The 72,089-nt window shown below is 32.5% G+C and overlaps 4 protein-coding genes and 1 pseudogene across 5 annotated transcripts; 3 read left to right on the top strand and 2 right to left on the bottom strand.

The window, feature by feature from the left end:
• Positions 1–792: 792 nt before the first annotated feature.
• On the bottom strand, positions 793–2,549 carry LOC142638440 (uncharacterized). Its single transcript, XM_075812478.1, has 5 exons — positions 2,351–2,549; positions 2,193–2,245; positions 2,008–2,086; positions 1,477–1,541; positions 793–1,288 (listed from the first exon to the last, which is right to left on the bottom strand). Exons 1-5 carry the CDS (start codon positions 2,409–2,411, stop codon positions 1,076–1,078), a joined length of 471 nt encoding a protein of 156 aa, XP_075668593.1. The 5' UTR covers positions 2,412–2,549; the 3' UTR covers positions 793–1,075.
• A 14,292-nt stretch (positions 2,550–16,841) lies between these two features.
• Positions 16,842–19,579, bottom strand: LOC142609661 (protein CHLORORESPIRATORY REDUCTION 6, chloroplastic). Its single transcript, XM_075781318.1, has 4 exons — positions 19,265–19,579; positions 17,898–18,029; positions 17,605–17,813; positions 16,842–17,523 (listed from the first exon to the last, which is right to left on the bottom strand). Exons 1-4 carry the CDS (start codon positions 19,476–19,478, stop codon positions 17,317–17,319), a joined length of 762 nt encoding a protein of 253 aa, XP_075637433.1. The 5' UTR covers positions 19,479–19,579; the 3' UTR covers positions 16,842–17,316.
• A 4,195-nt stretch (positions 19,580–23,774) lies between these two features.
• On the top strand, positions 23,775–27,136 carry LOC142622630 (putative flavin-containing monooxygenase 1; annotated as a pseudogene).
• A 6,994-nt stretch (positions 27,137–34,130) lies between these two features.
• LOC142639418 (putative methyltransferase At2g41040, chloroplastic) lies at positions 34,131–39,590 on the top strand. Its single transcript, XM_075813607.1, has 8 exons — positions 34,131–34,565; positions 35,942–36,042; positions 36,159–36,299; positions 37,013–37,094; positions 37,501–37,694; positions 37,833–37,944; positions 38,417–38,521; positions 39,229–39,590. Exons 1-8 carry the CDS (start codon positions 34,398–34,400, stop codon positions 39,355–39,357), a joined length of 1,032 nt encoding a protein of 343 aa, XP_075669722.1. The 5' UTR covers positions 34,131–34,397; the 3' UTR covers positions 39,358–39,590.
• A 13,879-nt stretch (positions 39,591–53,469) lies between these two features.
• LOC142622252 (protein RGF1 INDUCIBLE TRANSCRIPTION FACTOR 1) lies at positions 53,470–55,168 on the top strand. 2 transcript variants are annotated; one of them, XM_075795698.1, is made up of 4 exons: positions 53,470–53,680; positions 53,790–54,026; positions 54,134–54,274; positions 54,584–55,168. In XM_075795698.1, the coding sequence occupies exons 1-4, from the start codon at positions 53,678–53,680 to the stop codon at positions 54,926–54,928; spliced, it is 726 nt and encodes a 241-aa protein (XP_075651813.1). In that variant the 5' UTR covers positions 53,470–53,677; the 3' UTR covers positions 54,929–55,168. The 2 variants fall into 2 exon arrangements, with proteins under 2 accessions (XP_075651813.1, XP_075651812.1); XM_075795697.1 differs by having other exon boundaries at positions 53,475–53,680; positions 53,781–54,026; positions 54,584–55,166.
• Positions 55,169–72,089: the final 16,921 nt, after the last annotated feature.

Below are 72,089 nucleotides of genomic sequence, written 5' to 3'. Positions count from 1 at the left end.
CCAATTTTTTGTGGTCCACCGCAATTTCGGCTCTACGGGCCACAACATACATGACCCAACAAAGAACATGTGAGCCCACATGTAAGGACTGACCATTCATACCGGCATAAAATACAAACAATATTTGAAAAGTGGGCCCAGACCAAAAATCTGCGGTGGGTCCATTGCATCAGAAAAGAAAGACAAATGGGTCTTGGTCACATAATGCAGCCACCTACTTCATCAAACACTGCTCCTCTCTAGTTTCTTATGTCCAGTTTCTTTAATTATCCATGGCCCCATTTGAATGTAGCAAAATTTGTTTATACTTGCCATTTAGCATATGTCTTTAATGCTGCATTAAACAAAGCCCATTTGATTGATATTTTATCAAACACTTTTTGATCTTTCGATAGAGCTCTAAATTTCTAATGTCCTTTAGCAAAGCGAAAAAAGACCTCCAAGTCTCTTAACAATAATGTAGTATTAGAATTCAATCATTCATTGTTTGATTTAAATTAAATATTACAAAATTTATAAACAGTGCCACGTGATTTACAAATAATAAAATCTTAACAATGCATGATAAAATGAGATGACAAGTTGTAATTGATATTATTGGATGAATCTATGTACGTAACAAATTAAAACTTGTCACGATTGAAAGTAGCTGTAATGTCAAAACCATGAAGAATGAATAATTGAATATGCCTTCTAGAGAGGAAAAGGGGGAAACTTTTGGTATTTTTGTCTCAAATTTGTTCTACCTTATGTGTACGATGCACAAGCAGAAACAAAAGCCGCCAGTGTATATGCATAAAACTGAGATTATTTATTAATTTCTTTCCACTTTTGACTGTTACAAATGCCCCTCCAAAAGTGCTTATGATTCAATCATCAAAATGAAAGTAGTTTAAGATTAACAATAAAAATAGAATATTCTATCTCATGTACAAAATCGATCCTAACCCTAAAAAACTGCAGCATTTCTGTAATGCTGTCCAGTCACCATTGTCCAATAACGTTCTATTCCCCACTTTTATTATCCTAAACAGTACTACTTTCTACTTTTTTGTTTTTGTTATATTCCTAACACTCAGTTGTGTATTGGAGGTTTTCTCTTTGCTGGAGAATAGTCCATCTCAGCTAGGTCAATGATGTCCGGAAACTGCTCGTGGTGGTCATGGGATTGGGAAACCTCTGAAGTAGGCCTTCCTTTTACCATGAAATTCTCTTGCTCACCAAGTTCCCCACTACCCGATTTTCCTTTTGAATTGGCGTCAGCTTTATTCTCTCCATTCTTCTCATTCTGTACATGAAGTATATATGTGTTATATAATCATATATATAGAAGAAGAATGAAGAAAGTGGACATTCATTAATGCTAACAACCCAACTTTTCATATTTGCTGACATGACTTGTAGTAATGTCAATAATTATGAAAAGTATTGTGATTCTTATCAATGGAAATTTAGTTGTCTTGACAAAGAACCAACCTTGGATGTGGTGGTGGTGCTAGTAGTAGAAGTGGTTGTTGTGGTAATAAGTTTTCTATTCTTTCCTGCAACAATACACAGGAGGAAACCAATTTAGATACGACATGGAACTTCTGTGCTCACAATCAATGCAAGTTCTTACTTTCTCTACAAGTTGCTTATTCATTAAACCTTTGTGGGTCTACTACAGCATTTAAACCATATATAGTACCCATACTAATCAATATTGCTCTAGGTTAACTTATAAAGAATAATAATTAAGAGAAGCTTCTCTTGGACAGGATTTTTTTTGTAGAGTAGTACAAGGTCATGGGTATGAATCTTCTGAAACCCCAACTCTTTATAAAGATCACTAGCTAGTGTCCAAAAATTGGGAAAAAAAGAGAAGAAGAAAAAACTCTATCTAGAGGGAGAAAAGAAACTAATGGTGCTTAGGTCTGTGACTCCTAGGTCCATAGTAATCTTCATGAATGCTTGGTAACCAGTGGTGTGATTTCTTGGAAACTCTAGAAACTCTTTTCTTCATGGTACCTGAACAGTGCCCATCTTTGCACAGAATGACCTCTTGAACAGCACTGTCATGTATTTTTGTCAAAGCACTATTTTCTTCCTGCATTCATTAACAGAAATTTCACCATCAGAACAGGAAGAGATAAATGAAGAAAATCCATCTCAATAAAATGAAAAACAAATTGAAATGTTTGTAGAATACTCACATGTACTTTATGTTGCCCAACTGATGACATGAAACTTTTATCCAAGCGGATGCCTTCACAAAATTAACAAAATATATTACAACCAGAGCTTATATGATGCCAAAACGGAACCTAATTATTCTAATGCTCATAAGAAGGATATATAGATTTTTGCATACCTTGAACCTCAGAAAGAAGAAGGGACAAAAGCAAAAGTGATACTGCTAGATAGGGCCTCATAGGAGATAAGCTTTCGAAGAAGAAATCTGAGTAAGAAATGGGAAGTGATGCAGATTTGAAATAGCTACGGTCAGGAAGAGAATGAGGGGTTTTTCTTTCTTTTTCTCCTGAATAGTGTGAATGTGTAGCTTGTGACTGGTTGCTATAGCATGGGGAGTGCTTGCTTAAATATATAGATGGTCATAGGGCCCACACTAAGTTCTCAAACATAAACTTAGAATGGAGTTTTCTTCCACTTTCTTTTTTTCTTTTCTTTGTGTTCCCTCCGTAAAGTTCAATTATTTTTCAAAAGAAATGACTAATTGACTATATACCCATCGAGGCAATTAATTCATATAATAATTCATTAGTATGGGGGTCTTGATCAAATTCAAGTTCAACTCAAAAAGCAATATTTATGGTGGACCAGGAATTGTCTATTCGATGGATGGGGCACTTCATGTTGTACAAACTAGGAGTGCTCAGATGAAGTAAAAGAAAGAAAAATTAGGAGAAAAATAATGGCAATGACAAAGGGAGTATGACAAAGTACATTTGCTTTTAACTCCTCCATTGTTCATGGGGTGTGTAATGAGGATTTTCAGATCCCTTTTTAGATTTTGCCCTATTGTCCACACCTTCACCTTGTACTTTCTCAAATTCATGCAACCATGTTTACACACCTCCAGAAAGCTAGCTAGCTTTCATGCTTTGTCTCATTTCCTTTCACCCAATCATACTAGGTCTCCTCCCTAGGATATGACAGTTTGATTTGCCTAAAGCCAAAATTGATCGATTGTATATGTACCATCATCATCATCAATAAACTTCCTCATCTTTTGGCTAGTCGACCACTTTTACATTTAAATGATTAATCCGATCAAATGGATTTCATTATAAGGAATTTCCTTATTGAGTAACTAATTAAATCTGACGGTTGAGGTCATAATTCATGCTGTCTCTTTATAGTGGAATGTCAATTACATGGTATGGATGATTGGGTAAAGGGATGGGACACCTTGATAAATCTTATCCAACTCCCCAAGCAAAATTCAAGGCGTTGAGGTAATTCCTTAAATCTTTTTTCTTAGGAAAATAAAAATACAATATTGTAATTTAATCCAGCAAGAGGTAGACAACTGGCCAGCTCATGACTTCTACAAACAAAAACAAAAACAAAAGAAAAGGAAAGATCAAGAACACGCACGCTCTAGGGTAGAGCATCCACAATAACAAATGCTATCTCAATTTATTTTACCATATCAAAAAACTACTTTATCAATTATACCATACCATTTTAACATATACCCAACACTCAACTTTTATTTTTTCATTTAAATTATTAAAATATATATACTACCTAATAAAATAATATAATCTAATCTCTCTATCACAACAACACAAAAAACTTCCACGGCAACACAAATAATCCACCACTACAGAAACACAACAACACAAAAAATCAATGAAAAATCCACCATCACCACAGCAACAACACAAAAAATCAAATAAACCACCACAGCAACAAAAAAAAAAAATAAAGAAAAATCCACCACGGCAAATCCATGGCAACAACACACCCACCACGGCAAATTCACATCAAAACCCACTGGAAATCAAACCCATTACCACCGTGAGGCATCGGAAATCAAACCCAAAACCCACCCGAAATTCACACACCACCGCGAGGCACACGACGCCGATCTTACCACGCCACACGCCACGCCGATCTCCACGCTATGCCCATGCTGACTTCCAACCTAGCTTCGGTGGCATGCTCAAAAGAATAAGACAGAGATGTGAGAGAGGGAGTGAGGATGAAGATAGAGATAGAATCAGAGGAAAGGAAAAAAAGAAGAAGAGAGAAATGAGTGTACGCCGATCTCCACGCCATGCCACGCCGACCTCCAACCCAGACAGAGAGATGTGAGAGAGGATGAAGACAGAGCGATGTGAGAGAGGGAGTGAGGATGAGATAGAATTAGAGGAAAGAAAGGAAAAAAAAAGAGAGAGAAGAGAATGAGTGGCTGAGAGAGAGAAAACAAATAATATTTTATTTATCCAAGTTGCTACAGTACCGTCATAAAAGTAAGATGGTACTGTAGCAGTATTGTAAAAACTTTTACAATTTTATAAGTTTAGCCGTTCCACTGTTTGAGAGTTATTAGGCCAGAATTGTAAAATGAACTTAAATTTGGCATATAGCCTTTCCACTGTTGATGCTCAAGGCAAGGATTGTAATTTGTAATAAGTTTTTATACCATTGTAGGATGTGAATTGGTGGTAGGAATATTTGTATTGCTTTACATGATGCTTTGTAAGAGTTGAGCAGTTCAACAAATGAGTTGTGCCCATGAAAATAGCCTCATATCAAAACTCACAGGGTATTACTCATTACTGTCACGTGACGTGAGGTAGATGAGTCTACACTAGAGACCTTTTTTTTTCATTTAGCAAAAAGGAAAAAGAAAAGAGATCTAAGTTTTTATGCCTAAGTGGCACAGATGTTTAAAGGTCTCGGTTGTATACGTGGTATTATCTATTGCCATCACGTGACGTAGAGTAGATGAATCTACACCGGAGACCTTTTTTTCATTTAGCAAAAAAAAAAAAAAAAAGAGATTTAAGTTTTTATACCTAAGTGGCACATATGTTCGACTTGTTGCCATTATTTATTTTAAAGAAGTGTAGACTACCAATGCAAATTAATTTAACTAAGTTTGTTTGTTTTTTCTTTTTGTCGCTGCTCAAAAAATTAAGTTTTAATCATTTAATGTTGCATACTTGCATACACCGAAAAATTGAAGATTCAAGAATTAGAAAATTACTATTTCCATGCAAATATGCAACATCTACCAACTCACTTACGTGCTTCACCACGATGTTATCCTTTGCCTATATTTCTTAGGCTAACATTGTGCCATGTTCTGGACATATATAGTCGCCACTCTTTGGTCATTGATGTAGTTGTTCACCGGGTACTAATCATTGCTGTTTGCTAGCTACCATTGCCAGCATTTGCACAGTTGATTAATTCCACATTAGGTTTAGTCTATTCTACATCCAATTCAATTACTTGTGGTCGATCATGGTTTCCTTTATGAGATTACAATTTAGAATTCAAAATTCAACTTTGGGTTTAAGGAGGGAGGTTAATATATGCACATGTTTTGTATGGCTTAATATATGTGTCCTCTATATACTTTACTGTGTACGTACCTTAGTCATGTTGTTTATTATGTCGTAAATCAAGTCATAATCAATGGCCTTATAAGTCAACCATTGTGTGTATATATAACCTAAATCGGATTTGATACACACTTCAAATTAGTAAAAGTGTAACCATTATAAGAGCTTTCGAACCATGTACACTCTTGCTTCCACTCTCTCATTCTCTCCCTAAATCTTTCTTTTTCTTCCTTTTATTTTAAGGTATAAATATAGACACGTACATGCACATAAGTCTACACATTGACACATAAAAGTTTAAAGTTTGTTCATATGATGAATTGAAGTTATAAGACAATTCAGATTCACTTATCTAAATTAGAAAAAAAAAAAAGTTTTACACAATTATTAAAACTCTCTCTCTCTCATCTCATGGGCAAATGCAACTTAAAAATTGTATTCTACAAAATTATTGCTTTCCTTCTTTAGTTAGCGTTTCTTGCCCTTCCAATCATCATATTGTGGGATCTGTTTCTCCTTCTTCTCCCATACAACACATCAAATTCAAAGGGGACTTTACTAACATGTGGGACAACAAATTTATTGAGAACCTTATCTTAGTTGTATCACAATCAAACATGTTATATGTAAAGAAACTTAAGTGCAATGTATACTGCCATATCTACATCAAATATATATATATATATATATATAAAACAAGATTGAGTGACACTTATAGAATGACAACATATATAGTCATCATTCGTTTTATAAATTACTATCATCTGAGCACATACGCGTGCTCAGAGGCTCTTTTATTTTTTAGGTAAGAGTTAATTTAGAGCATTTATTATAATTTGGGATTACTACATTTTTCAATCACAAAAAAAACCTAGGGGTGTGATGAAAAATTATTTCACCGCACATAATACTCATGCACGTGTTCAAAGACTCTTCTATTTTTTGAGTAAATTTTAATAATTTGCATCTATTATAATTTGAAATTGCTTCATTTTTCAATTACAAAAAATTCTTAGGAGCGTGATGAATATTATGCATTTTTGTTTTTGAGAAGTTCAACCACCGAGAAGTTTTTTTTTTTGGTAGTGGGTAAAGAGTGTTATTTTAACCGGGGGAGTGTTTGTTTATTTTTATGAACGTGGGGAGTGTTTTGGTGTACTGGGGGTGTTTTTTTTTTTTTTTTAGAACTTTTTTTTTTCAATAGGAACGTGGGTAAATATTTGATAGTGTGTGTTTCTTTTTTATTAGGGTTTTTTTTTTTTTTTTGGTTTACTTGAATTTCTAAAAGTTTCGCAGGGAAGAGTTTTTTTTTTTTTTTGGTAAACTACTGGGAAGAGGTATTTGTGAATTGTGAGAAGTTACGTGGGTAGATAATATTTTTTTTTGAGAAACTACATGGGTAGATGATTGATAGAGCGTTATTTGAATGTGGAGAGTTTTTTTTTTTTTTTTGGGTGGCCGGGTAGTTTTTTTTTTTTAAAAGAACGTGAGATATTATTTCAATGTAGAAGTAGTAGTGTTTCAACGTGGGTAGGAATTTATTTAGGATATAATTTGCTATTTTAACCCTGATTAGTTTAGATTAATAAAATTAGGGGTACTTTTTGACAATAAAAAAAGTAATAACTAACTTTTCGAATCTTCTTAATATATACAGATAACTAAATTGTAACAAAACCTATCAACTATATATGAAAGAGTATTCGATTTGATAATATGAGAGATATTGAAAGTAACACAATTTAAGTGTCGCATATAAGTCCCGAAATTGATATATAAAACCTATCAATTATAACATGGTGGAATTGATTATCAATTATAACGTGGTGCATGTTTAAGTTGAGTCGCTAAAAACCAATAAGCACCACGAATGTGGTAGTGGGATGATTTTAGTTTTACAATTATTTCTGTCTTCATTAGATTAGAGACTGCCATATCATCATTTGATAGAACATTGTGGGACATAGTGCACGTGTCATAACAAACAAAAGAAAATTAATATGACGGTAACAGACGAGCTAGTATATGGTGTACCGGCATATATGCCGGTACAAGATATAATTTTCGGTAACAGACAATGCTTGAAAGACTATTTTTGCATAAAAAATTAATTGCCGTTGGGTTACGTGGGATATGTATGTAGCTAGTTGCCCAATGGGGCGGCCAATCCACATGGACATCAATATCTAGGGGCCCACAGAGACATGACGTGGCATGCAATTTGGCCACGTGGGCACCGCCTATTCACACCTTGTGTTCGCTCTTTAACAAGCAATAGGACATCCTCGTGGCACTAGTGTCGGACAGTGGCATGTGATGTGTGATGTTCAATTTCAACTAATAATTTGATTAATTTCATAATGTTTTTTTTCTTCTTCTTCTTCTTAGTTATAAGATCCACGTTGAATTGTATAAGATCATTATGTTTTTGTTGTCTTACACTCTTTCCTATATTTGTTAAATTAACATCATAATAAGAGCTATCTAGCTATATATCCTTGGAAATGATTGTCAATGAACGAACTTCTTTCTACTTATACAAAATAGATGCAACTTCTTTTTCAAAGGCAATCAATTACTTCATGAATATCCTTCATAAAAATAAAAAATAAAAATCATCAAAAAAATTACATCATGAATATCCATTGGAAAGGACTTTTGGGAACTGATTATTTGGAACAAGAGTGGCTAAGATTTTGTCCAAATTTAATCTTAAATTGGTAGGTATGCCTTTTCCATTGGGACACAATTTGTGCCTAGACTTTGATTTTGAGCCTAAACCCTACTAAACTTGCGCATGGGCATTATTTTATTATTATTTTTAGACCTAGGTGCTCATGCAGAAGAGAAGACTTATTGGTCACTATTTTTGTGGATGTTGCTTAGCTTGTTTTACCTCTTTATATAGGCAGGCAAAGAAAGAAAATATAAGAAAAAAAAGTCGATGATCTCACTTGAAAAGGTACTATAAATTAAGTTTAGTGTGAAGTACTCTCTTACTGTACTTAAGTACTTAATGACTTTCTAAAGTGCGAAAAGGAAAGGGAAATGTCATGATTAGTATATCATGCAAACAAAGGTTTGCTGTGCATGTTTTGTTTCCCGTATAATGTGTAACATACAGAATGAATTTTAGCAAGAATGATATCACTTTAGAAACATTTCTTTTGAAATATTGTATACTTTATTTTGCACTATTGGTAAATGATTAAAAGTTTTTAAAATTTAAAGTTGAGAATAAGTTTAGTGTATACATATATATATATATATATATATATATATATATATATATATATATATGATTTTGTGTTTACCCAAGGCGTGGAGGTGGTATATGCTGTTGCGGTGTATGGATTTTTCCCTCACATGGGGGTGGACCCCACACTTGTGGGGTCCACCCCCATGTAAGGAGGAAGATACATGAAACGAAAACATATATTTATAAGACATGGCGACTATATCCAATTGGAAATATACACAAATTTTCTTGTGGGGTTTACCCCTATGTGAGGGGAAGATACATGCAACGAAAACATGTATTTTCTTTAAGACATGGTGACTATGTATCCGTTTGGATACGAATTAAATTTGCTGCGTTTAGCGTTTTCACGTTTTCTTCCTTCTTCTTCTTCTTGGCTGCAGGACAGATGCTACTGTTTATGCTACAGTAGCATGAATAGTAGCAACATATGTTGACTTTTCAACCCTTTTAAGCTTTTTTTTTTTTTTTTTTTTTTTTTTTTTTTTTTTAGCTTTTAACCGACAAATGGCATGGTATATTACTGTTTAATATTGTTCATGTACTATTCATGGAACCCACAAATACTTTATTTAGAAAAAAAAAATTAAAAATAGGACCCACAATATTATTCACATATTTAAAAATTATTTTGCTACAGTGTTATCAGTTTTTAGTTTTCATTTTCAGTAATAAGTTCTATCTAAACGGATCCTATATCCAATTGGAAATATACACAAATTTTCAGATTGGTGAGGAGCAAAAAAACAAAAAGAAAAATAGCACATGTATAAGACAATCATATGACACATGAAATTACGTGGTTTGACAATTTTCTTATTTCGATAGAGTTGCAACTATCAAATACAAACTTTACATACCCAACATATCCTTACTCTATTTTAAATTGCAGGATCGACAATTAGTTTCTTGAAACTAGTTCCAGTACTATTTGGGACTAATTAGTTATAAACTTATAGGACATATTTTCTCTGTGAAACTTGTTTTTTGAAAGAAACCATGTATAAAACGACTAAGGGTCCGTTTGGATACAGCTTATTGCTGAAAACTGAAAACTGAAAACTGAAAACACTGTACCAAAATAATTTTTAAATGTGTGAATAGTACCGTGGGTCCCATTTTTAATTTTAAAAAATCTGAAAAGTGAAGTTTGTGGGTTAACAGTACACCCACAGAAGTGCTGAAAAGTCAGCAAATGCGGCTACTGTTCATGCACAGTAGCATGAACAGTAACCGCTGTCCCCCTCAATCGTGCATCAGCAGAAGAAAAGAAAAAAAAAAAAAAAAAAAAAAACGCAGCAGCAGCAGACGCAACGCAGATAATCTGTATCCAAACCGCACCTAAGGAATTTGACTTATGGGATCAACGAAGCATAATGATCGAATGAGTCCAGGATACCAAAAATTAAAGAGTTAAGAACTTTCGGCCGACAAAGAGACAATAGATGACATTTTTTTTTAAGACTTGGCAGAATAAATTGGTCCACTTCTAGCTACAGGGAAAACCAACAAACAAAGAAATAAATAAGCCCATTTTTTTGTGTTCTGGGGTAATGTTTTATGATTTATGTCTGGTCGATCACTACTCAGAACAAAACAATGAAACAATCCACCTTTATGTGTTGGTTTCCATTAGATTAAGAGTTTCAAATACTCAGGTTTACAACTTCCAGGTGATAATAGTTCTATATTCTTTTGTGGTGCCGTAAAGGTACAATGGGGATTCCATTAATTAATATATAAGAGACTAGTATTAAAATAGGGTCCAAAATAAGCAGGGACCAAGTTAGAAGATAGAGGAAATTAAGGAATTACATTGCACGTAGGGCATTGGGATTTGCTTTTGATGTCAAACTTCACCACAGTATTTCATTTATATAGGAATCATTGGCAATTGGGTCCCTGCATGGTATAAAATTGAGGTTAAAAATCTCTGTCAGATGAGTTCTCTTTAGTGTTTTGCCATTAAAAAAATGACAATGTTTTGTTGCATTGATTTCGAACTTCTACGTGAAGAATATGCAAATCATAAATGCACGACAACGCCATAATTAACCAATAGACAGCATTCCCTGAGTACTGTAATAAGCAGCAATCCATCCACATAACGTGTTTCATGCTTTTCTATAAAAATGTTTTTGTCTCTTAGGATTTATTTTGTTGCTCTGCACATTCCTTAACACCTGCTCCTCAACATGCTGAATTTATGGCCATTAATTTCATGATACAATAAGTGTATTATAAATTGGAAAATACTAAAGCTATTGCCAAGTTTACTACAAAATATTACAAAACTAATGTGGCAAAAATATGATTGATTTAAACAACATAATAAATAGATTTATGAATTAATTTTATATGATTAGTGATATATTAGTTTGTAAGACTTATGTAGTAAAATTTGTAACATTTTTAACATTACTCTTATAAATTGTACCATAATTTGGCTACGAGTTAATGTTATCCAAATGATTCCAAGTATAACACGTGCCAATTAAAAAAGAAAATTTGAATAGCATGTGCATTTGATTGCACACCTTGATCATGGATCCATGTGCATCTTCACTGGAGATGAAAAGGACAAGAAGTAAGTCATTTGTACGTCGGTGGGAGACTCTCCAAAAGTCAGCAAACACAAATTTGTGGTAGGCTACAAGGCATGCAGATGCTAGGGTTTCTTGATTGTACATACCTTAAAATGACATCAATGCAATTGCAACCCTAATGTAGGATGGGTAATAATTAGGATAGCTTATTTTTTGCCAGCTTATTTTACTATTCAGCTTATTTTTGCTACTATTCATACGTCTCATTGCACTTTTTGATACTATTCATGGGTCTCATTGTACTATTTCAGCTAACTTTTACTTTTATCTATAGTACTTTTAGCAAAAAAATTTCAATTTCAACAAAATAAGCAGTTTCCAAATAGACCCTTAGTTCTTAGGGTCAATCAAATCCCTAAGCATTTGGAAGTGGTTTAGGATTCAATTTAAGGAGGAATTCTCAGAGATAGGATTGATCTTGGGGATTCAATCTTGAAACTCTGGGGATTTCTCTTGGATTAATTGCTAAGATTAGCTTGGATCACAATCTCCTCAATTAGGCTTTGGGTGCTTTTAAAGCCAAACTAAGGAGCATGAACAAGCTTGCTTTTCATTCCTCTATCCATCCATCATTTCTAGTATGTCATATTATAAATACAATTTCGCACTTAATATGTGAATGCTTGTAACTTTGTTTTAAGAGTTAATTACAACCTTTAAATTAAATATATCTTAATTTTCATGTTTTTTTTTTCTTCTCACAAAAAAGATGAAGGATATGAATAGGGTTGGCTCGAGGCATGAGGTTCTCCATACTCCAAAAATTCATAAAATGTGCTAAATAGAAATTACAACATGAATTGTAATATTTAATTATTACTAGGAATAAAATGTGTTGTAATGTAATAACTAAACCTATTTATAAGTTTGGTTGTGAGTTATAACATTAGAATAAAACTTAAGATTTATTTTAGGAAATATCTTACTCATACAATTATAACTCTTAAAAAATAGTTATTTTTTGAATTTAAGAAAGATATATGTTATTTCTTATGATTTTTTATTTTTATAATTGTTAAATGTACATGGAAAGTTTGTTTATTTAGAAATATATTAAGTTTTGAAATTATTGCACTTATTAAGGAATAGCTAATACAACCCTTTTACAGAGGAATAGTTATTCCTCATAAGGAATAACTATTCTTTGTAATAAACCATAGAAATAACTATTACATTATAGTGCCTATTGCAGTTTATCAAACATGCTCAAAAGGTTCCTAAAGCGCTCCGTTACAAACCCAAGAGGCAAAAATGTACAAAAGCTCCCAAAAATGGTAGGATGATAATTGATTTTTTAAATAGGAAAAATATAGGTAGATTTTGCATCCTTTTTACCACATCTAAAAAGATCCCCAAAATATTGAACTAATAGAAATCTAAGCCAATTGAAACCCTAAGTTTTTTAACCATTTTTTTAAAAGTGTGCAAAATATAAAACCTTAATTAGTAATTTTGCATCTTATAAAGCAAGAAGAATGATTTTTAAACAAAGATAATTATAAAAAAATCACACATAATTCATTGACTTACCGCTTACGTCTCAAAATCTATTGTGCTGCCTTGAATTTGAAAAATCATAAAAGATTGTAACAAAGAGTGATGGGTTTGTAAGTTAATCTTTCTTTTGATAGATATGATGAAATTTCAACTTATGTTGTTCATTTTATGATAATTGTTCTATATTATCAAACCAAAATGCTAATTAATTTTTTGTATAGGGATGTTTGAATCCCATATCTTTTACCTTACTATAAGAAACTTTATTAATTGAACTAATTGAAATCACTATTTTTAAATTTTGAGCTTCTGACAAAGAATATGAAATGTTGGTCCGTATCCTCACAAAAAATCAAACGCATGGATGATTGCAGTCTGAAAAGGGACATTTCGGTGCACTAGTAAATGCTGGGTTAGGTTAGATAATAAATCAGTTCAGCTAGTGTCCATTCAATGCCATAGATTTCATGGTATGGAAGAGACTCTCTCTTTCTTTTTCCTTTTCTTTTTGAGATGAACATGGAAGATACTCGAGAGATAACCAACTGCGGTTCATGGCTCCCTTTTTCTTCGTTTAAGGGATAAAAGTATCCTTATCTGTAAACCTGTAACAAGGTTAGATAAAAGCATTAAAATTCATCACTATACAAAAGATTGAAGTACATTTTTGCTCGGACTCAGAATATGCATCTAGAAGGGGACTACAATAAAAACGAGGAAACAAAAAAATAGTGAAAAGAGAATCAATCACAAGACTTTTGATATTGTGTTTAATTAAGCACAGCCTGATAGGACCTCTAAAAGACATGGATAAATCAAATTGAGGAAAACAAGATTAGACTCCTAATAAAGTCATTCATGCAAAAAGTCTATAAGCAAGAATTATACTCATTCTATAATAATAAATGACGTTTAGTCTCATTGCAAACCATTTTCTTACTACTATTGCTTTTCAATTTGTGTAAAATGCATTGTGTGGAAAAGTACAACATACAGAAAATAAGTAGTGTGACTCTACGGCTATTCAGCAGAAAAGAAAAGAAAAGTTTGAATATTCAAACAACTTTTTCTCCTTATTCATGTGTAGAGGCATGTCAGTCTCTGAAGGAAGTCAATATAAGTCATATTTTTCCACTCATCTTTGGACAAAATTATGTCTTATCATATGCAAAATGCATCAATTTATATTTTGGTTCCATGAATTTGGAAATAAACACTAGTATAAACTGGGCAGTATCAGTTGGTACAGACCCCACAAATCTGACAAAATAAACAAGATTGTCAACCAGATTAGGAACCCATCTTCTTCACACAAAAACAAACAATTACTAGTCATGCATGTACTAGGCATTGAATTTTTTGTGAGCTTGTCCTCCATGGATGTTACATTGCAACTCAATTGCTAACATATGTTATAAATTCTCATATATATATATATATATATATATATATATATATTATTGGTTCATAAATATATTTGTTGGTCTCCATTCCTTTTGCTATAACTTGCCTTGCCTCCCCTCCCCATACCTGTGTGTTATAACTATCACATGTTCACTGGTCTGTTGGCACATGGATGTGAGCCCCGCCCTAGCTTGCTAGCCAACCATGTATTAGCCCGTCCTTGACACTATTGGTCACTTGGTATCTAGGGTTCAGATGTGTCTGCAACTTGTTGAATTCACCGACCGTGTATGAGGCCCCCTTTTTGAATAGACATGACCATCACTGAAAAAAATGTACAAGCATGTGAGTAAAATGTGCACATATCATATATTGGAAGAATTTAATTTTAATTTTTTGTCATTTTTGAGAAATTTCTAAAATAGAATTCAATTCCTTGATTTTGGGCGTTGTTAAGGGTTTCAAAGTTTATATATATATATATATATATATATATATATATATATATATATATATATATATATAAAAATATAATCACAATAACTCCAAGTATTAGTTTTTCACCAACCTGGTTGAGAAAATTGTTTGTGGTTACAGATTAGAGAAAAAACTTAATTATCATTTCTTATCATTTATTCCAAGTGACCAGTGTTCTAATATTGGTAGCAAACCTAAAGGGATATCAAGAGTCTCAAATTAGGTCACGGTATCAAGATAATGACGCATATGTGGAAAGATCCGACCATTTTAGACAGGGGATTCTTTTGAATGACAAGGCTTGCTCAAGGTGGGGTGCAAACGACAATTCATGGGGTCAACTCAGACTTGGGATGATTGTTTTTGTTTTGTAATTTAGCTTATAATTAAAAACTAAGATTGCTATCAAGCAGTATTTACTTCGATCTGTTCAAAAGAAAAATGTAGGACAAAGAGAGAGCAAAGAATGAAGATCTTACCAATTCTCTACCGATCTTAAAGTCTTAAGACTTTAACAAAATATTCTGCTAATTTTTAAAGAACAGTAAATCTACAGAACATAATTTTTGATGGCTATCCTAGCTAGTTTTATAGCGTATCATTACCAATTTGATAGAAAAAACAAAAAAGAGAGTAATTTTCATTGAAAAGCAAGTCTTCTGTGAAGTGAAAAAAAAAATTTTGTTGCAAAGGAGGGAAAGAATAAAAAATCTCAAAGACATGCCTTAACCATCAGGATACTTCAGGCCCATTGTCTGGGCTTGTTCTTGCCAGGTCTAGTTCAAGGCCATTTACATTGCAGGGAAAATAGTGGGCCTCCATATCATTGAAGAGTGTCTTTTTTATTTCTGCTAAGGCCAGCCTAAGCCCATTTAGCCATATGAACCAATGTGGTTTGAAAACTTCCAAATTCCAATCAAACAATTCTAATCAGTAAATTCGTCTGGCTAAGTTTTCCCTTAAAACTTTGGAATGTTGCCCTTAAAATAAACATCATGAGGCTGCCAAATTTGATTAGGCCAATAAATAAACTCCTTTAATTTTCAACTTGCCCCATGCTCGCAAAAATTAAAAGGCTTGACATTCTCAAAGTCGAAATTATCAAAATCACAACCTAGAGTTTTGTAGAATGCTAAACGCTCCAAGAACTATTGAACACGCTTCCATGTCATTCGCTTGGTTATCATGATGATGAGCCTCCATGTACGTGGACAACACCTCTGTCAGGCATGTTATTCGCCATAGTCTTAGAGACCATTGTCATTGTACGACCCAACTCCTATTAGCGGGTTGTTTGTCCATGTTTAAGGAAGAAGAGAAGAAATAAGGGCGGAAAGAAATTTTGAAACCAAAAACGTTTTATAAGTATTGATAAAGATCAATATTTCCCAAAGATAAAAGTGAACTATTGTTTTCTAAAGCTCTTTATATACTCTTTGTATAATAAAATGGATAATGACTAGTGTATATAAAATACGCTCATAGCGTGCCACTTATTTTCCATCAATTTCACTTGTGTCTATTTTCAGCCATTTATTTTGTCGTGTGGCATTTGTGTGTACTAATATGTGTAATTGGGAGTGTGAAATTAGTCAAAATAAGACTCTAACCTAACAAACAATAATGATAAAGATAAATTACGAAAGAAAATAAATCTAAAAAATAATAATTTAGAGTTCAAATTCAATTAGAAAAATAAGAAGAAAATAATGTTGGATTCCTAATTTTTCTCTATGATTTTTGCAATAGATTGCTTTCGCTTCTTCAAACTATTAGGAATATTGTTGTAGTAAGCATGATCTACATCATAAACCAATCTTCTTATCAGTCATCACTATTATGTGTAACTGAAATGCTAAAGTATCATGGAGACATGTGGCTTGATAACATGTCCTATCAGGCGCTTTCTCATTAAAAAAAACGGCTAAGTTAGGTCTGATTAAGAACTTCAGCAGATAGTTCATAATTTCTCTGTATACAATGTCTGTGCTAAATTATTCAAATAATGCAGAGATGAGAATTCAACACAAAAATAACTATAAAGAACTACAGTTTTGGCTTGGATTCAAAATGTAATTATCAGAAACACAAATGTAAGTTAAGAAATATAAAGAACTACAGTTTTGGAGAAACATAAGTGAAGATGTCAGATCTTCACCAATTACCCTACAAAGTGTGAAATGGTGAATAATAATTGTGAGTATATGCTAGGTATATATGGACCTTAGAAAACTTGTCGAATTAGAGCACTAGTATTGGTGGTGCTAAAAAGCTAAATTACAGTAGGTTGGAGTTCCAATATTCAATCACTGTCATCACTTTTGGACAAAATGATAAACTTCAGCTCTGGTGAATCTCATCCTATTGGAAACTACTTTTAGATGTTCCATCATGGTCAACATCGTTATATGGGGTCTTTGAAAATGTATTTTGAATTTTGAACTGAGATCTTGGATGTCAACTAGAGTACAATTGGAGTTGCAGGCTTCCTTGTTTAGGATAGATCAAGTGGGTGCTTTTCGATCAAGTCGAATAGTTCATCTCCAATTCCAAATCCAAGCATCCTGGCCATGTCACTTGTCTTCAATCTAGGCTTTGGAATATCATGTAGCTTCAACCAAGAATAGACAATAAAAACCTTCTTCATAACGAACAGTTCCAGTGCCTCAGGATTAAAAACAACACCCATTCTCATATTCATCTGCCACAGAAAATTTCAAGACTTAGAACACATTGACGGATAATCTCTCTTTCCCTCTCATACTCTTCATTTATTAATTACCTGATGAGGGACCAACATGGCTGCATAACGAGCTAGCTCTCCTGCTCGCCAGTCTAACAAGACAGGCAGCCATGGATAAGTAGCATCAAGTCTTACAAACCAGAGTCTTATATCAGGAAATTCTGTTAATTCTCTAGGATCATATTGATCTTCTCTTGTATAGTTGATGGTAAAACCAATTGTACGTTCAAGAAACTCTTTTGGCTCAACTGTAACAATACCGGCAGAAGGATCATATGAATCAGTATCCACTTATGTCCAATAGCAGTTGAATTCTACACAAAAATACTTACCAGATAATGGTGAGGTAATCCCTGTTGTGGCTTGAAATGGGGATAAGTCAAGACGGCTAATGATATCATTATCAATAACCACGTCGAATCGGTCTTCACTTGGTGGCATTGGAGGTGCCACTTTTGATGTATCTGTCAAAGTATAGTTCAAAAAATCTATTAAAAGTTATCTTGGGCACAGCAAAACAATTACCGTTGATTGTCTAAAATGTACGGATTTCTTGAGGAAAATTCAAAGAATTACAACTTCTAATAGTCATTTAGAAAAATTCTAATAGTTCTCCTTTTTTTCAATATAATGAACTTCTTTTGCCTATGCTGCTATGCACATGTGGGATTGTAGCTCTGCTGACTGTTTCATGCTTCCATTTGAACAAGGTGAACCTTATTTTTGGGAGAAGACAAGAAGGGTAAATTTAAAAGGTTGATTGGTTGAAGTTAACTTGCACATAGCATAGGGTCCAACCGTCCAAGCCCAGAAACTCTTCAGAAAATCAAGTGGGTAACCAATTAAAAAGCAAGAAAACATCGGATATAATGTTCTTATCTCTACTCAGGCGCTAGAGTTGGTCACTTCCCTCTTGTTTCTAGGAAATTGTCCGAGATATTATGGCCTAAAAGGCCCAAATATATTGTAAGCTCATTACCCATGTACTTGTCGAACAACCAAAGTGATTCCAATTCTACAAGTATTGCTGTACTAGGTCTACAACAAATTTGATCCTTTTAGGCCATAATATTTCTAATAGAAATGAATGGGTGAAAATATTTTGATGAATTTGCCATAATCCATAATAGCATACAATATGTTGGTCAGATCTTTTTGACCAAACTATGAGAAGATGATCTAAATCATTGAAGCTATAGTGCAAAATTGCAGCCTTAGTACATTCAACTGCAGCCACACTCGGCACTGTCATCAGTGTTAATAGCTGCAGCCTCACACATCATTGCTTAAAGTTATGATTAATCTCTCTATAACCTCATTAAGCGAAAGCAGTAACTAGTAAGACGACTAGTCATGGACATTTGCTAACAAGAAATTTCTTATTGAGAGAAACTATGCAAAACTACAAGTCGTATATCTTCAAAACTATATATTATTGGCTATCCTCAACTTAAAGCAGCAGCTCTAAAGTAGAGATTTCAAGTCAAAGCAATCTGGTAAGAGGAAAAATTATGGATAAACGTGCCATTCTTTGTGCTCATAAATTCAAGTGGGGTTTTCAAGATTGACCAAACACTGTAAGAAAATCGAGCTGAAACTTAAAAATGCATTTAACAGTTTAAAAAACATGTCATTTTCTGAAAAAGAAGATATATAGGCTGGTAACTGAAATGTATTTCATGTAAGTTTAAGGTGTTACCCTCTTCATCGTCAGTTAAAGAGAAGTCGAATTTCCCTGATGGATTGAAAGCAACTGAGACTGCCACTTGTCCGCGTGGCCGAGTTGAATGCGAAATTTGCAAAGAAGCCATGGGATCCGAGCTGGGTTTGCAGGAAATGCATGGAGTAGGAGAGGAAACTGTTTGTTTTTGTGAATGATAAAGTGGAAGAATAGGCTTGATGGTTGTAGCCATTGGAGGTTTCAGCTGGGTATGTGTGATATGGCCTAAGAGCTGAGACTATTCGGTTGCCTTCTTTTTTGTTTCAATTTATCTACATTTTCTCTTGGCCTTGTGTTTTGAATGCTCATATCCGGTTTGGGCTTTTATAGCATAAACCTTACCCTTATTATCAAATTTGGTAAATTTATACAATATTCAGGGAGTATAATCAATTATATTAATAAATAAATAACGGAGTATTTTCTAATCTCATATGAATAATAAGTTGTACCATTAATTTAATTAATGAAATTCACCATTATGTGAGCTAGTGGAAAAAAAGAGTAGGTCATTATAAATTGTCAGTATTATATAATTATTCTCCAACTTGCCTTCAATGTATAACTTGGGGTGGTGTAAATAACAAAATGCAAAAGTTATTATCAATTTTAATACAAATTTTTTTAATAAACTAATGTGATAATAAATAAAGTTTGTGTTACATTAACATTATAATTAATAAATTTCTTACATGATATATATATATATTTTTTTTTGTGTCGTGTCTAAAAGTTGATACATTATGCATTTTTTTTGTAATATTCCAAGTATCACTCAGCGCAAATAAGGATTGTCAAGTTGGGTTGGTACCACTAATATGGTCTTCCAAATTAATCAATAAAAAAAAAAATAGCCTTTCTCAAAAAAAAAAAAAAAAAAAACTAGCCACCTAATACTGAATATTTTTCTGAAAAAATTCACTTATGTAATTTATTAAGTGGCTTATCTTTAATACAGAGTATCACATCATATAAAATAAAATATAATTTCTTTGAATGTTGGTGCATAATCTTTTAAAACTTCATATTTTTCCTCTTCATCATGGACAAATCTAGGATTTCATCTCTAAGGTTAAAACATGAACAATTTTTTTTTCTCATTAAAGAATAAGAAATATACTAAGACTCAAAATGAAAACCTAAACTAAAATATATTCAACATTAAAAAGTAGAAATAAAATAAAAATATTTTTTTTTCTAATACTATTCTAATCATCTATCAAAGTAGAACTTGACATTTTTTAAATCCCAAAAATCAATTATGATTGATTATGCATTAAATTTTATAGTGATTTCTATTTAAATTGTTCAAAACGAATGAGTTAGTTAGAAAATCATCTTTTATTTTGTTGCTAAATCTGGTTTTGACAGTACCAATGAATGACAAAATCAACTAGTGTAGCTTACTTTCTCATAATCTACAATTAAATAAAAATGTTATATTTATTATCTCAATATTATATATCGAATATTTTTCTAACAAAAATAGTAATTAGCTTGATCAAGTATTAAAAAAAAGTGCAAGACTTAAGTATAGTACTTAGGTGTTATTTTTTAGGTTCTTCTGTTAAGATTCTGCCATGTGGATTTTTTTCTCATGAGATGGAAGTATATTTTTTTAATTAAGTAGCTATGTGGTTGAATTTTAAGAGGAGAACCTAAGGAACAGCACTACCTAAGTTATTGTACTTAAGTTTTGTCCTAAAAAACAGGAACCAAACACACAAACAAAAGTTCAAAACTACATAGTCTTAGCTACTTAATATTATGTTCTATATTGTTAGAATTTTAATGTTGGCAATTCCATAACAACATTTTGTAATCAAATTTTAGGAAATAATTATTGTATATGTTGGTTATGAGCGATTTAAAGATCCTTTGAGAATTTGATCTTGAAGAATTTTGCTCAAGCCAAATGATGTTTTGCTCAAATAAGACAATAATGATCCTGAGACTTTTCCTATCACTCACTCGTGTGAGATTGTGTGCTTTAGGTTGTGTTTGGCATTGGTTTAAAAAACCAGTTTTTTATTTACTATTTAGCTAATTTTTGCTACTATTAATAAGTTCCATTGCACTTTTTGGTACTATTTATAAGTCTCACTGTACTATTTCAGCTACTTTTTAGTTTTATTTATAATACTTTTAACAAAAAGTTTTCAATTTCAACTAAATAAGTTATTCCCAAACCGACTCTTAATTTCTAACTTCTATATGAATTACGTTTAGTGCTACTCTCTTTATATCATATTTGTACAGCTATGTAGACCTTACTTTGTATGACTTTTACACAGAAAAATGTTGCCACGCCTAGAGCTATTTAGAGAAAACCTTGAGCCTTTTCTCCTTGTGCTTAAATTGAAAATTCTTGTTCTTGATTCACTTGTCTTGTGATCCCAAAGTGAGGGGTTGTGACAATAATTTGAAACCTTATAAATTTGAGCGAACGAGAAGTTCATGGAATAGATTCTCATACGATAACTCTAGAAGTTCTGGAGTTACTGTGGTAGGAAGAAAAATGACGGGTTTTCACAATATACTAGATGGTTTAGTTGTACAAAAGTTTTGCAAGTAGATTGTTGTAACTGCTTTTTTAATAGTGATTTTTTTACACGATTGGGTCCCTTGAGTTGTTTTTTCATTGAAGATGTTCTCTATTGGTTTTCTACGTTGTCATAACATTTTTTTTTTTTTTGATAATCACCTTGTCATTACATTTTGTTTCTGTTTTTTTACTATTCTCTTTATATTACTTCTAGGTATGTGATATCTTTATTGAATTGTTTATTTGTGTGAATTATTTTATTGATGATTTGATTGATCAATGAATTTGATAATTTAGTTGATGATTTTATTATGTCTAGTATTCTTCTACGTTGATTACTAAGGGTCCATTTGACCTTGCGTTTTTAAAATGGAAACACATATTATTGGATGAAAACACTATGGCTTTGTTTTGGCTGGGATATAAACTTGGGAGATAGAAAAGACTTAGTTTTTTTATATATTTATTTATATGTATTTGATTGAGAGGATGGAAAAGTGTAGAAATGAAAAACTTTTTTTGTTTGGTTGAGAACAAAGATGAGAGAATAAATAATATAGTTTGTATAAATTTATTATCATTCCTTTATTACATAAAAAAAAATTAACAATTTGAAAGTAGGAAAAAAAAACTAATTTTTAGAAGAAAAAAAAGTTGAAAGTAACTTTGAAAAAGAAAAAAGAAAAAAGGAACAAAGAATGAACATGGAAGGGAGGGGAGTGGTGGATGGATACATTCTATTTTCTCCCTGATTCGAGGAGACTCCAAAATCACTCCAAATGGTGAACCTGAGAAAAAAACATTTGGACCTTACCAAAATCCGCATTCCCCCTTCTAATCAAACAACTACCCAAATGGAGAAAACATTTGTTTTTAAAAGGCACTTTTAAAAACAACTACCCAAATGGAGAGTGGAGCTTAAAAATTATTTGAAGGACCAAAATCAAATGTTTTGAAATTGAGGGATCAATATTGAATGTCCCTAAATTTGATGAACCAAAAAATGCATTTTACTTTTCCCCACCTCTCTATCTTCTCCGGTTCTTCTTCCTCTCCACTCTATAGTCTATACCCCCACAGCTCCCATTGGCCGCTGGCCGCAGCTACGAGCCATCACACTAAATCCGGTCATGCACCAAAACTGGCCAACAATGGCTCACACCAAAATCAAATCTCTCACCCAAAACTCAATCAAAGCCAGCACCTCACTACACAACCTTATTGATCACATCCAGCGACTAAGATTTCCAAACACTTAATATATATATATATATATATATATATATATATATATATATATATATATTTTGGTAAGGATTTTGACTTTGTTATTAATATATAGGGTAATTTTAAGTTTACATTATACTTGCAATGTAAATATTACATTGTAGGCTAAATGTATAAAAAATATACCTAATGTTAAGGGGATTAGTTTAAGAAAATATTTTTAAAAACTTTTTAAGGGAAAAGCAAAAAACAAATTTTATAAAAATTTTCCTAAAATGATTTGTTACCGAATGCACTCATTAACAAGACTTTTATATATATATATATATATATATATATATATATATATATATATATATATGGTAGCTAGTGGAGGAATGCAAAATGCTAAAATAGCAAGGTCTTACAGACATGAAACACTTCCAAATAAACATTATGTAATATAAGAATGATGAAAACAATCTTGAAAGTGGATTTCTTGTAAGGATCACCCAATTTGTTTATTATTTCTCTTGGAAGTGGAACATTGAATAGATCAAGTAGTGATCACTCGTTTGTTTTTTTCCGAATAAATATATATTCTTAAAATTAGCTCATGTGCTTCTTCTGCTTCAAAAAATGGCTCATGTGCTTCTCATACACTTTATGTAAAGCAGGCTCAACATTGCTGAAAACCACACAAACTCTCTTTGTAAACTTCTAGACGGAGATTGAATAATGGAGAAACGGGTGGCGATCATTGGGGCCGGAACGAGTGGCCTTCTTGCTTGCAAGTACATATTGGAGAAGGCCTTAATCCCATTGTTTTTGAAGCCAAAGAAGGCGTAGGAGGACTATGGAATCATACTATAGAGTCCACCAAACTCCAAAATTCCAAACAATCTTACCAATTTACAGATTTCCCATGGCCTGCTTCAGTGCAAGATGTGTATCCTACTCACACTCAAGTGCTGGCGTATCTTAAATCCTATGCTCAGCACTTTGGCATCATTCCTTACATCAAATTCAACTCCAAAGTCATTAATATAGACTATGTTGGAGAGCCTTCTGAAGTGATGGAGTCATGGGATCTATGGGGAGGAACTAGCAAGCCTTTTTGCTCTAAAGGGAAATGGCACATTGTCGTGCAAGATACCAAATGTTGCTCCACAGAGGTAGTTATCATTTATGTTGATATTTACTGTCTAGTACCGTGTAAGGCATTGTTATTTGTTAGAGTTATGGTTAAGTTATTAAGGTAGTGTCTATTACACACAAAGTATACAAGATTCAGTTTTTGAAATGAAATCATGTCTTGAAGTCACGATTTCAGTTCTAAAATTAATTTGTGTACGGTGTGTGTAACAAGATGCGTACAAGAGACCTTGCCCAAATAATTAATTATGATTGAAAATATGAGGGAAAGTGTACAAAATGTGTTGGAACCAATTTATATGTGAGGGAGAGTGTTATAATTATGATTAAAAAAAAAACTTATTAGCACATTGTAGTGATTCCAACAGAGACATTTCGGGTTTAAATCCAATGTCCCCTGGCTATGATGTACCCAAAAAAAAGAAAAAAAGAAAAAAAGAAAAAAAAGCTCTTAAGACATGGTCATTTATGAGACCTATCCATGTAGGAAATAGCTTATCTAAGATATCTTAGAACACAGGCAAACTACTAGTCTTCTCAAAACCAATTACAGTTCTTTTCAAGTACTGTAAGCTAACTATATTTGCCTTTTTCATTCAATCTTTATATGTATTATGCAGTATGCAGTTTGATACTAACGGCATGCTCTATTGCCATGGTCAATAACACACCTAATGCAAAAACATACACAAAATGATGTATTGTCCCAAATTTAGTTTCAATAGAATTGATCGGGACCAAATACTAACCAAAAGGTAAGAAAGAATTCATTCTTGAATACATAGACTCTGAGCTTATGTTTTATTTGGCCAGATTCACCAAGTTGAGTTTGTGGTTCTTTGTATTGGACGATTCAGTGGTGTCCCAAACATACCCGAGTTCCCTCCAGATCAAGGTCCTGAAATGTTCGATGGTAAGGTGATCCATTCCATGGACTACTCTGAAATGGGCAGCGCCAGGGCAGCAGAATTGATCAGAAGAAAGAGAATAGTAATCATTGGTTCACTGAAATCTGCGGTGGACATTGCAGCAGAATGTGCAAATGCAACTGGTAAGGAAAATTTATATAAGAATATCTTGTAGAGGCAACTTCAAGGAATAAGGACTCCCCAGTTCAAAATTTTTAATTGAGCTTATCATTTGAATACCAGCACAAAGTAGATGTTTTGATTCTATAGTTTTGATGTGAAGTTCAGAATAGTCCAGTAGTTGTCTCTCAAAAATGCTAATGATTCTCAACATGTCCTTTCACATTGGCCTCTAATTTTCACTTTCTGATTAGGTTTCTGCTTGGTATAATTTAATGTTCAACTTTCTGAAAATGAGGTTGTTAAAAAAGTTGTACATAAGTGAGGTTTTAAAAAGCTGTACTTTGAAAAGTTGCCGTTAAGCCTACTCATAGATATCTTATCTCTTTTGATATAGGAGTTCAGTACCCTTGCACAATGATTCAAAGGACTGCCCATTGGTTGCTTCCCAGTGACTCTTTCTGGGGAGTAAGCCTTGGCTTCTTGTATTTCAATCGTTTTGCGGAGCTTCTGGTTCATAAGCCTGGTGAACCATTCCTACTCAAGTTTTTGGCTACCATGCTTTCACCCCTGGTATTCTTTTTCTTATCCTTTGAATGTGCATGTTTTTAAACAAATATGTGTATGATGCTGAAGGTTTATTTTCAGAGATGGGGAGTCTCAAAATTTGCTGAGAGCTATCTTAGATGGAAACTCCCATTGAAGAAACATGGCCAGATACCTAAACACAGCTTTCTTCAAGATCTCTCTTCATGTCAGGTTGGATTTTTGCCCGAAAATTTTTATGACAAAGTGGAAGGAGGAAGCATTGTTTTAAAGAAATCACAGAGCTTTAGCTTCTGTAAAGAAGGTCTGATCATTAATGGAGAACCTCAGCCACTAAAAGCAGATCTTGTAATTCTAGCCACAGGATACAAAGGTGACCAAAAGCTTAAGAAAATGTTTAAGGCTCAAATCTTCCAGAAGTACATTGTCAGTTCAGCAAGCTCAATAGTCCCCCTCTACAGGTTTGTCAGCTTATTAAATTTGGGTTAAATTTCATATTTTGTTCTCAATCTATTATCTTTATCTCAAAAATCATCTTTGTACTTTAAAATATTTCCCCATAATCTCCTATCCTTTTAAAATTGTTTCAATGAGATCTTTATCTTCATTTAATGGATGGAAAATGATAACGTGACAAATAAAATTTATGTCTTGTCATAAGTCTACGCCAACAATATGACCATGATTTCATGAATTTTGTTTGCTGCGTCAACATTTTCTATCAAGTAGATGACGACAAGGACCCTTTTGAAATAATTTAAAATATACGAATGATTTTAAAATAATGGTCAAAGGTAGTTATCTTTACAATGTTCTTGACAGATCAAAGCTTACCTTAGTCCATTCAGCGTTGCATCATTCTGATTCATTTTATAATATGCTTTCTTTATAAAACTGCAGACAGATTATTCATCCTCGAATTCCACAACTAGCCATAATAGGATATGCAGAGGGTTTCTCCAATTTGTGTACCTCTGAAATTAGATGTCAATGGCTAGCACATTTGCTTGATGGGAACTTTGAATTGCCTAGTATAAGAGAGATGGAAAAGGATGTCATACTGTGGGAAAATAACATGAAGCAATATGCTGGAAGGTATTTCCAGAGGTTATGTATTGGGAACGTTAATATTTGGTACAATGATCAATTGTGCAAAGACATGGGAACTAAGCATAAAAGAAAGAAGGGAATGTTTGCGGAGTATTTTCAACCATATGGACCAACAGATTATGCAGGTCTCACCAGTTTGGACCAACAGCGAGGAATGAAGATCGACTAACTGGAAATGATTGCACTAGTTTGTTTATTGAGTCTTGTTCTCTCCCCCCATTCTTCAAATAATATCAGAAAAAACAGAGACATTATTGCAAAGCAGCTACTCTTTTTCCTTTTTAAAGATGTCTCCTGAACAATGCGAAGTTCAGTGTATTTCTGGAAATGGAATGCACCATATATATATAATTTGATAATTAAACCATGGATAGAGATTTGAAAAATGGTTCTCCTCGTGCAAGAGAGCATGTAAGATGTAACGCTACTTAGGTACGAGACTTTTGTCCCCTAGTTATAGTGGTTAAAATTATCTTTATTACAATTGTAAGCGCACGATTGTACCCGGACTCAAAAGTAGGTGATGGGCTCAGGTCCAATGAGTCTTATACAATGAAATTTGTAGAGTATGGGTTTGAAACCTAGGTTTAGGGTATTGGAAGTTGATTAACAGGCTAGAATGCCACAATCTATGCAAATGATAAATAAATATAACAAAAAAACCTCCTCGGATGTAAGCCGAGGACGAGTTGTATATTCCTTCTCTTTCTATGTCCAAGATTACAATTCTTAGTTCTTTTTTTAACTAAGAAACCGCCCCCCTCTCCTTTCCTCTCTCATCCTCCTATATACTTCTTCTTCTTCCCTGTTTTATCCACGTGTTATACAAATCTTCCCCCTAAATACTTGTCCCATTCACCACCTTCTTGAAGTCTTCAAATAATAGCAGGAAGGTTGAATTCTACTGTTCAAAGGTCATTTCTCCATTAATGCGGCCAGGGAGATAGATGCAGGGTCTTTAATACGGTGGTAGCAGCTTTTCCCTCAGATATTTCTCACACGTTTCTGTTTCTAAAGGGTGCTTGGATCACACATTTACCCCATAGATCTTCCAAAATTCTGCCTTTAAACCGTTTAGCAAGTCCTAGGGCCTTTGCTGGGCCTGTCCGAGGAGATACTCCTCCTCGGACAACTCCTCGGATTACTATAGTGCGGACTGACCTGTGGGTCTAGAGACCCTGATTGAACAGATTTGTACTAACTAATCAGGCACAAAGCCTAAACGTTTATTCAAGAGTTTTTACCCCCCACAACAATTTACATATGAATTTTTCATTTCTATTTTTTTTTTTTTTGGATTGCTTTTTATTGTAACCAACTACAGACCTGCGTGGAAAAATGTGACGATTGCTTTTTTGTTAAGTGAAAAATGAAAACAGTAAACGGGACCCACAAGTGTTGGTGACTTAGTCTTAGGTCCAAACCCTTCTTAAAATGATATGATTATTTTCTAACAAAGTATTGTTGATACAAAATACTAAACTTTCTAAATTAAGCTTTTTCTATATTTGCTATTTGAAAGTTCTTTAAATTGGGCAAAAGGCAAAGTTCACCCTCTAAGTTTGACCAAAATCCATTTAATGAGATTTGATAGAAAAACCTTAATTGAATGAACTTGAAACTTAGAGGACTCAATTGAGCAAAAGTAAAGTTGATGACTCAAATGAATTTTGGTCAAACTTAAAGGGTCCAACTTGCATTTTTGTCCTTTAAATTTTGTAATTTTTTTTCCCTTTTTATGTAAACATAATCCATTTTGCATTAAATTATTATATAAGGTAAGATATTTTTGTAAATAATGTAATGTGTGGTTGAAATTAGTTTCTAATACTCATTTCAAACAATTTGTTGTCTATACTTCTTGAATGAACTAAAGAGGAAACAAATATAAGTAAATTTATCATTTATATTAGAAAAAAGATACAAGACTCTAATAACATAAGAAAATGTATTTCTATCAAGAAATTACTAATATTATACTAAGAATGTGAAATAATTGTTAATGAATTTGCTCATCTTCTACACAAACCCTTTTCCACAATGTATCATTAAAGTGGACCGAAATAGACCAAAATAGAACAAATGGGCCGAATTTGAACAAAATGAACCAAATGGACTGGTGTGGACTGAAACAGACAGAGGTGAACCAAAGTAGACCGAAATAGATCGGGTTAGACTTAAATGGATGAAATGTACCGAACTAGACTAAATCAACCGAATTGGACCAAGTCGACTAAAATAGACCAAACTAGACCTAAATGGAATGAATGGACCACAGTGGACTGAATGAATCAAGTGGACCAAATAGACCGAATTTAACCAAACTAGATTGAAATGGACCAAAATGCTACTCTGATATGGCTTAACATAAACATAGTAACAATAAATACTACCCTTAAACTTTTAGATATTATATAGATTTTTAGAAAACAAAAATACTGTATTACCATATATCATAGAGTTCATAGTCTCAAATACACGTTTTACATTTAACTATACATGTAGATAAATTTTTAATCCAATTCAGAAAATAACTTAAGCACTAAATAAAGTTATCACCGAAAACAAAATCATATCTTAGTCTTAATCGTATTTAATATATATATATATATATAAATTTTTTTTATAAATAGTAAAACATAATAATTTCTAGCGATTTTTATATAATATAGATGACTAAGGGTCCGTTTGGATAGAACTTATTGCTGAAAACTGAAAACTGAAAACTGAAAACACTGTAGCAAAATAATTTTAAAATGTGTAAATAGTACCGCGGGACCCATTTTTAATGAAAAAGTGGCTGAAAAGTGAAATTTGTGGGTCCGTAAACAGTGCACGAATGCACTGTTCACGATAGACTGGTCAACATCTGCGGCTTGGAAAAAAAAAAAAAAAAAAAAAGCTTGAAACGCAAAACGCAAAACGCAGCCTTGAATCCAAACACATTCTAAGAGTCTGTTTGGATAGAACTTATTGCTAAAAACTGAAAACTGAAAATACTGTAGCAAAATAATTTTTAAATGTGTAAAAAGTACTGTTCATGCCAAAAATTACTGTTTATTGGCTTAAAATCACTGTTCATGGCCAATGAACAGTGACAGGCACGCTGAAAAAAAAAAAAAAAAATCCAAAACATGTACGCTGGACGTTGAATCCAAACGCCCTCTAAACAAAATATGATATGAAAAATAATTTTCCTTCTTTTTGTTAGCAAAGTTAAAAAAATAATTTGAAAAAAGAATAAAATTAAGGAGAAACAAACTCAAATTTGTAAATGTTTTTAATGGAAAAAAAAATTATCATTATGGTTAATAGTTGAATGCAATGGCCAGTGACAGATCCAGAGTCGCTAGCTGGCGAGCTAACAAAAGGAAAGCAAATATCTTTAGCTCAATTGTTGCTAAGGGAGAGTGAAAAACTAAAGAGGCAAAAATGAGCTGTAATGCTGCTAGAGGGAGAGTGACACTCACATCAAAGAAATTGAGAGATTGGAAAGACTGAAAAAAGAAGAAGACAAAAAAGAAAAAGAAAAAAGAAAAAGACAGACATTAAGAAAGTGAGAGTAAGAGAGAAAATATTGAGAGTATGAAATTGTAAAATAAATAAACAAAGCCATAAATGAGGTTTGAGTGACAGTCTAATGGTTAGTTTGTGGTATTTTATAATTGCAGTTTAAACCCTAACTCTTCCTCCCCTAGTATGTACCTATCTCAAATTATAGATAAATAATTCCATAAACAAATGAGAAAAAGAAATAGGCCAAGCCGACGCAACCTATTGTTTTAATGAGTTCGCTTCAGATTAACCCATTTTCTTTTAATAAGCAAAAAAAAAAAACCATTTCGCCTTTTTATCCTTAAGGCCATATGAGTTAACGGTTCCAAATCTCATTTTGTAAAGTTTAAATAGGAGTACAAAAAGTCAGTATGAAATATACCCAAATTGATCAAATAGTCTCGTAGCTTAATTACATAGTTTGTCAAAAGCCTTATAGTTCAATTGACATTTTCTAGTATTTTCAATAAAGATATTCATAATTCAAGTCCTCTACATCAGTCAATCTAAATGTGTGTAACTTTACATTGTTGCTACAGTAACCATGTTACGATTCACATGAAATGTTTTAGTTTTAATTTTAGTTTAGTGCTATTTTGTGAGAGCTCTAAATGTTTTATTTTAATCCTTATTTTTTATTTTATTATATATATTGGTATTATTCTTGTATGATGCACAGCTCAATAAAGATTCATTTGTAAGCTCAAAATTTTTAAAATAATTAAAATTAAATTATTAAATAAATAGTAATAATAAATTATAAAATAAGTGAATAATTTTAATATAAAAAAATACTTTAAGTTTTGATTGTTTAGAGTTTAGATTTTATCAGTGTTTATCTATTTTTATATTTTAAATTTCTCTTTATGCTTTGTGTTAATTTCTTAATATGAGATATGGAATGAGTTTGATCATTCCTATTTGAGTTAAGTTTAATCTACACCTTAGCTAGCACAAATAATAATAAACAAATAGTTCCTCAATACCAATTTTTTCCCTAGTGATAGTCTAATTGGAAAAAAAAAAAAATCAACAAACTCACAAATTAAATACAATTACAAGTGGGTTCTAGTTAACTCAACTGGTAAAGACTCTGATAGTTGTATAAGAGATCTGGGGTTCAATCCTCACCAACACCAAAAACTGATTGGTGTCTTGGTTTAATGATAAAGAGTTATCATCAGGAGCGGACACCATAAGTTGAAACTCTCTAAAAAAAAAATACAATAACCAAAACCAAAAGTCGAAACATACACAAAAATTTCAAAAATCAAGAATAAAAAAATAAATAATAACTTACATAAGAGAACAAATAACTTAAATGTGTGTCCATTATTTTGCTTCTTTATAATAAGGGATAATTACACTTTGGCCACCTGTAGTTTGCCTCTAATTTGATGTGCCTACCCGTGATTTAAACTTTGACACTTTACCCACTTGTGGTTCCCACCATTACTCTGCCGTAACCCACCTCTCCCTTAGCCGTTACTCTAACACTAAATATGTAAAAAACCAAATCCCAAACGGATCAAAACATACTCACTCCCAAATTTTGTGTGGAGTTTGATTTGATTGATTCACTCAATGAATATGCTTTTTCTTTTTTCAATTGATGTCTACGTGTTTAAACACACAAACCCAACAGATCCACCACAACATACCCAATGTCGACAACAACAAGATCTAAACCCAGCCAAAAACTCAAATCCAAACACACAAATCACCGTGAAAAATGGGATTTGAGGGAGCAATTCTAGATAGTTCCTACATTAATACACACCACCAACTTTCAAATACAGCATCAACAAGAATTTAAAAAAAAAAAAAAAAAAACAAGATCAAAATGGGCATCTTTTAGAACATGACTCAAATAAAAAAAATTTCAAACCCAGAACACATGATCAAAAATTTTTCAAACCCAGAACAAGATCAAAAATTTTTCATACCTGAAATATCTCTCTGAGATCTTCCTATTGGGTTGGGCGTGAATGTAAGTCAGAGTGTAAGTGTGGTGAGAGAGAGCTCAAAGCCAACGATGGAGTCAACGGAGACATTGGCGATGCCCGAGGCTATGACGGTAGGTGCGTCGCCGATATCCAGTTCCGATCAAGATTTGGAGCTTCTCGCACCCATCTCGTCGAGAGTTCTTGGACATCCAGTGGCCGGAAAAGCCTTGGCGGCTTGTAGTAATGGCGGCTTGTAGTAACTCTGACGCGGTGGTTCTCGTCTTCATTAAGGTGGGTTTCTCGTTGGGCTCAGTCTTCGATGCCGAGGTTACTTATGGCCGAGGCTATCGTGACTCTGGGTCCACCGGTGTTATGGTGGGTAGCTCGACGACGGCGACGATTGAGGCTCCGAGTCTGACAGTGGTGTCGCTGATCCTTGGTCGGTATCCATGGGTGGTTCATAATCATTTTTCTCCTCTCTCAGACCTAGGTGATGGGGTTGTTGATGAGTTTGTGGAAGGGGAAGATCATGTTGAAGTACAGAAAAGCTTGAGAACCACCATCTGAGGTGGTGTTGGAGCGGCGGAGATGTACTGTGAGTGGTCACTAGTTGGCCATGGCTGGGTTTGGGGTTTGGAGAGAGATTGTTGTAGAAGAATAGGTGTGAGTGACCATTGATTTTTTTTTTCTTTGAACAAATTAGTAACCATTACGGTGAAAGAGAGACAACAAGGCAAATATATATTTGTGGAGGTTGATTTGAGTTTGATTTTTTTAGGTATATGTTCTGTGGTTTGTACTTTGATGGTATTGTTTAATTTAATTTGTATTAGTTTTCTGGGTTTATGTTCTTCACGTTTGTGTATGTTCTTCATGTTTGTGAATTGTGAGAAACTAATACCATATTTTGATCTTTTTTTTTTTTCTTGTTTTGGGAGAAGAGAGACATAAAATGGGTGTAAAAAGACTTATTTACCCCTTTTTTAACAAATGTGGGTAACAGAGACTACATGGTGGGAACCACAGGTGGGTAAAGTGTCAAAATTTAAACCAATGGTAGACACATCAAACTAGAGGCAAACCACAGGTGGGCAAAGTGTAATTATCCCTTATAATAAACTTCCTTTGGCATAATATCGTGCACGCAAATTTAGAAGTAAAGAACAATAAGTAAGATAAATTTATTAGATTAAAACATAAGAGTAAGTTGCATTTTGAAAAAAAAAAAAAAAAGTACAACAACATGGGGTGTATTGGGATTCTCTATAGGGATGACTTGTTGGTTAAGGAGGATTGCATCGAAAAGCCATGACTTATAAATTTTGAAAATTTTGATAATAGACATTTAGTTGGAGTAGAATTTAAATTTCTAAAACTTAGATAATAAAGTTTTATCTAAATTAAATTATTGTTAAATCTTATCCATTAGTCAAAAGCTTTATAGTTTAATAAAAATTAATTTAAAAAGATGCAACTTGAGGAAAAAAACAAAAACAAAAGCATGAGTAGTTTGAATAAAATTTATATTTGTTTTAAATTATTGTTAAATCATGCAACTTGTGGGAGAAAAAAAAACAAAAACATAATTATTGTTAAATTTGATCTCTTAATCAAAACTCATAACGTGGGTTGTTTATTTTTTTTAGATAGAAAACAGAAGTTGTTGGGTGAGATTTAAGTTTATAAATTTTTTATAATAAACTTTTAGTTTAAATAAGATTTAAGTTAAAGGCTAGCTTTTATGTGTGTGTGTGTGTGTGTGTGTGTGTGTGTGGGGTCCGGTGATAATATGAGGAGTACGTTTGCACACTTAGCTTGTCCTATGAACACGAGACAACACCGACGTAGCTCTGCGAGAATTGGCTATTACTAGTAGAACTCTAGTAGAGCATCATCAACAAAAGAAAAACATAAAACAACAAGACCAAGACAAAGAAGTACCAACTCCTACTCCTACTCCTACTCCTACTCCAAGATTGAAGTGTCGTGTCGTGTCTTATCGGAGCTCATCATTGAACTCGATGGCCATAGTCTCCACCTCATCCCTTCGCCCTCTTCACCAATACTCTTCATTCCCGAAATGCCCCAACTTTTCTCATTATTCCCAATTTCGTCCCCGCATCCACTTTTCCTCTCTCCGCCTCTCCTCCTCCGCCATTCGTGCCACCGCGGCGGTTGCCGTCGAACCGGTAAATTCCCATTCACTCCCTCTTTCTCTTCCTTCAATTATTTCATTATTTTCTACTTTTCGCTTGAACGACCCTACATGTCGTTTACCCAAAACGACAGGACACTGTGTTGACTCGCATCATAACTGTTCAAGTCTTTGTTTTTTTGTTTGTTTGTTTTTTTTTTAATTGGCCTTGGAAGTTGGAAGTAAGACTATGTTTGAATGCTAAGAAGCAGTTTTGTAAGGAGTCACAAATTTTCATTACTTGCAGTGCAAGAAAATGATAAAACTGTGCTCAATTTATTGTAACTATTTGGTAATTGCTGTAAGATCAGTCCTATTAGTATTGGGTCAAGAAAGACCAAGGCTGGGAAGAAAGCTAAAATTTAAGTATAATGCTTGAAAATTTTAGTTAGAAAAATTATAAGGGGGAAGGCGAGATTTGAATTAGTGATCACCACTTTATGAGGCGCAATCCCCAGTTGATTGTGCTGTCTTTGGGGTTTATGGAGAGACTTTGTTGAAGATTTCTGTTTACACAATTTTTAGTGATAAATAGGGAGACATCAATACAGATTTATATGGTTCGGCAATGTGCCTGTATTCATGGGAGGGTGTGGCTAATCATTTCATTATATGAAAATTTAGGGGTTACAACACATTTATACTTCCTGTCTGCCATTGTTAAAAAACCCTGGCCCAGTATGTTGAATTTCCCAATATACCATTAAACTGGGACCCGTGTCACTTTATTATTCAAAATATGAGCCACTCTCTCCAACAGATTTAGTTCTTCCCTAAATGCTGATATTTTTTTTTTTGCTGATTTAAAATGCAAGATTTTGGTTTCCATGACTCATCAACTAATGTATTTTAATTCATTTCTGGAAAGAAATAGCCAAATATTGGGGAATATGCTTGATGAGTGAGCAATCTTCCCTCTTCTTCATGTCACTGAAAGATGTTTGTGATTGTTGACTTGATGCTTATTCCTAATCCAGATGTTAAGCAATGTGTAGAGCAGAAAGGCCTTATTGAGAAACAGAGGCATGGATTGACTCAGTCTTATGAATAGCATTTTCTATATAGGTTGTAATTGTTTGAAATTGACCTTTTTTTTTTGTTGCATAAATGCTTGTAATTGACCTTTAATAGTTTGACATATGGTTGAGGATCACAGCAACTTAATTTTGCAGTGCACAAGTATCACAGTTCATTCCTTATTATGTGTAAACTTCTTAATGCAGATTGTTTTTTTTTTTGTCTTCATAATAATTGAGGAAATTATTTATATAAAAAAAAAAATGCAAGAACTTTAACATTATTTTTTGTTATCAAATGTCTGGTTCCCTTTTTCAGTAGCGTATAGAGATTAACAAAAATATTTGCTTTCAGGATTTAGGCACACAGCAGAATCAGAAATCAGAAGTAGATTTGTTTGCTTGCCCTGTGTGTTATGAACCACTGATAAGAAAAGGCCCTCCAGGTTTCAACTTGTAAGTTACAATACATAATAATACTTGCAGGTACATATTATTTAATTCATTTATCTGGTTATGATTCGACTTAATTGTTAGCCTGAGGTCGGACTTGATTACTGTGAAACCTGCAGGCCAGCAATCTACAGGTCTGGCTTCAAGTGTAAACGATGCAATAAATCATACTCCAGCAAAGACATCTATCTGGATCTCACGGTTACTGCTGGTTTGAGGGAGTACTCTGAAGTCAAACCAACTGGGACTGAGCTATTCCGGTATGTATGAACTACTTTTCTCTCTAGACAATTGCATGCGTGGAACTTCATGTATATTTTTGTTTTTCAAATTGGTACTTATATTCATCTCTAGATGTATAATTGATGAATAGAATCTGTCAATTCAGATATTCGGATAAACTAGTCGTCAACCTATGTAATGCACGGGAAAGTTCGAAAACAAATATTTATATATGATCCATGTTTAAGTAATAAGAATAAATAACTACAAATTTAAATTAGAGATTTTGTAGAAAGAAAAATTCCTAATTTAATTAGAATTTGTTTAGTATTGGGTTGATTTATCCAAAAAGCTTAAACTAGCATAGTTCAGCACTATTTGTAACTTTAACTACCAAATTAAAAAAATATATACTAGAAGAATGATGTGGAAATATGTGGCCTTTCAAAAGTTTATGTGGCAATATTAGAAGAAGTCAACAAAAAGTCAAAGGCTTTCATTTTACACTTTTTTATAGATTTAGATACGCATGAACCCAGGATTGATACATGAGACCCTCCTTTAGATACTTTTTCCAAATCTTGTTTTCTGTTGATTAAAAGGTGTCCTATATTGGTTAAATTCATCCTGGATTTTGATCAAGATATTACAAACTGAAAAATCAGACAATGCTTTGGAAATTATATTTGAGCTTTCATAAGATAGCTAATAGTTTGGGTATGTTTACCTTTGGTGCTTGCACCTTTGTTAGGAGTCCACTTGTTTCATTCTTGTATGAAAGAGGCTGGCGTCAAAATTTTAACCGAAGTGGCTTCCCTGGGCCTGATGAAGAGGTATGTCTTCCTTGACTTTTAGTGCGGTTCAAATGCATCAATGTTCGTAAAATGCTGCCAAGAGCCTTGTAGTTTAACTGGAACTCCCTAGTGTTTCTAATAGAGACATCCAGGGTTCAAACTCCACCCCCCCCCCCCCCCACTCCCCAATTGTTGTATCTATCAATTATCAGTATTTGTAAAATGCTTCATGGGGTTGATTCTGAATTAAAAAGAATGAGCCTGCAGTGGAAGCAAGTTTGTTTTGTGTTGGTTTGTGGAGACTCTTCATGATCTTGGGAAGATAATCTTTCGTTTAGATTGTATCATCATCTAATGAAATGAGTTCTACCCTTGTGTGATTGTTTATGAATTCATTAGGCCAGTGATACTATATTAAACACATTACCTTTGATATCCAGTGCAGTTCAAAATGGCTCAAGAGTACTTTAAGTCTGCTGAAGGAGGTCTTCTGGTAGATGTTAGCTGTGGGAGTGGTTTGTTTTCCAGAAAGTTTGCCAAATCTGGGACCTATTCTAGAGTTATTGCACTTGATTTTTCTGAAAATATGCTTCGCCAATGTTATGATTTCATTAAGAGTGATGATACTCTTTTAACTACGTAAGTTAAACTTAAATTTTGTAGGCAATTAAGTTACAGTCTCTATGACAGATTGCATTCAGTAATTATGTTTTCTGTAATTCTTTTATAAGAAAAGACATTGCTATCCTGATTCACACTTTATTGGAGAATGTGCAGTAATCTTGCTCTTGTAAGGGCAGATGTTTCTAGACTTCCCTTCTCATCAGGTTCAGTTGATGCTGTTCATGCTGGTGCAGCCTTGCATTGCTGGCCATCTCCTTCAAATGCTGTAAGTTTTGTTTCTTTCTCTGATTTTCTTCTAAAAATTTTCCATAATGATTGGGTTTGGACAACCCAAATTATGGATCTGACTATCTAAAATAACACAACCCTTCTTCTACTCCAAGCCTATACTGAGGTTTCCACACTATTCTTGAACTGGGTTGATCTGACTGGCTCCTTGACTTGGATGCACAAAACCTCAGGAAACGTTTCCTCATGAATCCTACTACAACCACTTTGGTGGCCATTAGGGTTTTCTTTCATAATTACCTAGTATGTGTGGAAGGGATGACTACATCTGTCTGAGATAAGTCGACTTTTCAGATAACCCTGGATACCTTATCAGAAAAGATTACTTTGTCATGGTCTATACCAGGAAAAAACCGTACTTATCAGTATTCCTGCCCACTATACCAGGAAAAAAGTGTCAATATTTTTAAGGTGCTTCTTGAACTAATAACAATGCATATATTTGTCAGATTGCCGAAATCACTCGCATATTGCGAAGTGGTGGTGTCTTTGTAGGAACCACTTTTCTGCGATACAATTCATCTACTCCTTGGATAGTACGCTCTTTGATAGAGGTAATACTTTTTCAATGATTTCTGAGTCTGATAAATGATAGATATAATCCCAACAGGGTGAATTTATTAAACTTTTTTGGAATGAGCTCATTTGCATCATGACTTTTCTATTTGACTGAGAATCTGTAAATGTCACACCACTCTTCCTATTTGACCAGTTGAAATGGTGAAATTTATTATCCTTGTCGAGAGTTGGATTGTGTTTTTTCTAATAAATGTGAAGGGTTCTTGACTGAAATTTTTTCATGCCATTGAATGAACTTACCCAAAAAATTATAAACCTTTTCATTTAATAAATTGGATCCCCACTTTACACCCTAAAATTAATTGATATGCAATAGCTATATTCCTAAACTGGCCATGATACTCCATTAGCTAATAAGAAATTTAACTAGGTCTGTGGGGTCTGATCTATTTGTCTTTTAAAAGTCCATCTTAATCTAATGCTGTTCTTAATTATTTATCCCATAGAGTTTTATGATAGTGTACCTATAACATTAGCAGTAAGTCTTTACAGTATATTGCATAATAAGTAACATCCCACATTCATTTTTCTTTATAATTGCAAACACAAGTAGTATTATGGTCAAAGACTACTACTGGGGTCAGTTAGGGTGTCTGTGGGTGGATCTACTACAAAATTTTGCATGTGGTCATAGGATCTGAGATTTATTAAGAGTATTTTGCATGACTCCACTTATGTGCAGAGGTCTCGGCCGACCTATAACTACTTGACAGAGGAAGAGATCAAGGACGTGTGCACATCATGCGGTCTTACAAACTACTCAACCAAAGTTCAGCAATCTTTCATCATGTTTTCTGCTCAGAAGCCATGACATTAGGTTTGATCTATTTGGAATATCATTTATCCATACCTGTCTTTATTCTGTTCCTTTGTTGATTTTTTTGTACAATGTATATAATCTGCCCATTACGTTGTAGATAAACAAGCCTGAAAAGGTGCTAATGACATGGGGCAGATGTACAGTATTACAATTGGTGAAATGTATAATAGTTTAGTGTGTAATTTAGAAAAATAAAATAAAAAATTGTGGTAATGGTCTGATTAGTGGTCTATAGTGACCAGCAGCCTTTCTATTGGTAGGTTGTGTTGGTCATGGTGTGAAAAGTGATGAACTTGAGGTGTTCAATGTTGATAAAACAGTATAATGATATTTCTCGTACCTGTTGTAAAGCCGGGGGTGGATTGGAAAATTCGGTTCATATTTGTGTTGATAAGAAGAACAAACGAACCCAATTTTTCTAGCAAATTCATGATTTCAAAAGTATATGCTTTGTGATATTGGATCTTGCCCAATATACTTGGATCAAGTATTTCTGCATAATCTATGATGTTTGAAGTTGAAATGGTTCCTGTATTGGCTACTAAAGAAAATCTAAAAAAAAAAAAAAAAAATTTAACTTAGGCGTATGATAAGATTATCTGACATATTTCTGTGATGAATTCCAGATCAGGTCCATGAAGAATTTATTGAGTAATGCAAGATCATTCTTAACAACAACAATGCTAAATTTATCAAAATGATAACAGTTGGATGTGATCACCAATGAGCTTGGTGTCTTTGTCTAATTTGTTTATGTTTATTCTTCTTGGGCTTTTTCCCCAGAGCCCCAGAGGGTGGAGCTTGTTGCAATGATAAGTGCCCTCCACCAAAGTTACGTGACAAAGTGTCTTGAATTCGAGTCTAGAAATCAGCCTCCCTAATTTGGGAGAGAGACCGTCTTCCAACCATATCTTGTAGGCCTCATAAAAGCTGGTTGTCTTGTACACTGCATACAGACATTTTTTTTTTTTTCTTTTAACACTAATATAGTCATGAAATGAGCTCACGTGAGATTGAGCTCATTTTATCCTCAAGCCTCTGGACCTTGGGAAAGGGCTATTCACGTGAACTAGCCCTTAAAAATAAGGGCATGCATATATACAATTGTAATAAAACTCTTTGATGAAGTGGCTCAGCCATTTTTTTTTTATAATAAAATTTTCTCGACTTGAGTTAAGCCAATTGAAAACCCCATTTTAAAACAAAGCAAAGTGGGTTTTAATCTATAAAAGAAACTCTGATACTCTCTCACAGTCACACACACTTGATGGCAGAGAGATCCCCTCGTGCGGCTCACACGCTGACCCACACTCTGTTTGTTCTTCTAACCTCACTCTGCTTCTTTGACCTTTGACCAAAGGCTAAAGGCACAAAAAACTTCAACTTGAATGAGTGTAAACTTTATATATAAAGAGGAATATTTGGTCAGTCTTTAGCTTTAGGACTTTGGAGCTTCAGGGTTAAAATGTTAAAAATCTGTCACCTGGGATCCTTTGCACGTGAGTTCTTGCTTACTATATAATAACACTCTGCTTTTCATGGCACGTTAAGGGTGATGACCCTTATTCTTTGATTTGCTGCTAAGTATTTTCTGCTTTAGTTTATGTCTTTCACAGAGATATTTTGTTAAATTCGATTTTAATATTTACCACACACATGTATCATGCAACTTTCGTTGGTCGGTGCTGGTGATCTAGAGGCCGTTTTCAGCCAAAAGATTACTTCCATTGTAGGTATTTTAGATTGCATTGGTAGGTTCCTGAAAAGAATTCTTGCTTCCTTTTTCTTTTTTCCACTTTTTTTATGTTAATGGAGCTCTTTTTGTGTGTGAAAAAAAAAAAGAAAAAAAAAAAAGAAGAAACTGAAACATATTCAGGGAGGTTTCCAGACAATATTATTAAGTCAATGAGAAAATTTGCTCTGATAAAACATCCTGGGGCATTTGAAAGTGTTGGGAAAAATATTCATGTTAACTGCAAAACTTAACATGTACGTTTTTGTTTTTGTTTTTGTGTTTGCATAGGGATGAATGACACAAGAATTATTTTTTTTTTTTTTTGAGAGAGAATTTCAATTTATAACCCACTCTTAATAAATTAATAATAGCTCTTTATCATTAGACTAAGATACTAATCGGTTTTTGGTATAGGCGGGGATTGAATCCTAAGTCTCTTATTCAACTATTAGACATGTAAGGATTAATTGAGCTAAGCAAAATAGAACTTATATATTAAAAAAGTAACAAAAGGTGGAGAGCTAAGTACAAGAGCAGAACATATATAAACATTGGCTACAATTTTGGAATGTGACACTGACCAGCATTGAGTAATGAATGAACACTATCTAAGAGATTATTTTGTCACACAATTAGGGCAAATTAGGTTTTCAAATATAATATGTAGTAAATGTTAACATTAAGAGTCTTGAAGTATAGAAATTTAAGCTAAAGTGATACAGAAGAAAGCGAGAAGACATGGGAGTTTTAAATGGTTAACGGCTTGTTTGGTTTAAAAAAAATGGTCACTCATCATGCAGTTTTCATTACCCATCACTCATCACCCATGACTCATTACTCATCACTTAAAATACCCAAATTTCCTAATCCCACCCGTTTGGCACATATTTTCAACTTTCCATCACTCAAAATTTTCTACTTTTTGTGGGACCCATACCTGAGCAACATGTCAAGCATTCTTATTAGCCTACTCGTCTCACACCATTTCCTCCCAAAACCAGAGACTTCAACCCAGGCATTCCTTTTTTTTTTTTTTTCCTTCAACCCCCAATACCCACAACAACCACTTCGGTTCTGAGTTTCAAGCACAAACCCACAAAATTCATTAGCATCCTTGAAGCATCCAGAAAATTCACAAACCCACAACAACCAATTCGTTGTCCCAATCGTTGATTTTTTTTTTATTTTTTTTATGGGTCTGAGATGAGAAAGGCGAAAAGGAAGAAAAAAAAAAGAAAAGATCGGACCTGCGATGATCTCCAGCGATGGCACCATTTTATGGGTTCTGTGATGAAGAACAAAAAAAAAAAACCCAAAAACCCAACTCACTGAACCCAGTGAAAGAAGAAGAAAAAAAAGAAGAAGAAAGAAAGAACTGCAGTGAAGAGTTCATGGGTTCTGTGATGATGAACAAAAAAAAAAAAGAGAAAGAAGAAAGAAAGAATAGTGCAGCGTAGACTAGAGAAAGTGAAAGAAGAAGGAAAAAAAAGAAAAAAATAAAGAAGAAGAAGAAGGAAAAAGAACAGTGCAGCGTAGACCAGAGAAAGAAGAGAGAAAAATGAAAATGTTTGTGGAGAAGAAAGTAGTTGAAGAGGCATCAAAAGCAGCGCTCACGTGTGTTGCATTGACAGTGGGTCCACGCATGTGGGTGTAATTACAAAAATTCTATTGAAAACAGAGTTATGGAAACTAAAAACACCTAAAATGTGTTTTCAGTTTCCATAATTCATCACGAAAAAATTAAAGAATTGAGTGATGAAAACTGTGAATCAAAACTCCTCCAAACAAAGCAACTTGCTGCGGGGCCCACAATTTGGATATTGAGTGATGAAAACTAAGTACTGGATGATAAAAACACTTAAACCAAACAACCTCTAAGAGTCTTGAAGTATAGAAATTTGAGATAAAGTGATAGAGAAAGAAGCGATAAGACATGAAAGTTTTAAATGGTTTGACACATCCATTGCATAAGAGCTAAAAGTGCTACATCTTGTTCATTCACTTAGATGGTGATATATTACAATAGAATCCATTTTTATAATGGGATTAAATAAACAAAAATTATAATTTTGAACTGATCGCTTCAATCAATCCCACAATTTCTTCCAGCAATCAAGTTCATGATTGATTCCAATCCCATGATTTCTCTAATAATCCAATGCCTTGATTTGGTCTTCAAGACAATGGAGAGTATATACTTTTTTTGTTTGTTTATTTGTGGAAGCTCGTGTTTCAAATTTGTTTGTACTTCATTTTTGGATTTAAAAAAATAGGACCAACAATCTACAAGGCTTGAAATGAGCAATGGTTATTATGGTTAAATGATCCATTAGGTTAAAATTTTTTAAAATTGTGGTAAGAAGGAGAAAACCTGAGGTTTATTTATTTATTTATTTATTTATTCAGAATAATGCTACATATACAATATTTTTATAAAGGGCAAATTATTATTAATTGGTGAAAAGTAATGTCAATAGTGGCCAAAATTAAAACCAACAACAACTTACCACATAAGTTTTATTGTGAAAATGTTGTGAATGTTATTTTTTTTTAATATGAAAAAAAATATCCATGATTGAAAAAAAAAAAAAAAAAAAAGGATCTCATTTCCCCCCCCCCCCCCCCCCTCAATTTGAAATAAAGGATATCTTACGAGTAGGAGGAAAAAGATTTGAAAATTTGTTGTGTGGTTTAGTTTAGTTATGTGTCTTTTGATAGCGAGCATGTGTGGCAATTTAGAGTTTTGGTCCATTCGGTTATTGCAGCTAAAGATGCAGAAGCGATGGCAAGATGGAGAAAACAAAAAGGAAAAAGAAGGAAAATGGCATATGATCTAGGTGACTCGTTAGTGCTAGTCCTCTGATAGATTCAGAGATAGAAGACATAGAAGTCTTACATGGTTTCGGCTACATGGCCTAAAGTCACAGAATGAGAGCTCAAAAGGCTACATCTTCTTCATTCATTCATATAAATGGTGATACATTAGAATAGAACTCATTTTTATAGTAGGAATCACATACACAACAATCACAATTTTAAATTTTGAATTGATTGCTTCAATACTACAATTTCCTCTAACAACCAATTTATTGATTAATTTCAATCCTATGATTTTCGTTACTAATCCAATGTTTTGATTTGGTCTTCAATAATATGGAAATTATACACTTCCATACATATAACTCAATGGTATTAATTGGTCTTCTTTTAATAAAAAAATCATGGTTTAAATATCCCTTCCCCAAACTAAGTGTGCGTTTGACAAAAATTTTTTTTGTCAAGTTATTTTACTATTCAGCTTATTTTTGCTACTATTTATAAATTCTACTGCACTTTTTGATATTATTCATGGGTCTCATGTACTATATTAGCTAACTTTTACTTTTATGTACAATATTTTCAGTAAAATTTTTTTAATTTTACCAAAATAAATAGATTCCAAACAGACTCTTATCGTAACAATTGCAGAATTAAACAAAATTTTTAGTAAACACGGTATGTGAGTGGAGCTTGCCGATCAGGTCCTAGTTTTGTGCCTTATGCACCTTTAAAAAAAAAAAAAAAAAATTACAGGACTTTTGCACATTATTGAATTATTGAAAAGTAAGCAACTCATTATTTAAAACTTTTTGAAATGAATGACGAAGACTGATTGATTATGTTGGCATATTGTGGTTAACACATGTACATGTAGCAGGTTTTAAAATATATTCTTGAAAGGAAAAGGAGTCACACTTCAGATGTCATATATAATATATAGTATATTATAATCGTTATGATGCTCAACAAATGAACCTTTTTTCTTTTCTTTTCGGTTAATGGCACAGAAAAGAAATGTCTTATAATAGAAGAAGTGACCCTTTTAGGATCTAATCTTGGATTTAACTAAGAAAATATTCCGTTTATACTATTCTTTCATTGCTTCCCTCTGAAGGGAATTTTTTTTTTACCTTAGAAGTATGGACATGGGTGTAATACAAGATAGGTAACACAATAATTCTTGAAAAAATAAGATATTTTAAGACGGTGATATAGCAATTAATTAATATGTTTTCACGTATATTTTTTTTCTTAGTTTTAGGTTATTTTATGTTAACTTTTAACTTTCTTAAGTTAATAAAAACTATCAAAATCTTTAAAATTATATCTAAAATAGTAAAATAAAATAGGTACTAATGTATGCCCTTAGGAGAAATGTTAGTAAACCATTTTAGGAAAATTTTATCTAGAATTGAAAAAGTTGTCAAACTTTTTAGCAGTTTTTTCAATTCTCAATAAAAATTCTCTTAAAATAGATGATTAATGTATAACCTAACATACTGTGAAGGGAAAATTCTTAGGTAGTCCAGGAGCATAGAGAAATAGTGCTCCCTCCTCTCACATTTATGGTAGGCCCCACCATGCATTTAATGAATGGGTCCCACCATGAATGTGAGAGGAGGGCGCACCATTCTCCGTGCTCCGAGAGTACCTAAGAATTACTCACTGTGAAGACACACATTAACGGACCCAATAAAATATTACATATTTTTTTCCTCCGAAGATACTGAGAACACACATATAAGAGCATCCACAACAGTGGACCTAAAAATTTAGCTATTTAGCACTACAAAAAATTATTTTATCTATTTTCCCTACTCACTTTACAAAACATCCAGCAACAGTGGATCTATTTTATCTTTCAACACAATAAAATAATATATCTACTACATTATTTTATTAATTTCATTCTTTCTCTTTTTCAAAAAAAAAAAAATCTTTCTTTCTCTCTATCTCACGTCGTGCCTCACTCTCCACTCTCACAAAAAAACTTCTAATTTCTCTCCTCTCCACTTTCTACTCTCACTTTTCTCTATCTTGTCGCCGCTCTCTCCTTCCCACCCATCACCATCCCGAAACCTTCCTCACCAGTGCCAGAGACGAAATCGTCGAAGCTCTCGAGGATCCTGTGGGTTGTGGGTTGTGAGTTGTGATGTGGGTTTGTGTTTTGTGGTGGTTGTATGGAATTTGGACCTGCATTGCTTCGATCTTTCTCTCTACTCTATCTTTGTGGATTTGTGTTTTGTGATGTGGGTTTGGTGGATTGGCATTGCTGGTAGTCCGATCCGGTGTTTTTCTGGTGACTGGATGTCTAATTCGGTGGGTTTTATATGGATTTTATAATCACCATTGCCGGGGAGTTAGCCGGTGAAGCAGAGAGGAGATAAGGGATGCCGGAGAGAGAAAAAGAAAGAAAAAGAGAAAAGATTATTTTAATAAAAGAAGAAAAAGAAGTTTAATAAAATATTATTATTTTAATGAGAGGAAAAGTCAAAAAATTTTAGCTATGGCTCTATTATTGTAACATACATTTTTGTATTTTTGTAAAGCTAAAATAACTATATAACTATTTAGTTTCACTGCTACTAATACTCTAAAAAACAATACCCATGATATTTTTATATATAACTATTTAACTTGACAACTGCTAATGCTCAAAGAAATAATATTCGTGACATTTCTATATCCAACATGACCACACTAGAGATTTTAAAGTTTAAATACTTTTTAACTTTTGCCGGAATATGTCACATCATTCTACTTATTAGATTTTCTCTTACTTTTTCTTGGGGGTGGGTAACTACCAAATCTTGACTTTGCTACAAAGGTGAAAGCTCTAATTAATTCATAAGACTATATAGAAAGGTTAAAGGTACTACTCCAAGGGCACACAATTTACTAAAGACGAATATGTCTAATTAGGCTTCTGTCTTTTTTTTTTTTTTTTTTTTTTTCACTTCTAATAATAAGTAGAGGAGAGGGCTAGCAAATACATATCATTGATTTGGAAATATTTTGTCTAACTTTTTGTTAAAGGTGTACTAAAGTACACTTATACCTTGAAAATTTTTTAAAAAGTGAGAAAATGCGAAAAAAAAGAGGCTTTTAAAAAATTGTACATAAAAGTTTAAAAAATATAAAAGCTAAAAGTTGAGCTTATAAGTTGATACCAAACAAATACCATGATCTACTAATTAATAAGTTTAATTGTCCGTTGGGAATAGTATTTACTCGAAATTGATTGAGGGACACCTATAGACTATATGTTGCAAAAGTTGAATGAGAAATCCCTAAGTTCACTCACCTATCTTGTTGATCAATCATTATGTGTTGTGATGAGGGTAAAACTAATATGACGGTCTGGCTGGTATGATTAAATTAAGGTGACGGGCAATATGGCTTAAAGAGGACGGATGGGTGGTAGACGGACTGAAAGAATTTATGCATCGCTTTCCAAGCTACCTCAAACCACGCTATGAGATTAGGGCTGACATGGCCCTGAGTGTGATTCACGCAAACGTAAATACGAAGAATTCTTGCGCCACACATTAGCCTTAATCAAAGGAATTTTATAAGGAAAGGAATTCTTGAAGGTATGAGAATGGAAAGAGTTTTTATCATAAAAGGAAAGAGCTTGGTAATCAAGGAAAAAAGGCCGACTCTACACCCCTATAAATACATCCAAAACCCCCTTGACTAAAGGTACGCATATCTGACTCAACTCTATCACTTTAGGGTTGAAAAGAAATTCTAACTTGACCTTCGGAGGGTTTTCGGCCGGCACCACACCGGTGCCCTCTTTGAGGTCTATTTGTTTTCTGTTTGCAGGTTTCATCAGTTGTGGAGGGTGCTTGCAACTTACTGGTTTCATCAGTTGTGGAGGGTGCTTGCAACTTACTGGTGATATTCTCAACCTCATCATGTTGCAAATGGGTATCGAAAATTTTAATATTTTTCTCAAGTGCCTAATTTGTTTGCCTAGATTAGGGCCTTGAATCTTTCAATTAGACTACATAAGTACTTATACAAGATAGTTTTTTTTTTTTTCTCGAGCATATCTAACCACTCCACTTGCTTTATTGCTCTCGCTTTCATTTTTAATTAGCATGGGTGAAGTTTGAGTTAGTCATCCCGTTCATCATGCTTGAGCTAGGGTCACATAAAACAGCTCAGGGAATTGACCCTGGAGGACATATATAATATAAAGTAATCCCTTAATTTCTAGTTGTTGCATTTGGATTTAAGAATTTAGTCAGGGTTTGATTTTGCTTGAACAAGGAATGAAAAGTATTTAGTCTTTGTATTTTGTAGTTGAAATTTGTAAATTATGAAGCTTTGCACGTATATGAATTAGAACTCATTAGATGGAAAAGTCATTCCCAGGGCATTCCCAACTTGGTTATGAATTTCTCTACCTTTGCATTGTGTCACTTCCCTTTTCAAATGTTTAACCTTAACTAGGGATTGCAAAAGTTTTCCTTATTATTACTTTACATAGGTTTTCCTATCTCAAAGAGTAGGGAAGTATTTTGTCTATCATTTCATCTTGAATGTGTGTATATATATTATGTCTTATGAGTTGTGCTAACGGGCAGCGTAAATGCCCGTTAACAACACATTTTTGGGTAACTTTTAAGATTTTTGATCATATTTTAGTAATTTTTAAGACAATTTTTTCATTTTTTTTTTTTGAGTGAAACCTAAAAAAAGAAATGTTAACACATTTCTAATGTCTTATTATTAACCAAAACACTAGCCTCTCCACCATCAAAAAAAAAAAAAATCACTAGCCTCTCTCTCTTTTCTTTTCTTTCTGAGGATAAACGGCAGCACTAGTCTCCCTCTCTCTTTTAATATTCTTATCATCATTACTAATGAAGTGCATTTAGCACTTGCATGCATTCGATGTGACAACTTATGCTTCCTGTCGGTAACACTTAGTCAGATTTGTCTTTTGTAGCAAACTGAAATGGTAGATTCTAAAAGTCTTGGTTAGCTAATGAATTACCAAGGCTTGTCCGAAATATTGGTTAAGAGTTTGTTGTAAAGTAGTTAAGCAATAAGCTCCTTAATATGCTTATCAGTGTGGCACTTATAATTAAATAGCCGGTCAAGGAATTTGTAAACCTCTAGTTAGTGCTGGTTTCAAATTAAACCCCACCTTTTAAAAGTTAAAAATAAATGTTATGCTTCTAAAAATGTTTCAATTCAAACTATAAACCTAGTAATACGTGTGATGCCGTTAATTAAACAATGTTTAAACAAAACGACTATTTGTAGCTTGAAGTTAAACAGTGTCAATATATTATAATGGACAAATGCATTGAAATAACAACACAACGTCATTTTGCTTTAGTATATATCTTCCATTAATGGCATCACCATAAATGGGCATAGATATTTGTTTGAATTGAAATATTTTCTACAGTGTAAAGTTTAAGCAATTTGAAATTTCTGAAAATATCTCGTTTAATTTGGACCATGCATCCCTAAATTGGAGGTTTAAAATATAATTTTTTTGGAGGAAGAATATTGAATCTTCATAACATGGTGAACTAGATTAAGATTATCAGAATTTTATGAGTGTAAGATTTTTAAATATTTAGATGGAAAGTATTATTTCTAGTCCATTCCCAGATCATTTTCTTAATTAGGATAGAGCTTTTCTTTACCTTCCATTAATACTTCATTCAAATAATGCATATATAGACTTAAATCCAAATTCTTTGATTTCAAGTTCTCATATCAAAATACAAGAATTTTAGTACGTAGGGATTAATATTTGAGTACACAGTTCAAATCTTTTGCTTGAGCTTGACATGATATAAACTTAAGGTGATGGTATCACATGGGAGAAGAGAAAGAAAGAGAAACATTCCTGCTCTACTTATTAATCGAGAATAGAGCTTCAACTTAACTAAATTTTAAAGAGTAAAATCAAAATACTAACAACCACCTCGCTCATATCCACCCATGGATTTCACTAAATTAAACATATTAATTAATAGTTCTAAAATCTGGAATGCACTAATCATTTTGAAATTTCAGACTCCAATCCAAACTCAGCATCCTTTAAGTTCATATATCTAGACCCATATTTCGACTTTCAAGAGTCTCTTGTAAGTTACAGCTCAGCTTGGATATTTTTAACAGAAACATGCAAGGTTTAACTCTCCTCTCTGTCAAATATCAAATTTTATCTCCAAACCCACGTGGAGCTGATATTTCTAAGGAAGATCCATTAGTCATTAGAGTAGTGATAAACTCTTCCCTTGATTCTTTTTAGATCCGAATCTAAACTTGCCATCCTCGAAGTTCATATATATATATATATATATATATATATATATATATATATATATATATATATATCTCTCTAGAGCCATATGTCATGAGTGTGGTAAGTTTTAGCTTAATTGTGATATTTTAGTGTTGTTAGGGTCCGATTAATGTGTGCCCTTAAAACATACATTAAGTTATCTATTTTTTTTTTAAAAAAATAATTAATTATTGTGTGCCCATGCCCAAGGCACACAAAATTCATATATATATATATATATATATATAGATATATTTCTGGACCCACGTGGAGCTGATAGTTCTAGAAAAGATGGATTAGTCATTAGAGTAGTGATAAACTCTCTCCCCTGATTTTTGGTGGAACAATTTTACCAAAAGCTGTGCTTTGTACTGTGATGAGGCACGCCATGATTGATGACCGCCAGAACTGTAGGTGCATAATTGAATGGGTAGAGAATAAGAGGGTAGAATGGGAATGATGCAAGATAAGCAAATAATTTCTTGACAATGCAAACCCCAAAGTTAACTCTTGGTTGGAGCATAGAGGCTCATGAAGCGAGGTCATCCTCAAACTTAGCACTAAAGCCCTTAATTTATTAGGTCATTTTTATTTTCCTTAATTACTATAGTGCTTAGTGAGTTGTTTTTGTCTGTCAAATGTTTGTGACAAAACCACATTATTATTTAGGCACAGTTTCTCCATTAGTGGAGTGGTTGGTCTTGGTTGTATATGTTGCCATGTTTGATTCCCCAAAAACCGGGTTTCTTTCTTCTCGTACATGTCTTGTTCATAGCTTTTCCGATATATCTTGTTATTGTTAGGAGATGCTGGCACTAGTGACTCTGATTTCTGACCTGGTACAAAGCATTTGAATAGCACATAATGGGTTTGGTTAATTTGCATATTTTGTTGAATGTGTTTGACTGTCCAGAAGAAAATGGAGGATATATAACAAAAGAACATCAAAATTTTGAGTATTTTGATCAATTTAGGTTTGGATGTTAGGACAACTAACCCATCTACATAGCCTGTCAATGAACTATATGGGCCAATTGATCGAGCCCCGCAAAGGACATGAAGTTAAAAAAATAGTTTCTAGGGACACAACCAATGAGCTGGATTGAAGATAAAAATTGCATTAAAAAAAAAAAAAAAAAAAACTCAAGATAGGGCATATATATTAGCACTGACACATTGGACACATGAGATGGAGTCCCCTAATCAAGAAAAAATTAATGGAAATTTTTCAAATTTTTTCACTTCCACTATTTTAGAGCAATCAAATGGGACGTTTAGAAGAAAACATGATTTCATATGTTTAATGGTATTGCAATTTATTATCACATAAAAATAAACTTTATGTGAGAGACTCATAAATATACGGTTACTCATATTTAAGAAAACCGTAATATCGCTGTATAAGATGTGGTAAATAAAAGATATTTTTTCCGTCCCACTTAGGTTGTCCTCTATTCCATTATAGGATGTTTCAAAATATTGTCCTGTTTTTAATAATAAAAGTCATTAATTTACTAATGTTCCTATTATACCTCTATTTAATTTTTAAAACTATTCCATTTGAAAAGAAAATCAACTTTATTTAAGGATAGTTTTGAATACTAATATATTTTTAAAAATTAAATAAAATAATAAATAATGTTTCTTACAAAATTTGATCTTTCTGGGACAAATTAAACAGGACGATGGGAGCAAAAGAAACAAAGAAACACTAGCTCCTGTAAATGGTACCAAATAATGAATTAGATATGTACGAATCAACATTAGGAGAAGAGGACCATATCCAGGAAGTTGACACGGTGTTAGCTGTGAATTTTTAAAACAAATCTATGGGATCCAACGGTTCACACAGTTTGGATCAGGGTCAAATCAGTAGGCAGTAAATTTTGGCAACTCTTCTAGGTAGAACATCAATGAGGTATTTAATAACTTGTTGTCATGATCACTTCTTGGATTACCAGAGTAAATTAAGTAAATTCTTTAATTATTTATATATATATATATATATTTTGAGAAACGATTATCTATATATCTTGGATTCTAAATGGTGCTATGGAATCATTTGGGTATTTAACCTTGTACTTTTTTCCATGCTAAAATGAATGGAATTTCACAGTTTTAAACTCCAATATATATGTGTTATATCTTGTGATTCCTTAATAATATGTTATGCTCCACTAATTGTTATTTTATGCTTTGCGTTATTAAGAATGTTACATTTTATACTCTATTAATTATAGTCTGTTGTATTATGTGTTTTTGAACTTTGATTATTTAAGGGAGAGACAAAAATATAATAAATTGTGATTAATGAAATATAAAATGTCGCACATATATTGACAGTAGTGGGGATTTTGATTGCTATTACCAATTCTCAATTTTTTTTTTTAAAACGCCCCTTTCTTGCGCTGAGCTCTAGTTTCTCCCCTCTGAGGTCTGAGACACAATAAATAGTAGAAATAATATACTAAAAAAGAAGAATTAATTAAGAGAGGAGCAGAAAGAAAATATCTAGCAAAAAAAACTATTTTCATAGAAAAGATTATTTCTTTTAAGTAAAGACCCTTTTTTGCTTTTCGTACGTAGTGTTTTATTAACCGACTTGGCCGACTTAATAACAAGGCAGTGATAAAGTAGCTCGAGTCTATCTCCACACTTTTGGATCAAACTCAAGCAGGAGTCTTTAACTCAAAAAAATAAACGACAATTAAAAGAACCGTAGTTATGTTGCACAAACCGACCAATGTATGTGTTAGTACTAGTCTCTTAAATTTAAATGAAAATAAATAATAAAAAAATCGAGAGTCGGAACTAGGGTTTTTAATCTCCTTTATTTGGTTAACCAAAAAAATCTCCTTTATTTGGAGAACTAGGGTTTCTATTATTGTAACTAATATTATTTCAATTAAAAATAATTTAAAAAAATCAGCATATTATTATTGTGTTTTTTCTTTATTTCGAAGTCCAATTAATGCAAGTGGGAACTGGGAAGCTCCAACAACCTATTTCACCAATCAAGAGATTAGAATCAAAGAAAAAAATTGGTTAAAAAAAATCTGCTATTGCAGCTCCTTCAAGAAGAGTTTTAGTTAGTTTAGCATCAGAGCTCTTTAGCCAAGGAGATGAGAGAAAAAAAAAATTAATTAAAAAAAAGGTTTTAGACAATGGGAGACATGGAAACAGTGCCCACGTTCCCCTCATATCTTACTTCCTTTCTTTATTGCTTTCTCTCTCTCTCATATGACAAAGCCCACCTTATTGACAAAATGTTGTTTAGCTCTTCAAGGAATAAATATATACCCTTTCCTTTCTTGTGAAACTCCATAAATACTCATATCTCCATGCCCTAGTCTCTCTCTCTCTCTTTCTCTACTGTTTACACCACTACCTTGATAACAGCTCAAAGAGAGCTCTATCTTTGAAGTGTTTATGTGATCATGGTGTGTTTCTCTCTCTTTCTCTGTAGCAAAGTTCTAATTGACTTTTTTTTAGTTCATATGTATTTATTTATTGGGTTTTTGTTACAATTCATCTGTTTAGGGAATTCAGAAGCCTGCATGGTTGGAAGCCCTCTACACACAAAAATTCTTTGCTGGGTGCTCCTATCACGAAACAGCAAAAAAGAATGAGAAAAACGTTTGCTGTTTGGATTGTTGTACAAGTATTTGCCCCCATTGTTTGCCTTCACATCGATTCCACAGGCTTCTTCAGATTCGTCGATATGTATATCATGATGTTGTTCGGCTCGAAGATCTTCAGAAGCTCATAGACTGCTCTAATGTTCAGGTAATTGCTTCACAAAATAAGGTTAATTTTCTCTAGCTACTGTTATGTTTCAAGCATAATTTAATTATTACTACATAATTTTGCTGAATTAAATGAAACTCCAATAGGGTTATACAATCAATGGTGCCAAAGTGGTGTTTATCAAGAAGAGACCTCAAAACAGGCAATTCAAGGGTGCTGCAAACTATTGCACTTCCTGTGACAGAAGCCTCCAAGAACCATTTTTACATTGCTCTCTAGGGTGCAAGGTAATTAATTGTGATGATTATGTTTTTTACCATATAATTTTCTTTTCAAGCTAAACTTTAAACTAATTTCCATGATTACTGAGACGAATACCAAATTTTATAAGTCATCATAATTCCAATATATCAACACAGATGCTCATTTTATGTAGCAATAAAACCCTTTAGAATGCAATTCAATTGGTCCATAGAAATTAAAGTAGATTAATTGCGATTGAATCATGCACATGACGTGCAATTTTGTACTAAAAAGCATCAAAATTCTAAGATTTATAGCTTAGTTCGTGACAATATTGAATGTGAACTATGTAGGTTGATTTTGTGCTGAAGCGCTATAAGGACCTTTCTCCATTCCTAAAGGCTTGCAACACTTTACAACTAAGTCCTGACTTCTTAATGCCACAAGACATGGGAGACGACGAGATGACTAATGAGACACCTCATTCTACAATTGTGGACTGTGATGAGCCAATGATCTCGTCCTCAGGTTCATCAGGGTCTGAGAACATGAGTGTGGCATGCACTCAGATTGTCCGAAAGAAGAGAAGTGGGCTATATGTGTGCGCAAGATCAGCTAATAGGGTTTCTAATAATGAAGACATGGCTACAAGCATGAGTAGAAGAAAGGGCATCCCCCATAGATCTCCTATGTGTTAATTAGCAACAAAGCACTGCTATTAGCCAATTACTACTACTACTACAATTTTAATTTTGATACTTTGACTGAATCCTACAAATGCTTATTGTCTCTCTCTTTCTCTAAAAATTAAAGTTTTAAGTTAATTTAATCACTTGGTCGGGGTGTTTTGTCTTAATGGCATCACGTGATTCCCAATTCCAAGTTATGGTTTTGTACATTTTTCTAAGGTTTTCTTCATAGTTCATATCATATGATTATTATTATTATTTACAATATTATTATTATTTACAACATTATTAATTCAAATCATGAATTAGAGTGTCTTCCAGCACCATATAGGCATACACTTCTAAACCTACCAGATTTATTTGCACATATTTATAGCTTGTAGTCTATGATAGTGCAAGGCATTTTGTACACTTAAGCATACGAATACCTATGGAGGCACACGTGAATTCCCTGCGTGTGCTTGGCAAATTGATCATTAACTAACACTAAAATACAATGTTATTGCTAAACCCTATAATCTTTGTCACACTCTCATGATGGGCTCCTAAAAAGGGGCTTCCTTTGACTTTGACTACAACTAGGGACCCTACTGAGTACACCGTCCTTCCTTGAAGAGATAGAGAAATAGGGTTTGAACAGTAATTTTGACTAGTCAAACCCTCACGATTAATATAGTGATTAAGGTGCTGAAAGAACTAAAATGAATATTTATATGAGTGTTGCTTCATGAAACATTCTCTCTCTCTCCCTCTGCCTCTCTCTCTTATTGTATCATATGAGTTCAGCCTAATTAAGAGCAAGGCCTCCATTCGTTTTATAGTATTGACTCCATATCAAACACATTGCCTCTTTTAGACGTCAAAGAGTTTCTTTCTTACTACTATATCATTTCCATTGGTTAATATATAGACCATCCAAGTTTATCTTAGAAAGAAATTCAACAAGTCTGTTGTTTCAAGAACATTAACATTTTTTGGAAAATAAATCATGTTTCAAAAAGCATTTTTTAGAAAACTATTTCATTTTCCTGTGTTTGGTAGCAACCTTAAAATAAGTTTAAAAACTATCATTTTACCTTTCTTATTTATCTTAGAGTGAGATAGAGTTGTTTTTCAAAAAAAAATTAGTGAAAAACAACTATCTCATGTTAAGATAAATAAAGGAAATTAATAGATACTTTTCCTTTAACTCTTTTTTTTTTTATACTACCAGATAAAATAAAATGCGAAAAATTATTTTCACATTAAGTTCTTCATAGAAACAAATGGATTTATAAAAGATTTTGTGGTAGATGTTCTGATTACACTTATGGTCCGTTTGGATTGAGGGAGAGAGATGGGGAATAGAGTAGAGTGGAGTAGAGTAAATTTAACACAAAATTAACTTATTTTTAGTCAACTCTACTTTACTCTCCTCTACTCCCCTCCTTCTCCTTCCCTTCAAACAGGCCATTAGTTTTGTCTTTATCAATTATATTGGTTTCATGACCTTTTTTTTTCACAGCCACAAAAGGTCTAAAATCCGGGGATTGACAAAATTGGGTCATTAAACCCACTAATTGTACCACAAATAAAGAAGTCCAATATGGCTTAGCAACTTGATGACAGCAAGAGGCCCACGATACAAGCTACCTCAGGGAGGCCTAGTGATCCCCCAGTTCGTCACAAGGCTGTCCTAGATTATGAAACCCACAATCACCTACAAATGGGCACCTAATTTCTATAGAAGGGTGGCACAGGGCACAGCTTACAACCCAAGCCCATGATGAATCCAAAATTTTTTATACTCATTTGATTAGGAAATAAAGTTGTAAACAAGTCGGGTACTAAAAGTTCAAAACTGTTCATTTATTTTTATTTCAAATATGGGATAAGCTCGAATATATTACCAAACTAAATTATAAATCTAAACTTATTGTATTTTATTTTCAAACAAGATCAACTTTTTCATTATTTACTTGATTATTAACTTATTCTCTTCTCACATATATATAGTAAATTCTTTGACTAATTTTTATTTATTTATTCATAAATCTGTACTAATAATTAATAACTAATCTATAGTTGAAATTATATTATTTAAGTTAATGAGTAAGAATGATTTTTTGTTTATAATTCGATAAAGATTAGAAATACAAACTTAGTATTATTAAAAACTATATATAATTTTACTAAAAATGTACAATTTATATTATTAATTAATTAATAATAATAATTCAATCATTTATAAACTTATTTATAAATTGACACAATTCAATCTCAGGTGATCTACATAAGTATATTTAAAACATTTACATATATATATATACTTTATCCAACTTCATGTTCATGAGCTAAAGGTAGGCTTGGGCTTATAATAAGAGAGATGGGTTTGCTTGGATGGGGAATAAATCAAAGTGAATAGTTGTCTGTTGCACCGCTTGGTCGATTTGTCCACTTGGGGACACATGCAGTGCACCAAGGGAATCAAGCCCAAGTCAGCCTAGGCATCCACGTTACCTTTCCTCAAGCCATCACCAAAATAAGTAGTCCACCACCATAATTGATTACTATTTTAACTACCCACTTCTAAAATTTGTTGTCACATTGTTAAAAGCAAGAGAATCCTTCCCCTAACAATTAGCGCCAAAAACTACTTTCCCTCCATTAATTACTAATCTCAACAACCATGAGAACAAATTTGAAGCTCATTGTCCTAAACAATTCAAACAAACTTGAGTTGAGAAGATAGTAAGCTCCATGGAGCGAACATGCCTCCCCATCACTATTTAAAACGGGAGAAGAAAACCAATATTGCAAGAGACAAGCATAGTATATAAAATAGCAGAAGCAACAGGAAAATAAAAAACTCTTAACTTGAACAACCCCCCATTCTCATCCCTTTTTTCTCTAGACTGCCTAGAGAGATATTTTACTTTTTATTTATTTTTTGGTTTTTTTTTTTTAATATAAACAACTCTCGAGCAATGTTAGGGTCACAAAAACTTACACAATTTTTGCCACAACTCGCCACATGGCAAGTTGTAGCAAGTTTTGAGTAGTGGAATGGATTTTTTTTCTCTACCATTTGCCATGTGACAAGTTGTGGCAAAAGTTATCTAAGTACCCATTTTGGTACAACTGAAACAGACCCAATGTCTGCGTTTCAGCATTTTCCTGCAATGGCTTTTTTTGCTTTTCCAATAAGTCTCGTGCACTGTTCACGGAACCCATAAATCACTTTTTTCAACAAAACTTTTATTAAAAATGGGTCTCACTACACTATTCACACATTTAAAAATTATTTTATTACAGTGTTTTTAGTTTTTAAATTTTAATTTTTAACAAAATAAGCGGTATCTAAACACACCATAAGTTTTTTTGATTTAGCATTTTTGGCATCGTATTTTGCTTTTTCTTTGGGGGGGGGGGGGGGGGGGGGGGGGGAATTGGGGACCACTCCCATTTCCAAAAGTCCAAACTATTGGTGAATGCAAGAAGTATCTGATAAGATGTCCAAGGTACCACAATACAATAAGTCCAATCCAGGCGCAAGAAACCACTAGTGTTGGCCCAACAAATAACCATTAAGAGCCAGCTTATATATCTGACTAAATATATATTGTCACTGGACATTGAAACTGGCATGAGCAGTAGCAACTAGCAACACCCCCAACTTTTTATAGGAATTAGAGGAGTAATTCCACGATGTGGAGTTAGCTGAATCAGAACCGTGCAGTTCAAAACATTAAAGGCTTTGAACTGACCCTCTTTAATGTGTTCTATGATTTTGGAGTTTCCACACCATTTATTTGCTCTACATGGTCCAGATTTTTATTTTCCTCAACATGGAATTCACTTTAATAATTGATGATACAATGAATATTTCAACTCCTTTTGTCACTACTAATTAATAAGCCTTTGAAAAAAGAGTTATATTCTCCACCCTCCCCGGTTTTAAAATGATTAGTTGTTTGAATTCATCTCTCTAATTGATCCCCACTGTAGAACTATCTTCCTATCGATTTCATTATGAATGGGATGTGCAATAGCCCATTTTATCTGACCCTTATTGCTTAAAGCTTTTTGATAGGCTTATTGCTTAAAGCTTAAGCTTTGTATAAATATTGTATCATTATGAAATACTATATATCTGTGATTGTATAGTATAGATTTTTTATTTTTTATTTTCGTTTTTTGTATTTTCTTCTTAAGTTATAGGACAGTCTTATGTCTTTTTTTTTTTTTTAAATACACTTAAAACTTGATATCCCAACTAATAAGAAAATTACTCATCACACTATAATTACACAAATTATTAAACTAATTCTACTCCAATTGAAACTCTATACTAAAGTTCGAAAAAGCTTTAAATAAATTTTTGTTTCTATTTTAATTATTTTAATCATCTAACAACAAAAATTGTGGTTTTACACTATAAACTTCTGTATATGAATTTTGTTATTCACTTTTCAATGATATTTTTTGGACTCTTTTTTCAATAACTAAAGTTTATTAACACTTTGGAAGGGAAAATGTAATTATTACTAGTTATGTTTAGCTATTGCAATTTCATATTAGAGTTTGTTGATGAGATGGACACAACCTAATCCAAAAACTTTACCCAACAATTTTATTATATTAACTAACCATTTGCTCTTATTGTTATTATTCAATGTGAAACTTAACTATAAACTCAACAGAATTATAAAATAGGAAGCTATATGTTAGCTTTTACTAAACAAACTCTTTTTGTCTTTTTTTTTTTTCGCATTTTTGTTATAATAATAACTAGAGTTTATTAATCCTTGGAGAGAAAATTTATAATTAGTATTAGTCTACCATCATCATCATCTACTTATGTCTTATACATAATTAATGTGCATCTTATTCGGCAAAAAAAAAAAAAAAATTAATGTGCATCTTATTTCCCAAAATAGAAGTGCATTTGACCATATGAGAGAGTCAATCTAAAGTTATGTTCAACTATCTTGTAATATATATCATTAGAATAATAAGTATGGTAGTATACTATGAAGCTAGTAAGGAATTTTTTTATAACGATTCTTCCCTCACTCTCTCTCTCCTATTTTGTATTCCCCTTTTTTCTATTTTCCAAGGGCATCGAATAATCTTTCCTTGGTGCATATTATGGAACATGACTATCATTATTGACCTTAAATCAAATGCATGACAGAGAGTAGAAATAAACTTATTTATTAATCCTTAATGGAAATCTCAATCAAGAAACATATCCTGTCTGAAATGGAGAATCCGAGTCTACCCAATCGGTCCCAGAAAAAAATTAAATCACATATATAATGTACAATCTGATTACAAAATTTGTGCTTTGTACCCATAAAGGGACCCACTATACTTTTTTTATTCGTTTAGCAAAAGGTATTTATTGATTCTTTTTTCTGCAAATCTTACATAATTTATTACACTTTTTTTGTCTTTAGGCATAACAAACTCTTTCCTCATAATGGTGGCATCCTAAGCTTAAGGTCTTTGTTTATTTCTTTTTTTTTTTCTACTCACCTAATGTCTAATTTCTTTCTCTAAAGTATTTCTATGCTAATGTCATCTTTTCTTTTCTTTTTATTAGGTTTCACTACTGCTAAGAATATTGTATGTGTATGATCTTGAGAGCCACTTGTGAAAACCTTTATACAAAGAAGTTTCATTTGTTTATTTTGTTTCTCAAAACATACAATTCATTAAGATGCTCGGCCAATGACGGCACTCACCAGAAATAGATTTCCTTTATGAATTGAGCGGTCTAGAAATGTTCTAACTCCATTGTATGAGAATCTGTCTGTTTTCTTTTAAACTTTCCAACTTAAAGTAACACTTAGAAATTAAATGGCCAGGCAGTTATAACTTATACGAGTTACAAATTTATAGTATATATATATATATACACTATATATATGTTACAGAAAATCCCCACGCCTTCCTACTTCAAGACTACTCGATCTAAATTCATGAACCCCTCAAGCCTTTAAGGCTCGGAGAGATACCAACTCGCCTAACATGAGCGGTGGTTATAGTGAGGAATATTGAACCAGCTATCCAAAATTAACTCAAATTAAGTATCTTTTCTCAAAAAAAAAAAAAAAAAATCTCAAAGTATTAGGAATTCAGGTTTCTCAAAAGAAAAAGTATCAGGAATTCAGGATCATAATGTATGCATGTAAAGAAGAGGGCTGTGTAGGATTCCATTTTGAACCAGAATATGGGTCACACATTCTAGCATCAAGCCACGTTTTCATAACTTAATTTGGTGAATCAATCTTTCAAAGATTAAAAAAAAAAAAAATGGAACTGTCTTTTGCAGCTTATTTTCCAGTAAGGATTTCCTTCCTCGTACTTTCTGATTCTTCTCTTTTTCTAAGTTTTTGCTTCTTTGATTTTCTCTATTATGGCCAACCAAAAACAAAAAAGCGAAAGTATTTTGGAAAGAACAAAACAAAAAGCACGAGGAAGAAAAGGAAAAAAACATTATGGGATGGGATGCTAAGTCCTAACATGAAAAAGAAATGCCAGCTATATATTGCATTCACATGCACAAGAATAATTTATCAAACAAAATAGGACAGAAAAGAAGCAACAAATTATAAAAATAAGGGTGAAAATCTTTCTTTTCCCTCTTTTATTTTTTATTTTTTGGTTTTAATTAAGCCCTTGTAAATTCTTTTTTTCATTTATATCCTTTATTCTTTAAGTCATTATAAGCAGTCCAATTCTTTACATGAGTTCAATTTAGATTATTGTGTTTTCCTCGACTACATGTTTTTTTACGACGTGGTATACTCATCCATTGTTTTGAGGTTGACATCCAAATTCAGGTGCTAGTGTTGTGTGTCAGTGTGAAATGGGTGGAGAAGAAAAGATAACGAATCATGAAATGGTTTCATGTATTCATGTCAGCTACCCCTTTATGTTTGTGAGTTTTAAAATGAGCAAAATGAAATGAAATGGATTAATGTCACCTTTATAGGAGACTCTAAAATGTCACATGAAAAATGTTCTGCCTAGAAAAATTTGTATCAATTGGAATTTCTGGCCTGTTTGGATGTTTAAAAAAAGAGGGGGAATAGAGTAGAGAGAGTGAGAGTAATTCAATTACCTTGTTTGGAAGTTTTTTAAGGAAGGAATGGGAGGGGTTTCAACTACCTTTAACCCCACATTTTTAATTTCCCCAAATTAGAGAGATTTAGAGGGAGAGAATAGTAGATAAATTATTGACCAAATGAATTCTCCAATTTACCCTTTCTAAATTAACAAAATTACAAACTGATTATATAAATAATAATCTTTGTTTGTTTCCTGAGAAAATTTAAGGGGAATGAAAAAAAATGAATCTCACTATTTCCTGAGCCAACCCGGCGAGCACAACGAAGAGAACCACGTTCTTAGCCAAAATCTGAGCAATCGTAACCCATCACGACTAGACCTGTTCGGGTTGGGTTGTGCCAGCCTTGGTCCAACCACGACGAACAGCCGTGCTCAGGTTGTTCGGCACTACGGACAACGATTTCTTCACCAGGTCCTTCTTGCAGCCGCAAATGGAGTGGTGGCTTAGATCTTTGGAGTGCTTTTCGCCGACAATGGCTTGCGGTGGAGTGGCTTCGTTTGCGGCGGCGATGCCAAACAATTCAATGTTGGTGGTTTTTTCCGATGCCACCACTGGACGGCGTTGCGCCTCCGGGTTCGCCGTTATAGACACGGTCGAAGCCGACATTTGATTTTGAAATTTTGGTACTCAAAATTTCAACTTTCCAATAAAATCCCAAAAGAGGAAAGAGGTGAGAGAGAGGTTAGGATTGGTGGGGAGGTGAATCGGTGGTCTTGGGGATTCGTAGGTTTGGGTTTTGGGGTTGAAGGTGGCTGCTGCCATGGGTGTTTGGGGAGTGAGAAACTGTGGGAATTGTTTTTTTCTTGGGAAAGTTGAGGAAATTGGAGGTTTTTTATTTTATTTTTTTTTGAGGTAATAAAAATTATTTTATAATAGTTAATAGTAGTTTTATACTTTTAATATTTTATTAGTGGTATTTGATGTAATGAGAACGTTGATTAAATAATTTTTTAATCTAACAAATTAATCATAAACCAATGTTGCAAGTCCATTTTCAAATAGGGGTAAATTTGTCTATTTAAATCATTACCTCTCCTCTCCATCTTAATTTTTAAAACATCTAAATAAGAAAAATGGTTAATTACTCTCTTCCCTTTACAAATTTTAAAAGCATCCAAACAGGGTGGAGGATAACTATTCCCCTCTACTCTCCTCCCTCTCTAAACTTCCAAACAGGCCATTCATTAGGAATTGAAATATATTATAGATTTAGAAAAATAAAGGTTTGCATAAAAGAAAAATTAATATTAGATGTGGTTCGTAAACAATTTTCCCCCCAATTCTTAGGTTGATTCTTGAATTCAAACATGCAACGTGGCTTAATAATTGTATCACTTGGAGAAAAAAAAAATGCGTATCTAACCCCAACAACCATACTTGGCACAAGTAATATTAAAAAAAAAAATTGGGTATGTATTATTAATCAGCAAAAATAAAATTTGGGAGTCCATTATGAAGTAGATTTGGACAGCAACTCCACTCCCCACCAGTTTGCAAGTCACTTCTTTTTATTCATTTTTATATATATTAAAAATGCAAAATCAATTATTCTCCCTGCAACTTTACAAAGAATCAATCAACATGATTGCATAAACTTCCGCAACTGTTCGCTAGCTTGTATTGTCACTCCACAGTCCACAGGTATGAACAAAGTCATCATATGTTCTTCCTCAACACAAAAATTTTGATATATCATTTAGTTTTGAATTTTCTTTTTTTCTTTTTTATTAATGAGAAGGGTGATTTGAACTCAAGTAGTTAAATCTTTTCTAGTACTTGCATGAATAAGGTTATCCTAAAATAATTAATTCCAAACTTAAGATTAAAAAATCTATTGTATATGTACACTAAAAAGAAATTTCATTTTTATGTCTTATTTTAATATTGAATTCATCTGTTTTAGTGTTGATTTTATTCAAATAGTTAATACCCTAACTTATACAACTTGAGTAATATCTCTAATTAAATTGTGCTTTAGCCTTTAAGAACACATATATTAATATTACAAATGAAAAAAATAATAATTTTAATAATTAAATCATTTAACAACAAAATTAAGCCAAAACCTCAATTCATTAATGAAAAACAATCCAATTTCTTTTTCTTTTTTTAACGAAAAAGAAGTTAAGTAAAGATAGACTTATGTAAGAATTTGGACCGATAGATCTAATTTAGCCAAAATTTATATATGATATAAAAGTAAAAGGATATAGGGAGAATTCTAAATTAAATTTAGTTAAACTTTCAAAGAAATACAGTCATGAAAAAATTCACTGAAACTTTAAATTATATGATAAGGATATGGGTGGAATTCCACATACTAAGAAATTAACACAAAGCATAAACAAAATTTTAAAATATAAAAATAGATAAACATTGATATATAAAGTCTTAACAATCAATAAATAAAAGTAACTTGGAATGAGATTGCATTACAGCACATGAAAGACAACCAGATTTTTCGTAGTGATAGTTAATTGATAGTCAAACAAAATTTTAAAATATAAAAATATATAAACATTGATATATAAAGTCTTAACAATCAATAAATAAAAGTAACCTAGAATGAGATTGCACTATAGTTAGGGGTGTTTGCTAAATTACACAAACCATACAAACTGCAAAAAACACACCAAAATCGCCCACAAAATAGCATAACTATACTGCACCGCACCACATGGTGCAATGCAGTTTGCGGTTTTATAATGAGAAAACCGCACAAACCACACCGCTCCACACCCTCTCCATATATTAATATATATATTTTTTTTCATATTAATTATATTATCTAATAGTTTAATACCCTAGTTTAAAAAAAAATAGTTTAATAGCCTTAGCAAGTATTGATTTGGAAAACCAATCCAAAATAAAGAAAAATTAGCTCAATAGTTTAAAACTTGGCCCAAAATAAAGGGAAAAATTAGTTTTGAGCAAGGCAGGAAAAGCCCAAAATTTGAAAAATATACCAATTTCAAACCGTTCAAACCGCGTCTTAAATGCCTCACCACACATGTGACTATAAAAATGAGGTGCAGTTCGATTTTGATTTTGACTAAACTCTAAACCACACCACACCTCACTACACATGTAACCGCAAAAATGAGGTGTAGTGTAGATATAATTTTGGCTAAATTGCACTGCAAAGTGCGGTGCTAAAAATGGATTAAAACCACACTGTACCGCCCCACAAACACCTCTTATTACAACACATGAAAGACATATTTTCTACCAGATTTTTCGTAGTGATAGTCAATTGCAAAAATCAAAACACTTACATACTAAACACATAGAATAACCAAAACCCAATACACATAAAATAATTCAATTGTTGAGAATTTAAAAATGAAAAATAAAAATTACTTAAGAGAAACCAAGAACTTAAATGGGTGCCCTTTTTTTTTTTCCTTTATAGTAAACTTCGTTTGACATAATATTCATACATACAAATTTAGAAACAAATAACAATAAGTAAAATGAATTTATTTAATCAAAACTATCATATACCAAAGTTGGTGTGCTTAAGTTGTAACTTTAAAAAAACAATAAACAAAAACGTGAAGTGCAAAAGAGATTCTTTGGAAAGAACATTGGTGATTATACATAAGTTTTGATAATAAATTTTTAGCTGGTGTAGGGTTTAAATTTCTAAAACTTAAATGTATGTTACATGTTTTGTTAAAACACTTATTATTACTTATCTAAAAAAATTGATAATAACAAATAAGTTGTTGTCTCTATCAACTAAAACTTAGATGCATGTTACATATTTTGTTAAAACACTTATTGTTACTTTATCTAAAGAAATTAATAAGAAAAAAATGAGTTGTCATCTCTATTAACTGAAACTTAGATGCATATTTTGTTAAAACACTTATTGTTACTTTATCTAAAGAAATTGATAAGAACAAATAAGTTGTGGGCTCTATCTAAAATTTTTTTTATCCAAAATATTACTGTAATTTGGTGAAGTCACTTAAAGCAACCACGGCTTTTATGTCAAACTTTTATTTTATACGCATACACATACACACACTAGATTCATCACACGTGTTTTGCAGCGTGTAATAATGCTCTTTTTTATTTATTTGAATTTTTAGTTTAGTGTTATAATATTTAAAAGTGATATACAAGGGCTTATTTAGTAGGAGGATTCTTGTTTTTGTTTTCAAAACAATATGAAAACAATTTTCAAAAAATTGAAATTGAAAATAATTTTCAGATAATAACTTTTTGGTGAGCACGGGGAGAAAACACCTGGGTCTTACCATTTATTTTTCTTCCTTCCCACCCAACCAAACACACTCCAAAAAAGTTTTCCTCCCCATTTTCTCTCCAAAATTTTTCATCTACCCTATTTCACCTCCAAACAAACACACATTTATTGTTATTTTATCTAAATAAATTGATAAGAACAAATAAATTATTGTCTCTATTAACTGAAACTTAGATGCATGTTGCATGTTTTGTTAAAACACTTACTATTACTTTATCTAAAGAAATTGATAAGGATAAATATGTTGTTGTCTATCTAAAAAAAATTTATCCAAAATATTACTATAATTTGGTGAAACCACTTAACACAATCATAGCTTCTATGTCGAACATTTATTTTACACACTATCTATAAGAGGATTTTCCTCTTTTAATTAGATTTTTATATAGTTCAAAAATACCATCATTAATTAAAGTAACTTCTCTTAGAAATGGGGTCATAAATGTTAAAAGAGATGTTACCTCCACAACATTTTCACAACAAATCATAGGTGGTTAGTTTTTATTAGTTCAAATTTGAACCTAATACTAAGATTACTTTTTTGCCCCAGCAATAACAACCCGTAACAACTTGCCATTTAGGATTTGTTGTAAAAATGTTGTAGATATACATTTCTCAAATGTTAAATAACAAATTTTATTTTAAATTAAAAAAGAGAACTCCTAAAATTTAAGATTTTTTTTTTTCCTTCACGTTCATCTTTTCACTTTTTTTTTAATTTCTTTTTCATCTGAATAAAAGTAAAACACCCCCAATTTAAAAAATAAAAAACTAAGAGAACTCCTAAAATTTAGCATTTTTTCCCCTTACTTTTATCTTATTTTTCCTAACCAAACTTTTGTCTATATTACTACACCACTTTCAAACACACGTTCAAAAAATAAATTATAGTTTCGGCTTATTTATAAAGTTTATCCTTTTTATTTGTTTAAAAAATAAATTTGTTTTAAAAATTATAATAGATACAAATTATTAACTTTTACAAAATAAAAAATAATAATAAAAGCCACTGAGTACATGCAACGCGCATACTTAGAGGCTAGTACACACACTAAATTCATCACATTCATCACACGTGCAATAATGCTCTTTTTTAATTATTTGTTTTTTTGTTAGTTTAGTATTATAATGTCTAAAAGTGATATATAAATAATTGTTTGTATTTTATAAAAAAAAAAGAGGTAAGGTAACATGAAATAATGTTAAAAAATGAGATAGAAATAGAGTCCTAAGATTTAGGTTGAGTAGAGAAGATAAAGAAAAAGCCTTAAACCTAGGAACAATAGATTATTTTTTTAATCAATTTGTATTTTTTTTTAATTTAAAATTATTTAGCTAAAAAATAAGAGTAATTTAGAGATTTTAAGAATTTATGTAAGAGTATTTTAGTACGTAAAATGTTGAAACTCAAACAGAAAATCCTATTATTAATAGTATAGATATATAGATATATATTCAAAGAATTTTTCTTTTTCAAGGTTTTGATATGATTGTCCACTTTCCACCAAATGGGGCTCCTTTACACTGCTATTCAGCTAAACAAATATATATATATATATCAAATATGCACGTACTTTTCTCTAATTTATTTGTCTCTTTGTTTTTAGAATCAATTCATTTGTCTCTTTGAATAGATGATAAAAGAGGGGCGAATGAATCGATTGCTCAAAAATACAATTGAAAACTGCCAATAGAAGCTGCCGACATAAACGTGCAATAGAGCCTGGCCAAATGGCAAAACTTCATGACCACATGATATTGTTTATAATGGATTACTCTCATCTTTTGAAAAAAGAAATCAGGACAGCAACCCACCAGTTCCTTCTAAACCTTTTAAGAAGCAAGCTCCTCAATTATTAATGTCAAATATTAATTAATACAAAATTATATAATTTTAACACGGCACCCGGAAAGTTCAATTGTTCAAACCTATGACATGTGCAGCCCATGGATGACAAACCAAGGTCAATACCAGTATGTGATTTGCTTGATTACATGCATGTTTCTTGCTATAAAATAAAATAAAATAAAAGCCGAAAATAGTCTATTTGTCAAGAGTATTTTTGCCAATTTGTTTTACTATTTAGATTATTTTTGCTCTTATTATGGGTCTCACTGCAATTTTTTATACTATTCATGAGTCTCACTATACTATTTCAGTTAACTTTTACCTTTTTTTTATAGTACTTTCAGCAAAAACTATTTCAATTAACTTTTACCTTTTTCTATAGTAATTTCAGCAAAAAGTTTTCAGTTTTAGCAAAATAAGTGGATTCCAAACAGACTCTAAGTCTTTGAATTATGATATAAGAAGTTATTCACTACAATGGGATTACGAAAAGATCATCTCATAATTGTCTAGCTTATCTAATTCAGTAAATAAATGCCATATTTTTCAAACATACTCCAACTTATTAGTATTTTTGCCTATGAGCTTTAACTAAATATATATATTTTTAATCAACAAATATCTTCTTCTTTTTTAAACCCTTTTCCTTTCCTAATTTTAAAGGTCAATGGAACCTATCTCATCATCAGTAAAATTTTCCGACATCATCGATCGGTTGGAGAAAATGATATTGGCTCCACCGGTAATATCGAAAGCAGCAATATTAGCACTATTATTACTCTTGATCCACCGGTAATATCCAAAGAAAACAGAAATTTTGCAATAAAAATTTAAAACTTTATTTCAATGCCATTATCCATCAAATGAATATAAATAGTTATTTCATTTTAGCTTTTTATATTTCTAGTAATACCAATCCATACTCTCTGCATAATCACCATTGAAACATACGAAATGTGTCAAAAGATGATCCTTCCCAAAGACCCCTTACACCCTATTATAGCACAAGTCCACCAACTGCGCAGACTTGAATGATATTAATGATAATTGGATAAACAAGGAAACAAACTAATCCTAAAGATACTGACTCATCAAACCCAAATACGATGAGTAATTCTTAGGTACTCCCGGAGCACGGAGAATGGTGCTCCCTCCTCTCACATTCATGGTGGGGCCCGCTCATTAAATTCGTAGTGGGATCCACCATGAATGTGAGAGGAGGGAGCACCATTTTACTATACTCCGGGAGTACCTAAGAATTTTCCAGATAACTACTAAGGAAATATAAAATCATCTTCAATCACGGAAGGTAATCCTTGAGATATACTAGCTTCTTAATGTCCCGTTATGTGCCAAATCTAAAGAGTTATTACCACAGAATCTATAGAAAAATTATTGTGTACTCCCAGAGTACTATAAATGCATACTCCTTCCTCTCACATGAATAGTGGGTCCCACTAATTAAATTCATGGTGAGACCTACTATTTATGTGAGAAGAGAAAGTACACATTCATGGTACTCTGGAAGCACCTAATAATTTTCCACTCACTTGATGTCTCTGCGTCAATTGCAACATACAAAATTTGCTCGGATGAGTTAAGTTGGAAAAGATAAATTTTGCATTGTAAAGTGAGAAAATGGACATAATATTAAAAATACTATTTGAAGTTCATCGTTAGTTATTGATATACTATCGCAAGTTAGTAAGTAATAACAATAACAAACCATCACACGTTAAAAAATTATGCAATCCATAATTTTTGTTGCACACTTGATACACAATCGATCAAATTTGAATCAAATTGACTAATCAAACCGTGTTGCATCATCCAAAAGTCCAAACAATTGTAGTTAAAAATGAAAAATATCTTCTTCTTTTTTTGGTTATTAAGTATCAGAATTTTCATAAAATAAATGGTTAAGTGACAAAAATTAACTTTCATGTCCACATAAAAATTTGGGCAAATTATGAAATTTTCCATATATTTTGCGGATGGGATTAAATTAAATCGTTTCCTTTAAAAAGTTTCAATAAAACCCCTATGATTGAATTTTTCCACCATAGAAAGTTTGAAACTCTGTGCTGTTTAAATGTCACAAATAAATTTAAATAAATTATGTATTAGGTGCAAAATAAAAACTCATAAAATGTTTTTTTTTTCATTGAACTATTTTTATATATTAATATTTTGTTAAAGTCGATTAATACTAAAAACACACTCATTCTCACGTCAAAATTCACATCTTCTTGTGTGTCATCTCTTGATCTCGATTTCAGCGCTGCGGTTTTGGAGCCGTTATTTATAATTTTGGCTAAAACGTTGGTTTCACTTCGCTGCTGCTGGTGACTCTGACTCATAGAGAAGACATATTGAACAAATTGAAATGATTTAAAAAGCTTGGGCCCGACATCACATGCAAGATTTTGTAGCACATTTTCAGTGTGACCCGACATGCCAAAGTGGATGAAAGAAACAGACTTATGGTCCCATTGATGTGTACGTACTACGTCTGGTAAGTCTTTTTTTTTTTTTCTTTTTTTTTTGAGATAACAGATAGAAAGTAAGTTCTAAAGCTAGAAACTTGCGATTCAATCAACTACACTCATATTTCAAATTTCAAAATTCAAAAAAACCCATCATTCTGTCGAATTTATCTGTAAACTTCAAAATCAAAACCCATCTTATTCAAGAATGACATGAAAAGAACCCTTAATAATAACACCTTTTGTTTTTTTTTGCTGAGGCATAATAATATCACATTGAACCACAATATTTTTCTTTATAATCTTTGAGTAAATACCATCTCTAGCTAGATATTATTAGCAAATAGCAAGCAATAAAATTTATTTATTTTTAATAATTGTATTTTATTTTAATCTTAAAAATAAAGAATCACATAAAATATGGAATATGGTGATACTGGATGGCCAAAATAGCCATATATTTAATAAAATATTTAACAATATATCACGGTTTGTGAAATATTTAGTAATTTATTACATTTTTGAAACTCAAATTTGTCATGTAACTCAAGTTCTAGAAACTCGAGTTTGCCATGTAACTCAAGTTCTAGAAATTCGAGTTCTTTAATAAAAATAACTTTCAAGTTTGCCGTGCTATTTTTTATAGAACTTGAGTTCTTGAAACTTGAGTTACAGAAAAAAAAAAAAAACTATTTTTTATGAAATTTGAGTTTGTAAAACTCGAGTTTCATAATATAAAGTAAAAAAAAAAAAGTAGTAAATCTCTCATTATTAAAAAAAATAGATATATATATATATTTTACCAGTACCTGACCATTTTGGCCTAAGCTTAATTGTACCAAAGTTTCAGCATAGTTGACACCTCGGACAGTTTGAGCAATGAGAATTATTGCGTTTACGTTTCACGTTTCAACTGTTTTTTTTTTTCTTTTTTTTTTTGGCGGCTTTTCAGCTTTTAAGGGACAATGGCTACTGTTTATGTACTGTACATGAACAGTAGCCGCAAATTATAACTTTTTCAGCTATTTTTCTGTGTAAACAGTGCATCTGTGCACTGTTTACTGATTTATAAATATCGTTTTTTAGCTATTTTTTTTATTAAAAAATAGGTTTCACGGTACTATTTACACATTTAAAAATTATTTTATTACAGTATTTTCAGTTTTCAATTTTTAAATTTTAGCCGTATTTAAACGGACCCAATAGTAAAGTATATGATTTTTTTATTTATTAGGTAGAACATGGTGGACACGTTTGGAGAGAGCATGAAACGAAAACGAAAAGAAAGGTGAGGCGGTCAGTATCTGAGGGAGAGAGAAGAGGGGAAGGGAGAAAGTGGGACGCGGCTATATCTCTGTGGTTTGATTTTTTTGCATTTAAATTTGCATCAGCATGTGCATTCAAATTTAATCTTCTTCTTGTACTACTTCACTACAGCTGTC

Source organism: Castanea sativa, chromosome 1 (genome assembly GCF_040712315.1).
Source record: "Castanea sativa cultivar Marrone di Chiusa Pesio chromosome 1, ASM4071231v1".
In the NCBI taxonomy this organism is placed as follows: domain Eukaryota; kingdom Viridiplantae; phylum Streptophyta; class Magnoliopsida; order Fagales; family Fagaceae; genus Castanea; species Castanea sativa.
The sequence above is the reverse complement of the archived record's forward strand: the minus strand, read 5'-3'. Positions and strand labels throughout refer to the sequence as shown.

Bases quoted from the DNA above. Each gene is read 5' to 3' on its own strand.
- LOC142638440 (XM_075812478.1), bottom strand. From the start codon at position 2,411: ATGAGGCCCTATCTAGCAGTATCACTTTTGCTTTTGTCCCTTCTTCTT. The intron at 2,246-2,350 runs GTATGCAAAAAT...AATTTTGTGAAG, and splicing joins TCTTCTTTCTGAGGTTCAAG to GCATCCGCTTGGATAAAAGT. The intron at 1,542-2,007 runs GTACCATGAAGA...GTATTGTTGCAG, and splicing joins CAAAGATGGGCACTGTTCAG to GAAAGAATAGAAAACTTATT.
- LOC142609661 (XM_075781318.1), bottom strand. From the start codon at position 19,478: ATGGCTACAACCATCAAGCCTATTCTTCCACTTTATCATTCACAAAAA. The intron at 17,814-17,897 runs GTAAGTATTTTT...GTATTGTTACAG, and splicing joins GATTACCTCACCATTATCTG to TTGAGCCAAAAGAGTTTCTT. The intron at 17,524-17,604 runs GTAATTAATAAA...TTTCTGTGGCAG, and splicing joins CCATGTTGGTCCCTCATCAG to ATGAATATGAGAATGGGTGT.
- LOC142639418 (XM_075813607.1), top strand. From the start codon at position 34,398: ATGGCCATAGTCTCCACCTCATCCCTTCGCCCTCTTCACCAATACTCT. The intron at 36,043-36,158 runs GTAAGTTACAAT...TGAAACCTGCAG, and splicing joins GGCCCTCCAGGTTTCAACTT to GCCAGCAATCTACAGGTCTG. The intron at 37,945-38,416 runs GTAAGTTTTGTT...TATATTTGTCAG, and splicing joins GGCCATCTCCTTCAAATGCT to ATTGCCGAAATCACTCGCAT.
- LOC142622252 (XM_075795697.1), top strand. The intron at 54,027-54,133 runs GTAATTGCTTCA...AAACTCCAATAG, and splicing joins TAGACTGCTCTAATGTTCAG to GGTTATACAATCAATGGTGC. The intron at 54,275-54,583 runs GTAATTAATTGT...TGAACTATGTAG, and splicing joins ATTGCTCTCTAGGGTGCAAG to GTTGATTTTGTGCTGAAGCG.